The sequence below is a fragment of the Poeciliopsis prolifica genome, unplaced genomic scaffold (genome assembly GCF_027474105.1).
Source record: "Poeciliopsis prolifica strain line A6 unplaced genomic scaffold, Auburn_PproV2 SCAFFOLD023, whole genome shotgun sequence".
In the NCBI taxonomy this organism is placed as follows: Eukaryota; Metazoa; Chordata; class Actinopteri; order Cyprinodontiformes; family Poeciliidae; genus Poeciliopsis; species Poeciliopsis prolifica.
The window spans coordinates 1,048,062-1,109,009 of record NW_026562398.1 but is presented as its reverse complement, the minus strand read 5'-3'; the positions used below and the strand labels follow the sequence as shown (position 1 = coordinate 1,109,009).

The 60,948-nt window shown below is 38.9% G+C and overlaps 2 protein-coding genes across 5 annotated transcripts; one reads left to right on the top strand and one right to left on the bottom strand.

Moving 5' to 3' along the window:
- Nucleotides 1-326: 326 nt before the first annotated feature.
- Nucleotides 327-11,491, bottom strand: spata2 (spermatogenesis associated 2). Of its 4 annotated transcripts, none has more exons than XM_055046240.1 (4): nucleotides 11,335-11,491; nucleotides 8,202-8,323; nucleotides 6,434-7,236; nucleotides 327-5,852 (listed from the first exon to the last, which is right to left on the bottom strand). In XM_055046240.1, the coding sequence occupies exons 3-4, from the start codon at nucleotides 6,776-6,778 to the stop codon at nucleotides 4,503-4,505; spliced, it is 1,695 nt and encodes a 564-aa protein (XP_054902215.1). In that variant the 5' UTR covers nucleotides 6,779-7,236; nucleotides 8,202-8,323; nucleotides 11,335-11,491; the 3' UTR covers nucleotides 327-4,502. The 4 variants fall into 4 exon arrangements, with proteins under 4 accessions (XP_054902215.1, XP_054902214.1, XP_054902217.1 ...); XM_055046239.1 differs by having other exon boundaries at nucleotides 8,202-8,306; XM_055046242.1 differs by having other exon boundaries at nucleotides 6,434-7,231; nucleotides 8,202-8,306.
- rnf114 (ring finger protein 114) lies at nucleotides 9,902-17,404 on the top strand. The gene is made up of 6 exons (XM_055046244.1): nucleotides 9,902-10,061; nucleotides 10,610-10,760; nucleotides 10,942-11,048; nucleotides 14,621-14,735; nucleotides 14,850-14,957; nucleotides 15,045-17,404. Exons 1-6 carry the CDS (start codon nucleotides 9,928-9,930, stop codon nucleotides 15,108-15,110), a joined length of 681 nt encoding a protein of 226 aa, XP_054902219.1. The 5' UTR covers nucleotides 9,902-9,927; the 3' UTR covers nucleotides 15,111-17,404.
- The last annotated feature ends 43,544 nt before the right edge of the window (nucleotides 17,405-60,948 follow it).

The window sequence follows — 60,948 nt, the reverse complement described above, 5'->3', positions numbered from 1 at the left end:
ATTCATCATTTGTGAAGACTACCACTTTCTGTTTCTAACCAATTTTCTTTTGGTAAGGAGGCAAGAAGCCTGAATAAAGCAAAAAAGGATTTTACTCTTGTCAAATAAGGGTGAACACTAAGTAAATACATGTCTTCATTTGAGTTTTTTCTTTTAAATCCCTCATCTACTTTGTGATGCACTTGCTCAGGTCTGATAAATGTACATCAACACATGGGTTCTTGAAAAATCCTTGTGGTACAGACCTCAGAAGGGAATCCATATCCACATGAAGATGAATGACAGACACCAAAATGCAAATAAAGGTCTTCTTCAAAGCAATAAACTTGTGTTTTTAGAATTTTATTCTTCAAATTATTTAGTAAAATCTCATTTACATTTCTTTTTCCATATATATATATGTATATATTTATATATAATATTCACCAATTAACAGTTTTGGCTATTTTCCCTTTCTACCCCATTTATGCCCACACACTGATCCTAAGTCAAATACCCCTTCACATGCACATTGTGCGATGATCCTTAGTGCCAAGGTAGGTGGGTGGGTGTTTGGGTCTGGACAGAGCATGCCAGGAGAAAGGCTACAGAAACAGGGGATGGGAATGAGGCAGCCTAACTACAACACCTGTATGAAAACCTGTAAGATAACCACACAAAAGGTAAAGGGAGTATCTTCTTCCACAATGTCTTAAGTAATAATGGTGCAAGTCAGACCAATCATGTTAAAGAGATTGATGTATAACATCATAATTTCTTCCCAGAAATCAGTAATTCGTGTTGATAAATGTAAACTCCGCAAAGTCAGTTTTTCAAACTTCTGAAATAGAGCAAACTAATCTAAAGGCAGCCCTCAAGACTGTTTAGCCCTTTGTAGTGACCAACACAAATCAGTCTACTGTTTACAGTCAGAGCCACATCAAATGGAGTGAAAGTGGCCATCAATGTTGATTTTCTTCACAGGCTTCTTAAAAAGCCCACAATCTACAGACAAAACGCAACTTTAGCAAAAAGATAAAAAGTAAAAATCACAGGTTTATATGTTACATTAGCTTCACATCCAGACAAGCCATACAATGTGTTTGTTTCCACTCCAGCGAGAGTTGTTCTTCATTTGGCAAAACGATCACTCTTGACACATGGCTCAATACTTCTGAAAGTCCTCGGTGATGCTGGTTATGAATTGCAAACAGAGCTATTGAAACACAATTACACTGAAACATTTAAAAAGGCTTGACTGGATGGAAAAAAAAATTGCACATCTCCCCAAAGGTCACAAGACTTCTTGATACACTAGTTTAGATAACGTTGACATCTCATAAAGAGCCTTCCATCTACATCAAACATCCCTTTTGATCCGTTTTAATATGTTTAAGACAACACCTGACTTTAGCTTTTAAGGAAAGGAACAAAAAGGTTCAAATTAGACATTGCTTCTTGACAAGGTCATTACAACACATGTACAGGTGTACAATATTCTGCTTTAAAAAAAAAAAAATCATCAAGATGCACTTTAAAAAATATCTATAACCTTCTGTACTTGTAATCTATTTTTTCTGAAATCCAAAAATGAATTTTACATTTGGAGACTGGAGATTAAATAGCAATGCTGAAATAACAGATTGATAAAACATAGTATCTGACATTAAAAAATAAATCAAAATATTCTATGATAAGAGAGCTATACAGTCTTAAGGCATTCAGAGGTTAATCCTGACAGCACATGAAGGCTCGAGCAGCCCAAGCAGTCTGTCAAAAATGAATCAGACTAACACTTATTTTTTATGAGAAGTGAATGAAAATTAGCCCTTGGTAACTATAGACTTTTTACATGGAGAACGAGAGTAAACACCACACGGACCCATTCAAGCATGGGCTAGTATTTAAACCGAAGCAGCATATCTCCAAAGCCCAGCTATGAAACAGATATAGGAGAGTGGCTCTAAGTGTTTTACAGCAAGCTTAAAGACTTCAACGAGTCAAATCAATGTGAACTTGCAATGAATATGCTCAAACGTTAAATTTCAGTTAAAGATGCACCAATAAGGTTTTTCCAGGCCAATTCTGTGTTTCCGTCTTGACATTTTACCCATAAATTCTGACAGCTTCCAATTTTTTGGAAGCTGTCAGAAACCAAAATGTCAGGAACCAAAATGTGCAACAGATTTTTTGACAGCAGCTGCAGCTTTGAAAATAATGGAAATAAAACATTAACCCTCGATCTTCAATTTTTATTGAGTGGATCAAGCTACATGCTCATTGTTGATGCATTTCTACACTGAATTAACCAACCGATCCTCCTTCACAGCACATTGAGGGAAAAATATCTAGATCTAAACTCTGACCTTGTTGATTGGTGTATTCCCAAAAAGTAGTGTAGTAAAAGTCTGCTTTGCAAAACTAACATTATATACTTCTATAACAGAAAGCAATAAGGTCTAAATAAATTTTGAGACTCTGAGCTGGTGTCAGTGCTTAGCCGGACTGCAACATAAGCGGTTTCTGTCTTTTGCCAATCCAACCAAGAGAAAAACAGAAATGTAACTCAGTTAAGTAAGGAAAAGTAGAAATTTCAAATTAAAGTTGGTTTTGTTACTTATTAAATGAAGTCAAGTATTTGTTACAAGAATATTCTACACAATTCCTCCTTCACTAAATAAACATCTAAACCTGATTCCATTTATAATACATTTAGATGGTTTTCTGAGGTTACCACGCTACTTTTTAAACATAGACAACTTGTTAATTAAATGCTTTGTTCTGTTTATTTTTTCCTCTGAATATTGAGGCTAGTTTTAATCCATAATGTCAAACTGGGTGTAAGCTGATGTGAATTGAGGTAGACAGAAACCATTGAGGAGCACAAATCTTCATACTGCCGAAAACCAACCAACAGTTTAGACATTTGTTAGTCACTAGACTTGTTTACAAGCAGTCGGTTTCCTGTGACCCCACTTGAAGCAGAACGAGAATCACTAATTTGTGGAAGAGGCATCATGAATCATGTGGGGTTTGTGGGAAGTAATGAGAGGGACGAGGCCTGAATCCAACACCAACAGTCTGACGGAAATCATCTTCAACATCTTGAGTTCACAGTAGCGTTTGAAACTGACCCAAAGAAAGAAAATTACAAATATTTCAGGGTAATTTTACAAGGCATAATATTTTAAATAGAACATGTGTCTCTTCAGGATATCTTCTACCCCATAATCAACATATGTAAGATGTCAGACCTCATGCCCATTTAACAGTCTCACATTGTCCTAGAGAGCAGAGCGTTACTGACTTCCAGTGTGTTTACTTTTTTTTTTCCAACATTTTTCAAGTTTTCTAAAACATTACCTTTAAATATTAGGCAAGCTCAGGTCTTTTCTACACATACACACACACACACACACACACACACTCATACATAAATATATACTGTATCTACTTATGTATATTTATATATTAATATATTAGAAGAATTTTTAGCTGAGAAGTTAGGCAAAGTGTATAATGTTCATCAGGGCAGATTTGATTAAAATGAGATGAAGTTTAATTTGTCCAGTTTTCCCCATGTGGAGAGTAAAAAACTAAGAACAGTGGGAAGCGCAACGTCAACACAGGATGACTGAAAAGCAAGTCATCTGGTAAAACCAATAGAGAAAAGGCTTACAGCTTTACAAGGCAGAGAGTAGGCATGGGCCAGTTATAGGTACTGAGGTATAAGACGGTGTTACAAAATGGACATTTTAAATCCAAGGAGGAAAAAAAAAACATTTCCCTCATTCTGTTCCTTCATATTAAATTCAAATTTCTGTTCAAAATACTTTATTAATCCCAATGGTAAATTTAAAGTTGCATTTTATAATGAACTTCCTATAATGAGATGCCACAGAACATAGGGTAGTGCACTCCTTTCATTTTCACTGTGTGGTAGAGCCATTTTAACTGTGACATTCCCATTAAGCAGCTGGCCCCACGTACAGATAGCCTGACTTATTTTGCTACTCTAAAGAGCAGAACTGTATAAATATTGTATTCTGCAGTCAACACTGAAAAACTACTCAAAAATTTATCAGGTGTAAAAATAAATGTGAAGATACATCTATAATGATCAATGTCTCATTATTTTAGCCACACTGGGAAGAACTAAAGCTTGTTTTTAATTGATTATGTCACGTTTAACATTTTATTGTTTTCATTTTCTGAGTGTGCTCTATCATGGTGTGTGCATACTATGACAGAGCTGTTTTTTTACCCAAGATCATCATCTCCGTGAGAATCTCACACCGCCCCATGCCTAGCTAGCGGAGAGCTGGGTTAATGACATGGCTTTGTGGTATGTGCATTCCATGGCTCTACTGTCAGCAAGTGAGAATGTACAAGTTGGAGAAGAAACCACCAGATAAAATCAGAAACCAGAAAATGAACTATGTAAGCCAAGCTGAAAGCAATAGTGCAAAACTACATTAAATGCTAAGGGATTGTACTGAAGGGGATTATTCTGCCTGCCTGCTTCATCGATACACTAAGTGTGATATGGTGCCAGATTTAAAGTTGAGCTGATGGTTGGGCACAAAGTTGTGCTGAGGATTCTTTCGTGTGCACACATCTTTTGCATACAAGCCCATGCAAGAGTCACACGACACCTTAGAGCAATTTACACAGGTGTGTGAAGCGCCTGGCTTGTTGCAAAACCCGCATCGTGACCCCCCAATACTTATGCGCTCCGTGCTCCCTGCCTTTGGTGTTGTCATAGCAACTGACTTGCTTGGAAATAGTTTGGTGGGCATGAGGGGTTTTTCCAACATCTGGGGGTGAGGATGAGAATGAGAATGGGTCAGAGTTAGAGGGTGTGGATGGAGATGGGGGTGAGACTGGGTGTTAGAGTAGACAGATAGCTTTTCCTTCACAGGAATGTATCCATCAAGGGGGCGTGGGGATTTCGAGTGGTAGTCCTGGAGGCCACAACAGGGGGACGGATCTATATCGTGGCAGGCCGAGCAAAGAATCATGTCACACCTTTGACAGGATGCCGTTGTGGAGCATCCCAGTCCACAACCTTGACACTTCACACTCCCATGAGCTTTGAGAAGCCAGCTATCTCTGGCATCACGCGGCTCTCTGGATGGCGGTCGAGACGGAGTTTGCCTTCCTCCCGTTCCAACACCACCTCTCTCTGTGTACAAGTCAATGTCATCTAAGGAGGACATATGGTAGGACGTGTAGGGGTCAACTGGAGGAGACGACTGCATGGGAAAAAAGTCTGCAACAGGGCTGTAGGAAGGTGGAGCCGCGATAGAGAAAAACGATGCAGAGGTGTTGGGCCTGATGATCTCATCCTTCATGTCTTCCTCTGTGTCTACAAACAGAGGCTCCTTCCTTAGACTCAGAGATGCCTTCAGGATAGGCTTGTTGACAGCTGGGTGCCAGTGACCTGCCCCATCTGTAACATCCACAGACTTGGACGGTCGGCTTCCTCGTCTCAGGTGGTGGGCATGAGGCCTTTCTATATCCAACGGTCGAACAGACAACCGAGCAATGTCTGCCCCGAGGCTGTCTCGTCTGCGCAGTGCCTCAGCGCAACCAGCTGCATCATCTCTACAACCCCGTCGGAGCTCCAGAGCTTCCAGCTCCGAGGCAGAACCGCGGGCGAGAGCCACCACCTCCCCTAGAAGACGACACTCTGCCTGGGCCAGGAACAGTTCAAAGGCTAGCTGGCGGAGATGACTGCTGTCCCCTGGGTGGTCCAACAAACGAAACTGCGAATCATGGTCACAGGTATATCCAATGGTACGCATTAGCATTCGGAGTTCAGCATCAGAAATGGCAGACTGCAGGTGGTACACATAAGGGCCTGTGAAGGTCTAAAAGAGAGAGACATCTAAAAATCAGCATGACTGCAGCTCAATCTAAAGATCCATAAATCAATACCACTTAAGCACATTTTTAGATATAATTTGTAATAAGAAAAGTATTTAACTGCAATACATGACCTAAATTTGCATTGTGAGATGTAAACAAACATACAAAGACAGAAAGAACTTCAAACTATTTTCTAATTCCAGGTTCTTAGAGTGAAGCTTCTGGATACAGTTTAGCAGTCCTTAAAAGCTCAAGTATTCAAATAAAAAGCTAATTATTCAGACTTTTAGATTCACCATCTCAGGAATATCTGCAATAACTAAAATAACAAGAATTTATGTTACACTCAATGCATTTAGATGATCAGAAATTGCCATAAAAAGTTATGAGAAAAAATAAAACAAAACTCTGAAACATGAAACCGTTTTGGGCTGAAACTTTGAGGTAAGACTCTACCAAAGGTGTAACCCGATGAATGTCTGGTATTTATTAATAAGTAGCTCACACAAGTATTATTCCAATACTAAGTCTTATTATGACACCTGGGATATATAATAAATCTATGACAATAAATTACCCTCACCTTTATACATCGAAACTCTTTCTTCCAAGGGAAGAGCAGGAGGTTAGTGCAGATGGTTTCCAGAGTGTGAAAGGCCCTCTCCAGACTCTTAAGGTTGCCTCCTCTCTGGCATCGGAGCGAGTTCTCCACCATCTCATAGAAACGGACCATGCGAAATCGCTGTCCAGGATCTGGCTGATAGGCTCCGAGCAGAGCCGTCGCTGTGGAGAGTAGTGCCTCGCTGTCCTTGTGTCTGCTTTTGTCTCCCTCCAACGTACTTCCAGTTCCCATATATCCCCCCTCCGGACGCCTTTCCAGTGCCGTCACATATCTCCGGAACAGGTCCTCTCTCAACTTGGCATCCATTATTTTCAACAGACAATCATTCAGATACCAGAGAGACCCTCAACTCTTCAGGCACGCCTTGATTGGGGATGCCACATTCAAGCACCATTTTAGGTGAGCATAATTTACCGTGCACATTGGCACACACTAACTTCCAATATTCTGGAGAGAGAAGAGCAAATAGACTCAATAGCCCATTCTCTAACCACAAAAAACTGTGTTTTGGTAGCTTTCAGTTGATAGAGGAAGGCAGCAGCCTGTATGGTTGTCTTTGTCTGGGCATCTCTTCTTAATCTCAAAGAATAACTTGTTTCAAGACAAATAGGTCTGTGTCACACAGATAGCAGGGAGGAGATTTGCTCTCTGGTAGTTCAAAGTTGGATTTATGGAGTCCCTTTGCTTCAGTATTTGTAGAGTTTGAGGTCACTCATTTGAACAAGTCATTCTTAACTGAACGTTTCTTCTCAGCAATTTCTAAACTGGGAGAAAAAAAAACAGGAATGACAATTACAAAAAAGGTAGTTTTATCACACATATCAAAATAAGAAAAAACATGCTAAATATAACTAAACGGGGTACGATTTAAAATCTTTTCAAAGAGAAGACAAAAAAAGTCTCTCTTGTATTCTCTTGTATGGAACATAAGTAAGGCAGAACAGATCTGTGGCAGTATCAGTGCTTTGAGTGGGATGTTGAAGATGCACTGAGTTGGTTCCTGAATGTTGGTTAAAACACCAACACAGCTAGACTGATTCAATTCCCGTCATGTTTGTAATAGCTACACATTTTTGGATAGCTCAAGTACAGATAGCACATTTAAAGGTAGAGAGTAACACACTTATCTGTTTAAATTTGTGCAAGTGAAAATGTGGGCTATGGCAAAGAGCAGCTCCCTTTGTAAAGCTATTCATTTACAACCCCCAAAGTTATTCGTGAAGGGATTCTAATGTGTAGTTTATCTTTTTGCGATAGTGCGACTGTTACCTACAAGGAAGCACGTACTTGTCGTTCTTTCGCAAGCTGGCTATTCCAGTTTCGTTACAGATACAGTGAGCATCATGTAGCCAGCTAGCACGCAGTGTTAACATCCCTTTTCACTGCGTATATCAACTGCGACAGCATCAGTGGCCGTATACGAAGACCAAGAGAAAACACCACAACAGCTTTTTCGCGGATTTTCAATCTCAACCCCGAAAACAACAACCGAGAAAGACCTCAAACTAAACGAAGCAGTGAACGCCCATTTCATCACAGCAGCCTAGCTAACATTTGCTTCTAGCTAGCAGGGCGTTCCATTGTAACCAGGATGTCTTTATCGGGTATAGAGTCATTTATCAATGCAGGACGATTATAAAACAAAACCTACGTGATTTATAGTAAATATGTCTCTCTCAGGGAAACCCGCCGCCTTTTGAACAGAAACCTCGCCACCCTTGTATCTTACCTTAAGAAAATGTTAGCCTGGCTAGTTACGCCTCCTCAGCTGTTGAAAATTCCCTTCATCGCAATACGCATGCGCTCAGAGCGTCAGCATCGCGTCACCCACGTGCTGAGGAAGAGAGGGCACTGTGAGACACAAAGATAAAACCAGTTTCTGACAAACTATTTTGTTGATGTTTTTTGCTTGTTCAGAGCAAAACCGGCATTAAGAGATCTAGAAAAGTTCTATTTTGTTTTTATTTCAGACTTTTTATTTTCCCTTTTAAAATTTGAATGACTATTTGTATACAGTACTTCAGATTTTTTCAACAAAAATAATTAAACAGCTTTAACAAAAAATGTATACATAAAAACAATATACAGTGTTCTTTATTTAGTTTTTTATCTAAAGCTTGACAATAATAGCAGCAAGACAGTCTAGACGAATGTTATGTGAAATGGGAAAAGGCAGATTTTCTGACTGACTCAGATCAAAACAATATATATGGAGAGAAGATCTGCACTGGTTGCCATCAGGGGATCATTTGTGTTGCCCCAGAATATATATAATCTTCCCAGTAGTGCTAAATTATTTCTTCAAGATAAATTATTGAATTTCTGGAATTTGCAAAGGGTTTATAGCTACAACAAATTAGTGCATTTCATAAACAGCCCTGACAGTCACAGGCTTAAACCAATGTTAAAAAAGACTTACCAAATACAAATAAGAATTTTTTTTATGTGTGTGTACGCCCCTGTACATCTTTTGGATATATTTCTTTTGCTGAGACTCATGTTGACAAACTGTAAGGGCAAATTTATAGCATAAGAAAATCCCTTGCAGTTATTAAAACTGCATACGCCGATTGAAAGAAATGTACAACTTAGTAGGATGATTTCAAAATGTACAAAATATGTACGTGCAATTCATGAAAAAAGCAATGTGAATGGCATTCATGTTGCTGTGCAAACAATTGTGTGCAAAATACTAGGAGCAGTGATGGCTGTTATGTTAACAGCTGAAGGAGTTACAAAAACACTCTTTAGGTCACCTACGCAGAAGCTCAGAGCTCAAGAGTGTAATGCATGAGCTAGGTAACACTTTTAATTCTATATCATTTAATTCTGTAATTAAATTATAAAATTGAATTATTAATTCTATAATTTGGATTACTTTTCTTTTATATATATATATATATATATATATTATATATATATATATATATATATATATATAATATAGATATATATATATATATATATATCAGTCCAGAAATGTGCAGTCCTTGGCACAGCCAAGATACTGCGCAGAACCCTCAAGCTCCCAGGCCTCTGGTAGAGGACCCGAGCTCAGAGGATAAGAACCACCCGCGGTGGGTGAGAAGGGAATTTTTTTTTTTTTATATATATATATATATATATATATATATATATATATATTATATATATATATATATATATATATTATATATATATATATATATATATATATATCAATGTTTATCAAGACTCATTTTATCTCACCCTCAGATGAGTGAGATGAGGGTTACCTGCTTAATTAATTAATAAACTGGCATCTTAAACTGTATTGCTGTCAGTTGTGATATGTTTACAGGAATACAATATCTGCTGTAATGTTTTCGTGATTGTAATTCCTGAAGCTCCGCCCCTCGCGCTTTAAAAAGAACCCGAACCCAGTGACGTTTTGTTACAGTTAGTGTTGCTGGGGACTTACACAGTGAAGAAAAGAAATGGCGATGCTCGGCGGTTTCAGCTCAGCACAGCCCAAGAGTGTCCCTGACGGGAGCAGTGACATGTCGGATTTCGTTTGTCCAGTTTGCCTTGAAATTTTCGACTCTCCTCTAACAACACAATGCGGTCATACGTGAGTATTTCGTGCTAATTTTCCATCTCCCTCCCCCTATCCCACGTCTGCTACCACCAACGAGGCAATGGTAGCAGTTAAAAACAATGAGAGAGTAGCGACGGCGTTAAAGACATTGTTGGATAAAGTCTCAAAACGTGAAGCGTTCCTTCGTCTGCTTTTTGTCGAGACTATGCTGTTCTACTTTGCTTTAAAATTATGTGGAAAACCCCATTAAAACCTGCTAAATCAGTTTCAGTTTTGTTTACATCAAGGAGGCCTCAGTCGGGAAATGTAGTCTTATTTTCCTTTACAATGACTGGAGGAAGTGCCCTAAAAGACTACAACTCCCTGTGCTTTCTTGAGCTTGGTACTTTCCTTCGGTTTTACGGGAAGCTCATGTCAGTAGCATAAAAAAGAAATTACTCCGCTAACAAAGTGTGTGAATTCTTAATAAAATAATAAATAAAGGCTAGATTTGAATTAAAAAAAAAACTAAAACATATAATAATCAGTTTCTTTCCTTTTGATCACACCATTATCGCATTCTTTCTTCTGTTACCTGGCAGGTTCTGCCAGAGCTGTTTGCAAGAATGTTTGCGTCCACAGAAGCCTGTGTGTGCTGTATGTAGGACAGCTCTGACCCACTGGACTAAAGCTGCTGATTTAGAGGCCCTCATCCACTCGTCTGTGGCAGCTTGCAAGGGATGTGGAGTTCAGGTAAGTTTAATTAAAACTCTAGTAAGCCAAGACTATCGCCAGCTTCATGTGAAATGTATTTGAGAACACATAGTGACTACAGTTTCTGTTCAGTTTGAAATAGTAATAATTGTGCCAACTACCACAAAGACTGACTTTTTATAAACATAACAAAGTGCTATGCTATTTGTTTCCTTTTAAGATTGGCCTTTCTCAGATGAGGAGCCACACAGTTGCCTGTTCAAAATACCAGGAGTACATTGAGGAGGGCGTGAGGAGCACTGCCCAAAGTCAGCCTGCCATTATCAGGTGAGGGAAATTATGCACAATCACAGAGGAAAAATCAGCCTGCTTCACACTAAATGGAAGAAGAAGAAAATGTTTTGCATCTAATAATAGCCTTTTGTTTGGTTGAATAAATCTAGGATTGCACTGATATACACTGTGGGCATGGTCTTGTTGTAACCCACTTCAACATTACCTGCTGAAACTCTATTGATTAGAATAGAATAGAATAGATTAGAATGCCAGAGAAAGTTGCACATAACCATAGCACTGAGAAGATTGTGAAGTGGGGGGGAGTAAATTCACAAACCTTGGACCGTGGCTGGAGTCACCACCCACATGCATCTGGGACATGGGGTAGTGCTTAACCGGAAACAAGGTCACAAGTGTCCTGTTCTTGGATGAAAGTAAATTTAGCATTTCATTCGGTCCTGGCATCTGGGGAATTGGTAGAAAGACACAGATTCCAAATTAGTAGAGATCCAGTGTGAAGTTCCCACTGTGAATAATAAGTTGGGTTGCTGTGTCATCTGTGGGTGTTAGTCCAAAGCCACTGCAGATGTCTACAGTGGAAATTTTAGAGCACTTAAATCATCCTTCTTCTTATCAATACCAATACGTGTTGTGTTGATCACAATATCACTGAGGTGAGTTGATGAGTTGATTCTACTGAAACAAACTATATTGAGAATTTATTGACAAAGATTAGAGACAGCAGGCCCAACAATGCAGACTAGCTGAAGGCAGCTATTAGAGCAACCAGGGCTTCCTGAACATCTCAACACAGCCACAGGCTGATTACCTTCATGCAACACTGCACTGAGACATTAATTCATCCAAAAGGAGCCCCTCACTGCATAATCTTGTGTTATGAGATATTCTAATGTTCTGAGAAACTGAATTTTATGTCTTATTAGCTGCAAACCATAATCAACATTAAAAAAAGTAAACACTTGAAATGTATCACTATACTGTATGTAAAGAATTTATCAGTTTGTTTTTTTAGCTGAATAACTGTTCAATGATATTCTAATTCAATAAGATATCCTTTCAGACATTTACTGTCTCCTTACCCTGCGTGTTAAGGACAGTCAGCAGGAGGAGTTATAACTGCTTCATTGTTCTTTCACACAGTTGTGATATGGCTCAAACATACTCAACTGCACTAAAGATTATGCAATAAGACTTCTCTGATTCCAGTAAGCTGTCAAGTTATGAGGGTGTATAAAAAAAATTTTTTAAAAAAAACTTGAATTACATTTTGTTTTTAATCCTAGAAGAGCCATTGACACAGGTGTCTATAGGATGAATAACGCCAATGGTTAAATTGTTTGCACAAGTGATTCCTTCACTGGTGCTGTTTCAACTTGTAGTGTTGGAGGGGGCAATACTGAATAAGCAAATTCTTTGCTTATTCAGATAGAACAGGGATTATTCAGCTTACTGCTGAATACAGAAAATATTTGCCTATAATTGCAAAATAACTTTTGTTATCTTGGTTGGTCAGGCATCAACATTATTCCAAAGTAGTATTTTGATTCTTTTATTTATTTATATATATATATATATATATATTATATATATATATATATATATATATATATATTATATATATATATAATTTTTTTTTTGCTTGATTTTATGAGCAAGAGTTTGTATTAAATGTTCCAGAAATACCAGTTTGATTGCACTAATTTCAACAGTTTGCAAACTTCAAGAAAACTGATGATAGTTGAGGTTGTTGATCTTCCTTTCCTACAATGCACTGTCATATTTATGGTGTTAATTCATTGACACTATAAATAAAAGCTGCATTTTTGTATTTATTAGAAACATTATTATTATTTTTGTTTTCCCTGCACAGTTGTGCTATTTAATTAATCCATGGAATAACCACATTGAAAGTCTGTATTTAAAGGTCTGAATTGTATTTTATTTTATTTATTTTTCAGGTGTAGACTGCATGCAAAAAGATTTAAAGATAGAGGTAGAAAGTGCTGATACTGGAGAAACCTGTTCCAAAATCAAATTTAAAACCAAGTTCATGACAAACTGGCATTGTTGCTTACAGTTAAATATTTGGGGACTTAAGAAAGCAAGAAGCTTAATGCAAGGAAGTTTCAGAATGCATTTCCAAATAAAAAGTATTTTTGGCATACAATAGGAAAATACACAGCATTAATACATTTACATCCCTTTTTGGTTGAAGATGCAAGTCAGTAAATGCAAAAAGTAAAATGTGCATTATAACAAAAGTGAAAGTAAAGCTGCTTTTTTTTTCTGAGGTTGTATAATAATCTACTGGTGTTGTTAAGTGGCTGTCTTTGAAAGCACAATGGCTCAGGCAAGTTACTCAAGTTGAAAGTTTAAAGAGCACCGGCAATCTTACTGTATCCTGCTTATTTAAAATGCTTCTTTAAATAATCAATTTTTTATGTCAGGATTACTGAGGTATAGAGTTCCTAATGAAGTATTTATTTAGGTAATTTGGTGTCAAAGCAAAAATACTTTAAAACAAATCAGATTCACATCTATAGCACAATTCACAAGTTCACAATTTACCAGGAAAAAATTGAATAGTATATAAAGAAAATGACAAAAGAAATATATTGGAAGTATAATGTACAATTAAATGGGTATAGTGCTTCTTCTCAGTGTGGAAAAGTATGGAATTTGATTTGAAGTATTTTCCAGATCTGGATAAGTGTGGAAAAGAAAATAGTCTAAGAAAAAAAATATTTGTATTTCCAGACATCCCATAGTCTTTGACTTCCTTTTATCACTCCATTTCCTTTTGTCTCCTTCTCTTTCTTCTTGCATGACATTCCCTGTGATTCCTGATTCTTCCCTTCCCTACTTTCCTCTTTTTCATCTATTTTGGCTTTCCTTGCATTTCTTCCTCTTATTTTCCCTATCTCACTTTCTTTGTTGAGTCCTTCCTTCCTTGCTATTGCCCTTCCTTGTTTTCTTCTGTCAGTCAATGTGTTCTTTCACCCTTTTAAAACTGCCCTCTATCATTGTCATTCTTTTCTTGCCTTTATCTTTAGTTCATTAATTGTGCCCATCCTTTCTACCATTCTCTTCCTGTCTTCCTTGTATCCTCCTTGTCTCATTCTGTGTTTTTGTTCCTTCACTTCTATTGCCTCTTTATATTCTTGGTGTCTATCTTTCTATTTCTCCTTTCTGATATCATTCCTTTTATTTGTCTGTCTATACATTTTCCGTTCTTCTTCTTCCCACTCTCCTATTTTTTGTTTCTTTCTCATGTCTATCATTCCTTCCTTTTTATCTGGTCTATGCCTGTGCCATAAATAAGTTTTCTCATGTAGCTAGTGACTGCCATCCCTTCATAGGGAATGTATATATATTTTTGAAAAGAGCTAAATGTTTGGAGAAACTCTGGGAATTTAAGTCAAGAAAACTATGGATTTTTTTTTTTTTTTTAACATAAAAAATTATGCACTAGCTCTTCTGTGTTACTTCATTTGTTTTCTTCCAGAAATTTCTTAGTTTAATTAGCAAACCAAATACAGCCTTACACTTCAGCTTGTTGTAAAAAGACTGATCACAGAATTATTTCTGTTCCCGTCCTTCAGCCAGGTGCCAAACCGCTTCACTTTCTCCTGTCCCTTCTGCAACTGCCCGAACCTGGATCAGGACAGCCTAGTTGAACATTGCACTTCCCAACATGCACGGGATACGCGCCAAGTGGTGAGAAATCCACAGAGTTGTGTGATCCTTTTTGTTTGTTTTTTTTTGTTTGTTTTCTCTTTAGTCTAGACCAATAAATTGTTTATGGTTGCTTTGTTGCTCTCATTTTGTAAGGTGTGTCCTATCTGTGCCTCAATGCCTTGGGGAGACCCCAACTACAGGAGTACTGACTTTTTCCAGCACCTGAAGATCAGACACACTTTCTCCTATGATACTTTTGTTGTGAGTACAACACCATCATTACTAGACCTTGATTTTGAACTAGTCTCTTGTGACTTTTTTTATTTCTTCTTTTGTGGTGTTCTGCAGGATTACGCCACAGATGAGGCCACCATGATTCAGGAGGCTTTACAGCGTTCCCTCATGGACAAGTGAAGTGTGAGGAACACTGTAGCAGCAAGGAAAGGAATCCAGAGAAGAGAGCAGGAGATTGTCTTGGAAAGACAAAAACACACACTGTATCAATTTATCTATCCAGAGGACGGTTGTACTGAATCACTATGGATAATTATTATTTAAAGGGCACATTGGGTTGCATCTTCAAAATCTAAAAGATTTAAAATAAAACAATAAATAATGGTATGTGATTGAAACATATTGTACTGTTTGTTTTAGGGCTGGAGTGTTTGATAATCCTTTATCTTCCCCTCTACTGAGTCTGTGTTCTTTGTAGTTAGTTTTGCATCACTTTAACTAGTTTTCAGTCATTTATTTTGTAATAATCTAGTGTCGTACAACCAAAAGCTTTGAAAGTTGTTGGGTGGTGAGAGGGGAAAAAGAAAAAAGGAAAAAAAAAAAATTAATACTTGATGTTATGAGAGGGTTCGACCACTAGGTGGCTGAATATCGCCAACAAATAAACTTTATGAGGGAATGTTGTCTAGCAACAGTAACAAATGATGTGCTACCCAAGAATGGCTATGCTTATAAAATAACTGCCTCAAGAGAGGGAGACAGGGGGGTACGTTTAAATCTATGCTGTTTCTGGTTGGAGTGTTTTGTTTTTTTTTTCTTCTCCCATTTTATTTTCCAGGATGTGCTGAAACAGATAACTTGTGTAGGGTCAAACTGAAGCAGAGACGGTGGTTTGCTTCATTGTAATGTTCCTCCCTTTGTGTCTTTGTGCCTTGTAGTAAATCTTATTTCTGACTTCCAAAGTTAACAGGGCTAATCTAGATCATCCTGGGGACTATGAGATCCAAGAATTTCAGCATCAATTAGTTGTGTTGGTCACTTTTTTTTTACTCTAATTTTTGTCTTTTTTTTTTTTTTGTCCACCGGGGGGCACTAGAGTTCTACCTTTCCCTGACAGTTCCAGTTGTGACAACACTAGAGCAACCTCGATTTTATTGCTTTTTTCACATGCATTTTCATTTAGAATTTTGGTTTTAAGTGCATTATTTGACGGCGTCACAGATATACAAAAATAGGTTTTAGTGAAATAATTTAGTCCTAGTGGAAATACAATGAATACAACTTTTAAATTACATGGTGAGGTATAACTTTAAATGTAAAGTGCTGTGACGTGTTGCTGGAATAGAAACTTGTAGTAATCCAGAATACATTACTTTTATATCTTAAAAATCTTAGTTCTTATATTGAATGCCACCCAAATATTGCATGCAGGGTTAGAAAATTCCAGCAGTGGTTTGTGTTTTCTGGGGCTGGATAGGGTTATTTTTATTTATTTTATTTTTGTTTTCATTTTGCCTGTATGCTTTTGCATTAATATATATATATATTTTTTTCCCAATAACTTTTGATGTCTCAGATCAATTTTAGACTGTAATACAAATTTTTACATGGAAGCAATGCATTTTTGGTTTACCAATTGATATGTGAATATCCTTGCAAGCAGATTAAGTAGCTCCCATACCAAACCCTTGTTTTTTTTTTTTTGTTTTTGTTTTTTTCTAGTGTTTGGTCCTACTTATAAGGCCTGATGTGAAAGTTTTTGTCCCCCTCTGATGTAGTAATGTTTTTATTTTACTAGGCGTTTCTAATGTGTGATATTTCCACCCCTTTTCTCAATATATCTGTTTTTATCAGCCCTGCTGTCAGGGTGTGCTAAGTCCCAAGAAATTAAAGATCTTTAATTATTTAAGCTTTGGACTCTGATATCAGGTGCTGTAATTTATACCGATATGTATTGAAGGTGTGTTTGTGTGTGTTTCAATCACTGATTACAGTGCGTTGCAAACACATTCATACCAATTCATCTCATTACAGCCACACCCCTCTATGTTGTGTTCTTGTATTTTATGTGATAGACCAGCACAAAGTCATACTTTACATTCAAGTATTGACCCCATGAGTCAGTACTTTGGAGTATGTGTGTACAAGCTCTACACTGTTAGTCTACAGTTTTCTCCATTCTCATTTATAGTCTGGGTCAAGATCATAATCTCTGAGCGTTTTCAGGTCTTGGCATACATTCTTAGATTTATGGTGGGATTTTGACTGGCTTATTCTAACTAGTAGATAAGTTGGGTGTCTGGTGTGTTCCTTGATTTTCATAATGCCCTAACATCGGTATATTTTTCTCTTATTAACTCATAGGCAGGTTCATTGGAAGGGCACCAGACTAAAAGATGCTGAATACAGATGCATGTCATACTTTTCAGGATATGTTTTTTTTGTTTGCTATTAAAGCCATGTGTCAATCGGAAGTCATGCCTGTGTGCTTTGTGTTGCTTGGTTTGGTTTTAAATGTGCAATATAGGGAAGTTGAAGTGACGCAAACACTTCACAGTACATATTTAAAGGAAATCAATGCAAGAAAGAATAGTCATGGTTAGCTTTCTCTGGTGGAATTAAGACAAAAATTGCTTCACAGGGAAGAAACTATGGAAATAAGAGCTTTCTATCAACCTTTGTTTTATTTTTAAGAAATGAGGACATCATACTAACAATGTTCTTGCAATGTAACAACTTGCTGATGAAACTGACTCTTTGGTGTACACTGTCTACGGGAAGGGAAAATTCCCACATCTCTTTCCTTTAGAGCCTTTTGTAGCTCTAATCACTGCAGCTTAATAATACTACAGCTTTATAGCTCTACAAAGAACCTTATAAACCTTATGTTTTCTTACCCCCCTCCAGTCAGGTTTTTGCTCCTGGCAGATACAGGAGTGATGTTAGCTGTGAGAGAACTAACGAGACACTCGAGTGCTTCTGGGCAGGAAGGAAGTCGCATGGAAAAACATGGCAGAAAGAAATATTTCTTGTCTGTTTGGTGGTGCCGCCTAAGAGGTAGAAGGGAGCCAAAGGTGGCGAGAGAGAAAAGGAAGAAAGCACAGGGGGGGAAAAGGAAGAGAAGGGACAACATTAAATAAAAATTTCATAACGTTCTTTGTGTTGCTTCTTTGATGAGAGCATTAGATGGTGGAGTCTGCAGGCTCTATTGAGGCAGCAATTAATGCAACATATGCCCAAAGGGATGACGCTGGATTGTTTTGGATTAAGAGTACAATGCCACTATTAATCAAGACATTTCTCCACAGTGCTTGTTTTCACTCAGTGTATTATTTTTGTCTCGCTCTCCTTTGATGGTTTAAAAGGCAAAATGATTCAATCTGCAGATTTAGATCCCTGGCAGAATAGGTACAAGGGGCTCGCAAAAGTACATTTTGGATAATGCACAAAGAATGTTTTCTTTCTAATTCAGACTGTTTTGGAAACATCATAATAAACCGGTGTTATATGGAGGTGGAGGTGCTGTGCAAAGTATTCACCTCCTTGGATGTTTATCTATATTATTGCTCTTACAAATCAAACACGATTAAACAAAAACATCCAAAAACACTCTTTACTGTCAGAGTAAAACCAGATTTCTCCAAAATAAAGACAAATAGAAATATTTCATGTAAAAAAGCACTTAAATATTCACTCCCTTCAAGTCAGTATTTAGGAGATGCACCTTTGGCTGCAATCACATCATGATGTGGAACATGGACAGATCTTAATCAGGATTGCATATCTAGACACTGAAGCCTACCTGCATTCTTGCACACTAAACTGTTCAGACTTTGTCAGGGTGCGCGGAGAACAGCTGCCACATATCAAGTCCTGCCACAAATTCTCTATCAGATTAAAGTCTGGGCTTTGACTGGTCCACTCCTGAAAGTTTACCTTGTTGTCTTCAAAGCATGTCTCTGTAGCTTTAGCTGGATGCTTTGTGTTGTCCTGCTGGAAAATAAATATTATCTTCCAGTTGGAAACAAAATCACGTTGAGGATTTTCCTATATTTTTGCTGCATTCATGCACCGTAGTCCTTCTATTATTTGATGACATATTTAACTGAAGTTCAGGAGATGTTCAGTGCCTAAGAGATTTTTTTTATATCCATTCCTTGACCTATACTTGCCAAGCTTTCCTTTCATTTACTTGAATTGTTCTTTTGTCTTCGTGCTGCCGTAGTATCCAGGATTACTGATGAAAGGACTTCCAGATACAGGTGTCTTTATACTGCAATCACTCACTGCACTCAGTTGATCTGCATTCTACTCATTGTGAGACACTAATTGCCTGAAACTTTGTTGAATTAGGTCAGTCAATTTAAAGGAGATGAATATTTATAAATATTTATTTTAGCTTGCATAGTATTATTCAATTTTCATTATTTTTGTAGAAATCAGTTTTCACTTCAAGTTACTGTCAAAGTGGTCACTTATGGTTTTTGGAAATATATCACATTATAGTTTTAGTCAGAAGTTTCACACTTATTAACTGAAGAATTTGATGTTATGCTTTCAACAACTTTTCTTTTCTGAGTTTGAGCAACAGCTCAAATGACTTTAAAATACATTACAATTCGAACAAGTTTGAATGTAGCTGTACATTTGCCCCACTCTATCTATGACCCCAATATTAAGGGCTAATTCAGTTTATTTATTTAGGGCTAATTCACAAGTGTTATTTCAAGGCACTTTACAAGACAGACGGATCCAATTTCCATCCACAAATATAAAGTCAAATCAATACAATCATATAGAGTCAGATTGAATTATATTACATTCAGACTGCATCCTAATTATAACAGTCCAATCAAGATCATTTTATTCTGTCAATTGGTAAAAGGTTTTCCCTTCCAAGGAAGCACAGTCATCTGAATTGAGTTTTTGATTTTCCCATTCACCCTCTAATATTTGGATAAACATCTCTGCACAAGTTGCAGGAAACCCACAAATTCTTTGTAGCCACAAACTTGGTGCTGGTATAATTTTGGCTGTGTAATTTAAATCCTTCTTTTCAGAGCTAATTTAAGGCACTGGTTTGCCTTGTATGTTCAGTATACATATTTTTAACATCAGGGTCGAAAATAATTGTATGACAGAGGAGCAATGGTCAAAATATTGAAGCAATACTACCCCAATAAACTTATACACATCACAATTTGTTTTGTTAATTGAGGTAAACATATTAGCTGTTCAGCAATGACCTGGACCTCAAGTGTGAAATAAAATTTACACTTGAGGCATATGAATCAAAGTCTGGTATATGCCAAGAAAAAAAAAAATCTGTTGGAACTAGTTCCAACATTTTAGGTAAGAGGAATGACCAGAGTCATGTCAGAATTTGGTCATTGGACAGACAAGGTGCTTCTCTCTCTTGTCTCGAGCAAGAGAGAGAAGCCCTGGAAAGTTCAACCTGTTAGACCGTTTTTCAAGTTTTGCTGAGGCAGATTTCTGGGATGAGATGCGCGGAGTGTAAGAGGAGAGCACTGGGAGTTTGTTCACCGAAAAATTCCTCAAAGTCAGGAGAAACGGGATCCTGATCCAGGCTGGTACTGCTCAGCAGGTCTGTCCTTTCAAATGTTTGAACAGAAAATGCCAGTGGGCTTCCCCAACATCAATGCGAGTTCTACACCAACTCATCTTCCGCTTTTAAACTCTTAACAAGCGCACCTCCCTCCCCCCGACACTAGTCACGCACGCATACTCCTTGCATTGCTTGCCTGAGAGCATCGACTCTTAACTTTGATTTAGTATCGCCTGCAACAAGCCTGGCTCTGTATCAGCTGAACTGAATCTTGTACATCTTGTGTGAGTGTGCAGAAGTTTGTTAGCTTTAAAATCCCTCTAAAATCTCCAATATTATTACTTTGAGAACTATAATAATCAGAAAATTTGTCAGCTTACTTATCTGACAGTTCTAATTGTTCCTAAGAGAACAAGAATTGTTGATGAATCGTTTTATTTTAAGTCATTGGGGAGCTGTTGCAAAATTCCAAAACTCACTGTAAAACTGAATATGAATTGACAGAACTATCAGGAGAATTGCTCATTATTTATTTATTTTAAATCCTTACAGCCCCTGTGCTAATATTTAAAAGTTCAACCCTTTGGGGTGAAACAGTGGGTGGGGTTCGGATGGTCTCAGGCACATTTATGCATTTGTGTGAGAAGGTGTCACAGAAGAATCGCAGACCAAGTGAGGCGATTCCATCTTAATTTTATTCCCCCGTTCTCCACGCCCCTGTGGACCCACAGAGATGTGCATGGAGGAAAGCGACGCCTAGGGCTATTATTTTCCCATTAATTTTTCCATTTGAAATCAAACCTCAGTGGGCATGCATGAGGGGATAAAAGGAGGGGCAGAGAACTGGCGAGGGGATAACCTCATCCGGAAGGTGGGGATGTGTGTTTGTTGTAGCTGCAGTAATGTCCAATAGGGGAGGCAATTTGACTTTCACAAGAGTGCTTGTTTACTAGACAAAACTTTTTCATAGCTTCCTCTTCTTGCATGCAAAAAAAGGACAACCATTATCTAGTGAGAGGAAGAAGATATATGGTTTCCAAAATGTATTTATTTTTATTTATAAATCTTTCTTTATAAAAGCTGTAAATGTGTGTTGTATTATTCATTACCTTTATGTGAATGACAGATTCTCTGTTGTCTCTCCCAACTTGTTTATATGTATGTGTGCAATCAGCAGATTCTTGGCCTGATGTAAAGCCTTGGTTTTCTTCTCCGCTCCAGAGATGAACATCTTTGCATTTTATTCCCACTGCCCCTCATTCTACCATTCTCCTAATTTTTGACATTCCTTCTCAAAACCTTGTAATCTTTTATTTACACTGATCTCTGTCAACAAAATTTTGTGTGACTATTTGCCTGCAATGGTCACAAAGTTCCTAGGCAAAGTGAACATAGGTGGACAAACAGCATCAATAAAACCAAAACAGGGACACAGAGGGTGACACGTTTAAATCAGGTGTGCACCGATTGCTGGTTTCTGATCAATCGGAAGATACCGATCCCAATTTTGGCCGATATCAGTTTTTTTCATTTGAAGTGTCACAAAACATAGAAAAAAATTTGTTGAGTTTGCAACAGTGGCGTGACTATTGTTAACAGCAAACGTGCAGGCAGAGCCTGGTGGGCCGGTCCATCACTCAAACCTCTTTTACAGTAGAGCAGAAGAGGATAGTGACTGATTCTTTTACCTTTTCTGAGGTAGAAAAGATTGATGGATAACATCGGTGTCACATGTAAGTATCGACCAATCGCTGTTGTCCTGAAATGAAGCAAGTCGTCACTGATAAATCGGTGCACCCCTAGTTTAAAGCAGTTTGAGAATGTAAAAACTGTTCATGCATTGAATTAAATATATTAATCCTTTTTGTTTCATTATTTCAGTATTTTGTGTTGTTGTATCACATGAAGTCCACGCAAAAAATTATGGACATCTTTAAGTTCATACCACAACTTCCTCTTAGCACATGTTCAAGGAAATTTATGTGTCTCAAATTCCTCCAAACTACCTACACACACAAACACACACCTCCTCAACCTCCCACTTCCTTTGCGAGGGTCCCCTTCAACTCCAGTCCCTCATCTCCACCCAGTTTTCCTCCATGTTTCTTTGAAAAAGCGCCAGTGCTTGCTTATCTGTCAATCAGATGTTGTCCTGTTGTGGCAGTGACGGAGGCGTTGAGGTTGGGGGTGGAGGGTGGCTGCGGTGGTGTCGGCGTGATGGTGGGCATACATCTCCTGCAGCTTGCGGGCTGGATTTGTTCGATGATTAACCAGGCAGGTAGTGAGTGAAACTGCTGACAGCAGAAATACACTGACAGCTGATTTGAAAGACAATGGTGGCGCTCCCTCTACTTAACTTGTCACAGCAGTCAAAGCACCTTCTCAATTAACTTGTGACGTATCTGGAAAGATGGCGGGAAATATTGTCTAGATCAACACAAATCCAGAAATGTTTATTTTTGTAGGTTTGCACAAAAATGTTATCAACAGGTGAAGTGAATCAAGCAGATTTCTCTTATTAAGACTGATCGAAACATGCGGCTGAGATATACATATATATTATGTTTTGACCACAGTGGTTCTTTTGTCAATTAGAAAATCAGAGTCACAGCAACACATGAAACAAAGCAAAGCATCGTCTGTCTCATAGATTGATAGTCCAAAACTTCCCAATTATTAACCGCCCCTGTAGTGTAACAGTTGTTCTCAGAGCTATTTACCTCCCTCCACTTCCTGTGCTTTGTATCTTGTGTCTTTATAGAAGGGAATGGATGATCCAGGCAGATCTGTCAGTCAAACCACACCCCCGCCCCCGTTAAGCGGTGTCTGCAGTTCATACACCTCCACCGGCTCTGGTTCCTCTTTAGCTCAATGAGTAACTAAGCTGCAGGTACTGAATCAAAGTGCTGACAAGCACGTGAAGGAGAAGGGGGCCGGCGGGGTGTAGGTGGATGGATGGAAAAATAGAAACTGAGGGGAGGACAGAGATGACAATAGCATCATTTTACATAAGACGGGGCCTTCTTCTGATCACCCCCACTGCACTCTGCCGTATCATTTCTCCTTCTTACTCCCTAAGTGGCATCCTTTGATGGGCTGTCCCCATCTCTCATCTTGTCCTTTTAGACAGATGGGGTCTGTCACTGCTGTCATCACTGCCCAGCTAAACATTAATGACTTACTCGCCTGTCAAGTGTTAGGAGGGCGGAGGAGAGGTGAAAGGGGGACACCTCTGGACAAAACCAGAGATGAAAAGGAGAAGTGATGGCCTTATGTGAATGACAGATTCTCTGTTGTCTCTCCCAACTTGCTTATATATATGTGTGCAATCAGCAGATTCTTGGCCTGATGTGAAGCCTTGGTTTTCTTCTCCGCTCCTGACATGAAAATCTTTGCATTGTATTCCCACTGCCCCTCATTCTACCATACTTCTCATTTTTGACATTCCTTCTCCAAACCTTCTGATCTTTTCTATGCAGAACTTTCCGTAATTATTGGCACCATCACTAAACAAACAGCAATATAAACAAAAGAAAATACGAAGTTAGACGTAGGCAGATAACAAAGGACAAGATCATTATTTAACAGCAGAATACGAGTCTAAGCAACATTGAAAACAATGTTTTGTTTTCAAAAACACAACTTATCTGTCTTCTTACTCAATTTTATGTTGATTAGGTCAAGAGGATCTTTAACTTTTGGATTCAGTGGTGTGAATGGGTACAGCTGAGTAGACACTGATCAGACCAAGCTTCTTATTTTAGAAATGGGATTTTTGAATCTGTGTAGTCATGAATTGATGACTATTACCCTGAAGGAAACAGAACTTATTTATTGCCCTACGTTTTAGAATCTTTGTTGTTGTTGTTGAAATTTTGCCACGCTCTTTGCTGAATTTCAAAAATTTATGCTATTAAGAATGGTGAGCATGAATGCTACCATCTAGCATTCATGCATAGAAGATATGGTAGCATAGCAGACTTTAACTAGTCCACTCCAAAACAAACCTTCTTATAGTTTTGTTTTTTGAGCAGTCCAGAGATGAACTTATGATTGTGTTTCAGATGTTTCTCTTAGTTGACCAAAGAGTGCATGAGAGAAAGGCCTCAAAAATCATAGCTGAGCATTTTCTTACAGGTTCCATCAGACAGGGTAAGACATTCAGGTCCTCAATAAAACTTTTCCACAGCCAGATACACAGAAAACTGCATGAAAGGTAGAATCTGTTCAGGGTTCCGTGCAACAATAAGATGCACAGAAAATCTCTCCATTTCCTCGCAGCCTCCCGTGGAGACGCCGCCCGCTAGCTCTGCTTACCTCTCCCCAGGCAGCCTCTGTCTCTTCTGGGTTCCCGGAGCAATGATTAACCCCGGTTCTGATCAATGCTTCTGCTGACTCTTGATACATCACTGGTGCCTTTCAGCTGCCATGTAAAGGAAGCGTCAGGTCTGTGCATCTCTTGACAGAGTCATTCCACTCCATCACCTCCTTCAGGGTATATACACATTAGCTGAGAAACATACAAAAATCCTTGAATGTTCATACAGTATTGTGGAGTGGGCATACTTTTACGTATTGTATTATATGATATGTTAATGTGCAAAGTTTTTTATTAAACATTTTTTTCTATATATTTTTGCTAAACTTCTTCAAACAGAAAATGGGTATGAATGCTATGACAGATAAGTTACAAGCGTAGAAATTAGGGATCAAAATAAATAGCAGAATGCAAAGAGGGACTGTCAGTCATCAGCCGGTAGTCCTTTACCTCGACAGCAAAGGAAAACCCCGATTTCCTGAAGATGACAGGAGGCACAATAGCAGAATGTTCTGTCAGCAGATCCTACTCACAGCGCAGGTTAATGATTCAGTGGCCACAGCTGAGCTGCAGAGAAGGATGAGCAGAATGAAAAAACAGAGGAGGGCTGTCATTACAGCAGCGTTAGAAATAATGGTGGGTTTTTTGTCATTTTAATTACCTTTAATCTGATCTCATACTTCAGCCATTACATGTCAAACATGCTTACCATGGGTCCATGTGATCAGTCACTCAGTTAGCATGACAAAGTGTTCACTGGCATCATGTGTTCTCAGTGGAAATGCAAAAGAACAAGCTAAAGAACAGCCACGACTGTGAGACAGATATTCATATGTTTGTTTAAACATTGAAGCTAGAAACAATTTCTCCATTGCATAAATTTTGTCACTATGAAACTTTCTCTTTAACGTGTTCGAAATTAAAACTGAATGTTTTCATTTTTAATCAATATTAAAAGTAAAAAAAAACATTTACAACGCACCTACAAAATAAAAATGTATGAATCTATTGTCATTCATTATTTGAATTACAACACCCTCCTCATTCATTTGATCCACTGATAAAGAAATGTATAAAACTTTAAAAATAAATATTCAATCATTGCAGTAGAAATAATATCACCATATATATTGTTTTAAATCCACAGTATGAATTATATGGATGAAGTGAAAAAATACCCCCACATTCCTAATAAATAAATAACTGAAGCATTTTCAAACTCATGCTTTACTTTTCAAATTTGATCAACACATCTTGTTGTCGTCATTAAAATGTCAGACAAGGTTCTTCCTTTAACTCATTTATTTAAATGCTTCCGCTACTTACAAATGTTTCTGTCATATGTTTGCTCTTGTCTTCCTCCACTTACAGGTTTCAAAATAAACTAAGGTTGAAGTTCTTTCTTGTTGATGGATTGAGTTTAATTTAATCTACTTGTAATTAAAGGAACATTTATTTTTTTATATAATTTTTTTATAAAAAACAAAAAAAACTTAACTTCAGTGCATTGTTAACATTCTTAGCTACAACAATAAATAAACATCACAGACAACAGCATTATTTCAGAGGCAGCAACGTAATAATTGCTGGGGTTTTTTTGTTTTAAAATCAATTAGTTCATGTTAAATGTTTGGGTTACTGGGATTGTCATGATTTATATGATTTGATTTGTAGTATCATGCAAGCAGCAGTTTGTTAAAGAAAATGCAGAACAACATACTGAGAGCCAGGTAAAAGACGGAGACCGGGTGGCATTAGGCAATGGAAGGAAAAAGCATGAGTTAGCAGGAGAGTCAGTTAAATACTGGGAGCTTGATTGCTAAACAATGTACTAGTGCCAATTAGAAACAGGATGTAGCTGTGAGGACAGAGTAGAAGGAAGGCTGAAGGAGAGAAAAGAGAGAGAAATGGCATAGAGAAGCAAGGAAGAGTTGATAAACAGGGAAACAGACAGAACGTGAATAATGTATAACTATGCAAGGAGTAAACAACAAACATGAGTTAGCCTAAACAATAAACAACAAAAAAAGAGAAATTAAAAGTGAAGACACAAACTAATGAATAAAAAGAATAAATAAAATACAAGCACTGATAAGTTTTCCTTTTTCACAAGGTTATCATACCATGAAAGACAGAGAACAGAAAATACCTAATGTCCCTCTTCCAGCCAGTAAAGAATGGGAGGCTACTTCCAACCTTCCTCTGCTCATAAGGACCAAGTTAAAGTATTAACCCACTGCTGTTTAACAGTATTGCTGACTGGTACGTGGAAACAGGAGGGATCAAAGTTATCATGTAGAAGAGAAAATCCCTTTTCCCTGGGCCCTTACAGCCTGTCCACTCCATCTTACCAGCCCATTCATAGCAGCTACCCAGAGCAGCACTCGAGACACTCCCATCTTCCCCACTACTCAACTCCTTCATTCTACCCTCATTTTTCTTTTACCCGTTTTTTTTTTTCCCCTAACACTTCCTCCTCTGGCTTTTTCACACTCATCATTCCTTGATGAACATTATATTAAATAATTCTTTGATTCCACCAGGAAAGCATCCTTTGGTCTCCATCCCCTCCATCAGCCACTGTCCATCCGTCTCTCCATCTGTCACCTGGCAGAGTAATCACATCCACAATTGATAAGGCTGGTTAGGTGGGTCATAAAAAGTTTATGCTTGTGATGCTGGAGTCTCATTTATTATCCCTGCTAATGTAGCAGCTGGAATTGACGTGAGGAAGGGGAGAAGTAGGGGGTGGGGATGGAGAGAGTGCGAGTGGTTGAGGGAGCCACCACATTAAGGGATCATTACTGCTCTTACTATAGGCTCTGTCCCTACCTTTCAAAACTTGAAACATCTCCCTTACGCTTTATGGCTTTGGTGAAGCTTTCTGTATGTAAGTGTCTCCTGGCCACTAAGAGTTCAAGATGCTTCTGGTACAGGAGGTATTTACCATTCTGTAACCACAAAACTATTGGCTTGAGTCCTGAAGCCTCTCTCTCTCATTTGTTTTTTATACAATTACAGTAAAGTTGAATAATCTTTCAACTTTACTGTAAGTTAAAATCGACAGTCTAAATGGATTGTTTGGACATTGTGAGGACATTGTTTAGTGCTGTTTACTCACAATTAAAAAAAAATTAAGCCCAGTATGTACATGCTTTAATTGTAAAAATCTGATTTGGGGGTTGACGAGGTGCCGATCTTCAGGGGTCATTGGGCGAGAGGTGGGGTACATTCTGGACAGGTTTCCAGTCCATCACAGGGCAACACAGAGACAAACAGTCAGGCATACACAAACTCATACAAAGGGCATATTTGGTTCCATATTTAATGGACTTCCTCACATCAGCTTGTACAAAACTTACTGTCTGCATATGTACAGCATAATAGTTAAGTAAAAGTAGGCTATTCATAACATTTTTCACATTTCATCAAATTATAACCACAAACCTCAATTTTATGTGACAGAGAAATTCAAAGTGGACTATAATAATGAAGCAGAATAAAATGAGAGAGAGTTTTCATGTGAACTACAAATAAAAGTAAAAAATGTGGTGTGGATCTGTATTTACAGAGTGGAAGCAGGATGATACCCCTAAATAAAATTCAGTGCAAAAAAACAGCATAATCAGGAAGGTCAAAGGTACATTTGTGAAAAATTTAAATCAGGGTTAAGTTACAAAACAAATTGGAACCAAAATGACCACAAGAGTTTCATGGTTACTGGAGGAACTGTAGAAATCCACAGCTCAGGTGTGAACAACTCTTAACAATTATTAATTTAGACAATCTGTCCTCTCTGAAATTGTGGATAGAATACAGACACTAAATAATATTTAACACTGTGAAACACGGTGATGACAACAGCATGCTGTTGGGATGGTTTTCTTAAGATGCGATGGGAAAGCCGGTAAGAGTGGAAGCAGGAAGATGAAAATTTATATAGAGCAATCCATGAAGCACAGCTATTAAATCTTACAAACGTATGAGACTGACAATAGAAACACACAATGAGATCTACAGTAAAATAATCTGACTTAAGGATTTTAATCTGCCAGATTGGTCAAGTCAAAGCACAAACCGAAAACTACGACTGACAATCTGTGGCCAGACTTGAAAATTTATGATTTCAAATATTGTCCATCCAACTTGACAGCGGCTGCAACACCACAGTTTTCGCATTCATATTTGAAATAAAATTGACAACCCTGTATCATTTTCCTTCCATTTCACAATCACATGCTACATCATGTGTTTGTATGTTGCCTACATCACAAAAAAGGAGTAAAATATGTGATTGTGAGGAGATAAAAAGTTAAAAAGCACAATGCGCTGGTTCACTCATCGACTCAACAGGTCGCAGAGATAAGAGGTTGTGATGCAAAACCTATGAAAAACATTTATGAAAATTTATTCAGAATCTGCAGTGTTCACAAATGTATTGAGTTGGATTACATGCTGTGGTTTACAATTTTTTTTGTTTATTAAATTAAATATTGTGGATTGCCAAACAAAGGATTCAGAAATGCATAGTTGTATTTCAGTTAAGACGTCCAAGTAACATGGTTACGCATGAGAGCGACAGAGTTTTTTGGGTGGATGAGGTGGTGGTGGGGGTTGGGGGGTTCTACCCAGAGGCATAGATAGTGATAGATTAGCCTGGGAGCGCTGTGATGCAGATCCACTCATCAAGATTGATGTTCTGCCATTCTGCTTTAAGTGCAATTAAATTGGCCCCTGTGTTAAAAAGCCCGGCCGATAACGTGGCTGAGGCTGAGATTACGCTACATTTCCCCTGCGCTTTCCATCCACCTGCATTCCTGCCACAGCCACTCAGAGATTTACTTTACATCCCCAGCCTGGGATGGACAAAGACCAAGCTGTTCATCAGCTGCTGATTTACAACTTTATTTGCTGCTTGTGTTACTTTTTTTTTCTCCGCAAAGTAGTTTTTAAATCAATGCTCCCTAAAAGTTTTTAATCACTTTCTGGTTCTCATCTTGCCACAGAATTGATCACTTGTACATTAGTGCATGTTTAATGTGTAATAATGCATAATGATTACTGAAAGAAAGGAAGCTTAATGTCTGCATGAACAAGTCCAACATAACTCATCTCTGGCTGCTGGGTTGACAAGCTTGTCTTTTTAGTGCAAAAGCAATACTCTGAACTAAGGACAAGGTCATGGACAGATACATCACTGCTTGTTTTTCTGTGTGCAGCTCCAAACAGTTACCGCGAACGGATGCAATCACACTCACTTCAAGGGGTATGGACACTTGATCATGTTCTTATTTTTCTGCTAAATGAAAATATTTATAACAATTCAAATTGAATGTCGATCACAATCCAATCCATCTCTCTTTCTGTCTCGGTTTCCATTCTGCCACGGGCCTCGCCCACCTTCGTCAGTGTCAAGTTGTTAACCTCATGTCAACTGTGGCGCAGGGCGTATTTGGACCCGGGTGATGGATGGGTCTTGGTGGACTTGTCCCACGCAAACATATTCTCAGAGTCAGCTGAGAGAGGTGGAGCGTATGCTTGCATGCATGTGCGTGTGTGTGTGTGTGTGTGTGTGTGTGTGTGTGTCACCTTCTGTCAGCCCACACATGCATGCCAATCCACGATTATGTCCACGGACTAAGGCAGTGTCCTCTCCATCACCTGCTTGACACCCACCATCTCCCATTTAGACCTAGATAAGTGGAATATTGACCCCACTGTCTCAAACAAGTGCGAAGATTTTACTTGTATTTTTCTAAATTTGGTCAACTTGACCAAAGTAGTTTGCATCGATCTGTTTTTCTGTGAGGACTTCAAATCCTGTCATTGCAACTAACCGGCAAAATTAACTCTTCCAGCTCACCCTGAGGGAGATATGGACTAATGGAAGGGAGGACCATTACAAATTAGCATGACCAGTAATTGCCATGAGCAGTATTAATATCGCTTGTAATTTATTACAACCACTGCCCACTGTTACATATTTCTTCAGCAAAAAATTCAGAAGAGTTCTAAAAGATGCTTTGAAATTTAAAGAATGTGTTTCATCAGAACAAGTGACATTCTATAACAATGAAACAAATGTGAATTAGTTAACCTATTTTTTAGAATACCAGGTTTGCATTACTAAGTTAAACTATATATACTATATTATAGTTAAACTATAACTATAAGTTGTTCATTTATGGAAGAAAAGATGCATCTTCTTTTGACTTACAATATTTTGTGCTGTTGAACATGGTTTGGGGCAGATTCAACCTTTAACTTAACAGTTTGAAGTGATTTTTTTAGGTTTGTTTGTGACATTTTATTGGATTAATAATAGGTCTTTGAGTTTACTCTTACTAAAGATTATTGATGTTCTCGTTAGTCTGCATTTAAGCCAAAATTCTTCACTCATCTGGCAAATTTAGATCTAAATTAATTTTTTTTAATTGAGCCAAGCACTTTGTTTGTTTTTGATATTAAAATGAGGCAAGAATTCATCAAAGATAAAAAATAAAACAATTTAAAATGAGTGTCAATTTTGAAAAAAAAAATTATTCATAATAAAATTGTGAAAAATATGTGCTTGTATTCAACCACTAATTTCCCCAAATAAAATGAAATGAAAACTACTGCCAAAATTAGATGAAGTTATGTGTTTAATGTTGTGTGAGATTAACTATGTTTAATGAGAAGTAGCGAGATATACATAATTTAAGATATTTCTGTGCTGTTGATAAATAATATCATCTTTATCCATAACAAATTTTTTTAGAATGTATTAAAAAAAATGTCAGGCTGCTTTGAACCTTAAAGACAGCTGCAACTCTACAATACTCTGTGCTACCGAACACATGGTTTGGGCAGAGATGGCATGGTGTACATGACTGATCACTCATCAATATCCAGAGTTCACCCAGTGCCATTTATCATCCCCACGACGTCCTGTCACTCCTCACAGCTGCTTCTCGTCCCTCTCCTGCACCTCTCATTTTTCTATTTCTTCCCAAATTTCTCTGTCCTTCTTACACCCCTTGCCAGCTCCTGATGCTTTCTGGACACAGACTGTGGGAGAAAATAATTACACAGATAAAGAAAGGGAGAACTGTGAATCATGTGGGCAGATGAGTTAACCAACATACCATTTTTTTCTGCCTTTCTGAATAGTCGGTTGTCATAATGTGTTACGCTGTCCGCTCTGGCTCAGAAGGTCAGAGAAACTATGAGTTTCTGATTGCAGCGGCTCTCTCACAAAACACAATGGGAGGGGCGATCCATCACTTCTGTCCCTAACAGAGTGAGGGTCAGGGAGGGTGGAGGGAGGCCACGGGGCTGGTCCTCACTCCGGCAGCCTGACAGAGGGTTATGAGGAACAGGATGGGGCTGGTTAAAGTTTAACCAGCTATCTTCCTACACACTGAACACATCATTCTCTGCTGTGGGAGATCTAAATGTTTCGTCAGCCCAGGATCCATGACCCGACGCCCACTGGGAACCCTCTCGCCCACTCACCAGCCCTCACCCAGCTGCGTCAATACGGATCACTAGAACAAGGCGACAAAGTTTTGCCAACAGCGTGGGAAGAAAAGTGACTCTGAGGTCCCTTCTCCATCTGTACATGGAGCAAATGGCTATATTAACCCAGCCCTCTGCACGCGCCATACAGCGCTCTTTGACTTCATAAACCTAAAGGCCTTACTTCTTCGATGGCACAATTGCATCCACTGCTGACACATTTTCGCAGTGGATCAATAGCAGAGGTTAGTTCTGGGGACACTGTGATTATGCCATGAAAAATGATGGACCTTCTTTTGATAGTCATTTAATACACAGTTGCTTCTTTTGATAGAATTTGGCAAAAGCCGCCCCCCGGTGAGTTAACAATGAGTGCTGGAGATCGTATTTCCTTGTTGACACGTTCAATCTTGTCCCCCCCACCCATTTTTTGAAAGACCTGCTGTGACAAATAGGATGTGAACAGACTTTGGGTGTCTGAGGGTCACATCAGGTGCAGTGCAGGTTGGAAGTGTTATAACCCAATGTGTTCCTGTTCACTGGTCCAATCATCTTCATTGATTGAGGCAATGATGGAGAGGGTCCCACCTTTTTTATGGAGCAACAGAAGGAGCTGGGGGTTGAAGCAAATAACCCTTGAAGGAAAATGGAAAAATACTAGACAAAGATTAGAAATAACTTAATCTGGTGTGTTTTTATAAATGCTACAAAACAAATAAACAGATTTAAGTTATTTGTTCATGAAAAGAAAAATTAAATGTGATCCAATATTAGACAATGAATGCCAAATCCTTGTCATTCTTTACTTTTGTATGTGATTTTTGTTCATCACTAAAAAAGGATTGGCTTGCATTTAGCAGGGTGTTGTTAGACAGAGTAGTTCAATTAAGCTGTTGAAAAAAAAATAAATCTAGACAAGCCACACTCCACAGATAAACAATTTAAAGCAACTGAAAATGAAAATGTTTGTATCACTGGGATTCAACTGCGATGTCAGCAGATATCAAGAGTCTACAGTCTCAGAATAAATGGTTAAATCTGGTGATTTTTTTTGATCACCTGAAACCATCTTTGCTTCTTTGAGGAATTAACATCTTCTAAGCATCAACTGCCAGCTCTGCTGCAGTTCATCAGTCCACTCCACCTCTGCCAAGAATGGGATAAAGATTTGGATTTTGCACCAAACTGTAAGTTGTGCCATAACATTGCATGGTGTTTTCTCCAGCTCTAGTAATTTTTGGAAAATAATCCCAATGGACAATCAACTGATTATTTTTTTGTCGAACTCTCACAATGAATTTTTTCTCTTGGCATTTTTAACTCATATCCATCATTAGCATGAAAAGACTTTGTGCTTAAAATTGATAACTAGTGTCTGGGGCCTATGTCCATTTTAGAAGGAACGTCCTCAGTTTGCAGATCATCTGCATGAAAGAGAGGAATTCAAGTGACAGTTTGATTTAATAAGATCTGATGAGGTGACTTGGCCACACACTTGCTTATTAATGCAGTAATTTCTGCCCATTTTGGCCGGTGAAAATGAAAAATTTACATCCCTCGGGGCAGAAGGAGAGGACAAGATGTTCAGAAAGAGGTTTAGAGAGAGGGAGATATTTGGAAATTAAAGAAAACGTGTCAGGGTCGAGAACGGATGAGAGAAGAGGTGAGAGGAGCAGTGGAGCTGTCCATTTGTACAAACCGAAGAATCTGTCATGTGTCGGTTTGTGTTTTCTTTGCCGCTGCGTTGAGGTGGTTCTGACAGCCAGGACTTTCTCTCCTTCATCCATGCCGCAAATGACATTATCAAAATTGTGTTTGTTGCGTTGCCTTGGTTGGGGACTCCTGGGAAACAGGCTGGGTCAGGCAGGCCAGATAGAAAGAGAAAAGGGGTAAGAGAAGAAAAAAGGAAAGAAAGAAAGTGAGGGAAAGAAATAAAACCCAAACTGACAAAATACAAATATGTCTAAAATGATGACAAAGGTATTAGATTCCAACAAGATGCACATGTACAATAATGCAGAGCATGTTTCTTTTCCAGCGTTAACACACATCACCTCATCTGGATTGGGATACGTAGGGATTACTTCCTCCAGCATAAATACCAAAGTCTGTCAAGGACTTCTACTTCCTGTCTCTTAGGGCATGCTCAGGCTCCTAAATATTTCAGCAACAAAAATGAACTCCTCTCTCAGGGGGGCAATCCTCTGCCTGATTGCACGGACCCAGCTTTAATAGCTTGGGTCCGGCCCAGGTCAGCCTGGGTTGGACATGTATCTCCACCTTCCAGACCTGCACATCCCTAACATTCACTAACAAGGAACAGGGGAGCAGCAGGACAAAGTATCCTCCATAAAGCATAATTACACATTGACGGCAAAGATTTTGTGCCATTATACATGTGTGATTTTTTCTCTCTCTCCCCACTTTACAGCTCACAATCAATCTTTAATGACCCACTGAATATTAACTGGATTTGTACGAGCCGAGTGTCAACTCCCATGAGCATGAGCTGGAGGCCCAAGGTGGGAGCAAAAATGAAAGCGCTTGCATGGTGGGTGTCCAGTGAATTACATATGTCTTATGTGCAAACGGAAGATTTAGTCAATTACAATTACAATCATTCACTATGGGAAGGACAGCCAGGGTAATTGTAGTCTTAGTACCACCCTTGAAGCTGCACCACTTACCAAATTACAATAGAAGATACAGTGCTGCAAGACTGATGAAGACAAATGTGATGTGAATATACATATTGGAGATTCAAAGATTTCATTCTCTCTTTTTTTTGTTTCAAAATTGGTGCTCATTCATAACAGATACTGATTAATACCACTGACTACAGCAGTGTCTCTTGTGCAAGCCTGGAGCTCAGGCTGAGCTCCTCAGCGGCAGCAGAGTAGCCCCCGGACGGTAACCCCTGCCAGGCGGGCTCTTTGTCACCATACTGCCTGCTACTGATTAATGGATGTTGGTTGTGATCAGAAGAGTGAGACACGGCTGAGGTCCTGATCTTGCTGTGTCTCAGGGCTACAGATGGTCCTGAGATGGATCAGGCCATGATGCTCACCCTTTCAGAGGAACCTCTTGGGTGGAGGAGCATGCCAGGGGGCCTGGGGATAATGGGACCCCTTCCTCACCTTTTAAAAGAGAACATGTTTATGGCTACTTAGAGGAAATTGATTTGATTGTGCCAGGAACGCATGTGTGAACACAACTGGCACTTTTATAGGCTATTTGTCTTTTAGGTCACAGCTGGAGAAATTTATGCCCAGGTTGGGGGGTCAGGAGAGTAGGTGCTGGGCTGTGGGCTTGCATGTTTAAGGCAGTAAATATTAATATGTGTGTGCACATACAAGCGCGTGTGCATTTCCAAACTGTACATGAGAGCAGGTCATGATGAGAGAAGCACCAGAGGTGCACTTTAACAGGGTGTCCATCATTAAGTATCAGCCCTAATGACTGGAAGCTCATAACTGAGGCGCTGCCAGAAAATAAAACATCGAGATTTGTTAGGACACATTAATCCTCTGAATTGATGTCAATAGGCAACTGCTTTCACCTGCTCATGTTTTTTACAGTCATGCATCTCGACTCCACTAATTGAGAAATGTTTACACATGAATTTCAGTTCATGATGTCAGTGGACCAAAGAAAGGAAAAAAGAACATTGTTCTTTTAGGTTTTAAGGGAACTTCTTGATTTTGTGTCTCTAATGCGCGATTATACACAAAATGCTGGTGTGTCGCAACAGTCACATTACAGAAGTTGCAATGTAAATTTCTTCACCCATGAAAATACATGTTCTTCTTCATGTGCCAATGTGTTTCAAAGGTAGTGAAAATATATAAATTGATCTTGTTAGCAATAGAGCCTACCACATTTACTGGCACCTCTAAAAAGATCTGTAAAAATTCCTCTTCTGTCTTCATTGAACCATCCAATTATCACATTAAAACTATGCATGTATTTGGTGAGGTGATAAGTCTACATCAAAAAATAACTGAATGACTGAAAGAACAATCAATGGTATCATGGCATTAACTGGTTCTGTACTGGGTGTCCTCATGTTTATATCCATAGAAAGGGATTTTTGGCTTTACTCCTTTTACTCTCTTTATCAATCATCAAGAGTGCTGTAACTTTTCCTATGAGCTCTTCTTCTTTTCATTGCATATTTAGGATTTGGGTCTGAGGAATGTCAACACCATGGAAGAATGTTGATTTTATGGATGGTGAACTGGAGTCTATAGCAGTCAACAGGTGAGATGAGGGATAAGTCCTGGACAGGCTGTCAATTCATCACAGCTCAACATGGATTCAAAGAGAAGAACAGAGAGTACCAATAATTTCATTGGGTGAATATGCACTATCCATGTACAAAGAAGCAACCGTTACAACACGAAGCCCTGGTAAAGTCCCACAGATGTTTACCTATCTAGACATTTTAAATACCTCTTGATACCATGCTCTCTAACAGTGTTTCCAGGGCCTTTGAGAGGAAAACGAGTCTGTAGCATCACAGAAATACCACAGAACACTGGAAATGAGACATTTTACCACATATTTTTCACAGTGAGCTAACCTGTGTTTGTTGCTAAAAAGTTTATTGTTGGTCCTGTTTGACCATAAGAAGCATTTCTATTTAATGTCCCAAGAGAAGTTAGCAAGCACAAAATGTTAATATTTTTCATAAACACTGCCAACAACTGGATGGCATGTCTAAGGCATTAAATGGTTGTGATGTAGAGTTAATAATCCAGGTGGATGAAATGCATATGAACTTAGTTAAAAGGTCCTTGTCTTTTAACGACATTATATTACCCTAAAAATATAGGCAACACAGTCTAATCTTTACTAATTGAAATATATATTTATATATTAATTTTCCTGAATTATTAACCAATTGTCTACTGCAGCTGAAGACATGATTGATTGGTGTGAGGTTGCTCCACGTTGACTGCATCAAGACAAATCTAATTCCTCTGTCCATCTTTTCTCTTTCTGCTGCAATCCATCAGCCTCATTTCATCACTGCTGACAACAGTGTGCATGCTTTTATGGCTGCAAGTTTGAATGCAGTCGTGGAGTTATTCTGTGCAATTTCCTAACGCTTTGGCTATTACTGAAGTAGATAGAAGCAGAAACTGAAATATTTAGGTTTTTATTGTACTATGATATCTTTGATCTGTTTAGTCTCTGTTTATTTTCTTGAAATATTGATTCTGTTATGTAGCTAGTAAAGGAGGTGGAAGCTCATGTTCATTTTAATGATGTAGTGTGTTTGGAGGAACACCTACCTTCTGAGGTTTAAATCGGATTAAGCCATAGAGTGTATGTTAATGTTTGTGTGCGACTTATCTGGCCGTCCCCAGGGGGGACAGGCCTCCTGCTCCTCTCTTTAGGTAATGGAAGCAATGTGTCCATAATCCCAGTGAATGACTAATAAAAGAGAGTAGCGCCTTGGGCCTGTTCCCTCAGCAATATTATGGCTGGGTATTAAACTGAGTGCCTGTGTAATACTGTCAAGTCACTGTTTTCTCAAACATCTCTCACACAATTCATTTATTCCTTCTGCTCCTGCACATCTCTGTATTTGCAAGTGAAAGCTGAGGTGTTTTTTTTTTTTTTTTATGAGCTCAGATTGTTCTCATCTGAGTGAAAGCTGTTTATAAATCCTCGGACGCGTGAATCATCAGATCGCAAGGAATTGTATTCATGGACACCCGGGGCACTCATGAATGCTGCTTTAATGGAAACCAAACGCTACTTGAATACTAATAAGCCATGACACGCTAACCCACAGCCCTCCACCCGATACCCCTCTGCTCTCTTTAAACGCTCTTTAATGGCAATGTTAGTGTTATACAAGACGCTCATTAGACACTTTAATTGGTTTGGTTGGTGTTGACAGCGGCGTTGATTGGCCAGGCCAGACTACGTAGTCTGCATCGTGGTTTGTGGGGGTCAGTGATCGGGCGCTGCTGGTGACTAATGTGGTCATAGTGGACCCTGCATCTGTGATGAGGAACTTATTGGCGCGGTGGTGGGCCGGGAATGTCCCTGTGGCCGTATGAGGTCATTATGTTTTGGTCCGAATATTCTAACTAAAATTCAAGGAGTGCGTTCTTGTGTACACTAATTAGAGACCATCTGAATTTTTCACATTATCAACCTCCTGGCTTGTATTGATTACTTCAGCTTTATGGGCATGATGTCACTTGGATCTGTTGTCATGGTGGAAGGGGAGCAGTGCTGCTAATTTCCAACATCAGTCAAATATGTTTTCTCTTGCTGCTTACAGAGCAAAATAAGCTGGAGTAGTAACACGTAGCACACAAAATCTTGCAAATGTATTCAGAAACATTGAACTTTTACAACTTGCCATATTACAGACACAAACTTATCGTGTCTGTTTTTTTTAAATTATTATTATTTTCTCTCTTTTTTGGCAGGGTGGGGAAATTTTGAATGATAAATAACTGTTGACTGGAAACTAACATACAGACGTTACTTCGAGAAAGCTACTAGAAGTCCTGCTGTTAGTGTGCCGCAAGCCGTGAAGGACACACAGGAAAGGTTCTCTCATCACGCGAAGTAAAACTATTTTCTTTGGTCATACATGGAAAAAGCTATGAGTGACAAGAACTAATAATAAGAGACAGTCCGTACCATGACACACAGCAGTGGCAGCATCATGATGTTGGGATGTTTTCATCAGCAGGGCCGGGGAAGCACATAAGAATTGATTTTTAGATGGATGGCGATATATAAACTACATCTGATGTCTGGAGGAACTTGCTATTACTGTTACAGGCTGTGAAAGATTTAAGACTGCGTTAGAAGCTCACCTTTCTATGGAACAACAACCTTTAGCGCACACTTCAACATACAAAGGACTGATGTATCTGGGAAAAAAATCAACTCCATTCCTCTGGGGCCAGAGTCTCAAATATTTTAGATATGTCCTTGCTAAGTGTGTCAGACATAACGCTCAAATTACAATCTGTGGCAAGATTTGAACACTGAATTTGTTCTGATTCATAGAAACTTGCCATCCTATTTGAATCAATTGGGAATATTTTGCAAATAAGAGGAGCAAAAACTGTAAGAAGTAACATTAATAAAATTAAAAAAAAAACAACTACATAATGACAGTAATTAAGTTGTAAACCACTGTTTTATTTGACTGATGTAAAGCAAATTTCATTAGCACATTCATAACATAATAACTGAACCATGGATCATCTTCGCCCTTGTTGTACAGCCATAATTTATTATTTACAGAGCAAATTACGTCACAATAATATTTACATTACTAAAGAATCAAAGGTAGTAAAAAATGCTTCCACATACAAATCAAACAAATAACATTCAAGTGACTTTAAAAATAGAATCAGGAATTCAAGACTGTTGACAAAGTTCATATTTTAAAAGAAGCTGGATTTGTTTTTTTTTTTCAGCAAGACTAGGAGCTCAACCAACATTTAGGGTTGGGCAGTCAAAAAGCCAATGTTTCTGGCTTTGTTAGGGAAAAAACGAGATGTCTGATTGGGAATGGGTCTGTAGAAATAACCTATCAAATTTTTATTTTCTTCTTTTGTACCAGGCTGTGATGTTTTTTATATCTATATGAAGTTTTTACTCTGGGGTGTTTTGAGCAATGACTTGGCAACAGGAGCAGCTACATGTGGTCATTTGGATAAATGTCTTATAAATTGGCTTAATGATTTCACACCAGAGGTTGTGCAAAAGTGCAGGTTTTCGTCACATCAAATTTGGGCTCACTTTTGTAGAAGGACGGAAATCATGAACTGAATGTACTTCTTAAATGACTGCATGGTTCTTTCTTCTCATTTTCCACAAATATTTAATTGGAAAACACTTTTAAAGTGAAAACATGTATATATTTGTTTTCTAACCTGAGCTATTCTAATTTTCCAAGAATGTTTCTTCCTATTATGCATCCAAAGAAACGCGCACATGTTTAAGATGATGAATAAGTCATGAAAGACAAGCAGTGCAAAAATAGACACATGCATACACCAGTTTTTAGTGACTACACAAGTGTGAGAGGAGGGGAGGTGAAGGCCCACTCAAGCTGATTATACCGCCATCGACAGGGACCCAGAAAAACAGGCACTCACTTTCCTCTTGATTGAATTAAACACCTTTTATGGGACAAATCGATGAGACAGAGATGATGAGGGGTGTGCTGCTGGTGTGGGTAAAGAGGAGCGGGGGAGTCTAGTGTTATGATATGTGGAGGTGCAATCTGTCTGTACTTACTCTCCCTCATGCCGAGTCACACACATGCATGCTCAGATGGTGCTTTGAGCAGACAGGTGAGAGGTCTGATGCCATGTTGTAATTCAGGCAAATCAATGCTTTTAAAGCATTTAGCAATGCTTGGTGATGAAGTACAGGCAGAACGGGCCTGCCAAGCACTATACGTTCCAGACCCAAATCAATCATAATAACAGGCTGAGACAGTGCAGTGAATGGAAAGAATCAAAATGGGACTTCACTCATTCACATTTTTTATGGTTTGATCAAAAAGGAATAGTAAAATGAGAACTGCATATTAAGCAACACTGAGAACCAATAGTGCCTGCAGCACGCCCTGTTTATACTAAAACCTCTTCACTATCAAAGGCTTTTCTCACACAAGACAGATGCCCATATTAAAATTTATGGTTTAGTGTGGTTTACGTTTGAGCCAGAAAATTTTGCATTTCTTTGAAACTAACATTCAAAGTGTTCTTGCTAAAGTGTTAGTGCAGTCTTGGCATGTGGCAAGTAAAGAGGCAAGCATCCTTTGCTAAAAATGAAAAGCAATCAGAACATGAATTATGTTGTTCCTTGTAAAATTATTGCACTTGAACTTTTAAGCATTTTGTCATGTTTCAGCCAAAGTTTAATGATGGACCAATAAAAAAGTAGTCCATAATTCTGAAGTGGAAGGAAGCTGATGCACGTTTTCAACTTTAAAAATTCAAGTCTGTGAAGTGCAGGGTCATTTTTATTTCTCTCCCCCATTCGGAATGAAATGAGAATACAGCTATGCAGTTAGGTACAAGTCCCCCAGTTACGTTCTGTCAGAGGAGACAGTTGGCGTGGAAGTGTGGGAAGTAAAGGGTGTAGGAAGCTCCGGGGTGGATTGACAAGGATGGCTCTGGATTTGCTCGGCTGGTTGTTCCACAATCGTAGAACAACACATGGAAATTGTCTGTGTTGTGTTGAGCAGGCATAGGCACTGCTTGCTTATCAATGTTCTATCTTGGGAAATATTTGCAGCTTTGAAAGACTGGATGAATTGTGTCAGGACAAGTTCTGGAGTTTGACTGGACCATTGTAAGAAATGAAAATGCTTTGATTTAACCTTCCCGCTGCAGCTCTGGCAGCATGATTTGGTCTTTTGGAATGTGAACCGCCAGCATTATTCTTTAGTTCTTTGCTGTCTTTTACGATGAAGAAAAGTATTCCTTAAGGAGGATGCTGTCACTGTCAGTGTTCACAGTGAGGATTGCCTTTTACTCTAACAACATTCATAAGGAAATGAACAATTGAATTTAACTCATCAAAGCAACTTTTATAGGGCATTTAAAGGCAGGCTTTTTATATTGAGTTCTTCTACTTTTTTCCACATACTTTTTGGCACTTACCTATTCTTTAAATAATTTTGACAGAATCATGGATGGTTTTGGGAGATGTGAATGATATTCCATGAAAAATAAAATAACGCATAAAGCATACATTTTAGAAAACTTCAGTTTCCATAAACTCAGTACAAAAGTAAACTGCTTCTGCTATTCTAAAACTGTATGCTGTGCTCTTTTCGCATGGGAGCCAGCAGAACATTCAACTCACTTAAGCGCATGAACATGAGACACCTAACCTAACCTAACCACTAGACAATAAAGGGAATGAAGAAATAAAAGGTTCGATTCATCAAAATCACGAAAGTCTCTAACACCCAGTAAATTAAACAATATTTCATAATCACTCTGACAATGAGACAAGAGACAGCAATTTGGGGCTGAGAGCTCCTTTTCAGCAGGGAAGCACACACAGCCACAGACACACCAGTACACACACATAGTCACACACTTGCACATAATTATCAGAGCGGACATGCTCCGGAGGCCCAAAACACTCCCTGAGTACCTGCCCAATCAAGTGTCCAACAACAGACACCCACCCAGCCTTCATTTATCTTGTCGGTGAGTGTTCATATGTGTGTGTATCAAGCTAATTACCACCATGAACCATCCCACACAGAGACCTAACCCAGACTTTGTGGCGCTGTCCAGGGACAGGGGAGGTGGGTAATTAGCTTTCCATTATTGCAACACATACACACTCACTGAACGGCAAAGCAGTAGGAGGGTTGGGAAATCGGGCTGCAGGACTTATTTTGGGTCTGAGGACACTGTAGGAGGTCAGAGTTAAAGACATGTAAATCAATAAACAGCTGAGCCAATGCTGGGACTGACATGGTATGATGAGAAATGTTCTTTATTCCTTCAACCGAACTGATATTGGCACTTTTATTCGAGGTGTGTAAATAAACTGACCACTCTTAATTGTCTGATGGTTCTCCTTTTTTATCAATGTCAGGGTTTTGTTAAACAGTTGACGTCAGTGCTTTCCAAGAAAGAACAACTTGAAAAACCATTGACAGATGAATTCAGAAAGCAAATACCGTAGAATGACCTAAAAACAGACCAAAGCAGGAAGACGCCACACTGGATGAAACTTGAACTGTTTCAAATCAAAAGCCACTGTAAAGAGGTTTTCAAGAGAAATTTCCAAGACTTAACAGGTGTAGCTGTACTATTTCAAAGCAGTGTGACATTCTAAAGCTCTTCGGAACAATTGTAAACAATGACAAAATTATGTTATCAGATAGAGAACTGTAACTTTAAAAGCTTGCCCAGTCCAGACATAATGAAGGATTGGATGAGTTTTTAATGTCTTTGGAAAAAAAGATAAGATTTAGCTCGACAACTGTGCTCACTTGCTTCTCAAGCAAAAAATGACTGTCAACAGAGCTCCTATGTTTCTTACTTTAAGTTAAGACTAAAAGTCAAGGAGGCCAATGGTATCAATCATTTCATCCTATGGGGAGTGTTGCTTCCAAATGCACATTATTTCAATCTTGTTTTCATAAAAGTGCAAACCAATCTTTCACATTTTGTTAAACAATTAGGCATTTCATTGCCAAAGAAAAAGTTGGTCTTTGTGAATGTCAATCCAGAAGGCAGTGTATTTCAGAAGAACAGAATAGATTGAAAATGGACACAACAAGCAGAATAATTGAGAATTTATGAATAAAGAAACTAGCTTAAGGACAGATATATTTTAAATGGTAATTAGAACCTGTTCAACTTTGACAACAGAATGTTGTCAGTGGCTGCACTAACTTAAAAATTGTGGCTGGACTTAAACCCAGATGAGGACTGCGATCAAACATAATGATTACTTAAAAGGTGTGGAGTCGTCTTTTATTTATTTTTTTCCAAATTTTGGACATCAAAAATTTATAGACCAATAATTAGACAAAATCTTTTTTTTCATTTACATTTGTCGCAATGTCCAACAACTGTGCACAAGACACATCATTTAATGAAATGAATGTTGCTCTTTTTTAATTAATCCTCAAATATCTGACAAGACAAGGTTACCAAGCTTAAAGAGGAACCCAAATGAATACTGAAAAAAAAAAATTATGAGCCAAATTAGCAGTGGTGTACTCAATAATTGTCTGCTTGTCACATGCTATTAGTTTTGAATTGGTTGCTGCAATAATTGTGTTTATACTAAAATTGTGGTAATTGTGTCCAATTACATGGTTACTGTTTATCTGCCTGAAAGGAGAGTACATAGAGTAGGACATGCAGAATGAGACATTACTCATCCACGACAGTCGACAACTCAAGAGCAATTTTGTTGCTATCCAAGAAATACCCACTTTGCCAACATTGAAGCCACAGTGGAGCTTTGTTGGGTGTGCACGTGGGTTTAAAGTGTTTTAAAGCAGCTTATAATTTCAAGCTGCCCCCCAAAAAGTTCTCTAACACATCGTCGGTCCAGCTGTTGTCTGGGGGTGTATAATTGTGTCAAAATCCTCTACTCTGATCCAAATGTGCCCCCCTAAAGCAGTTAGAGACCTCCCCCCACATGGTCCTGGGCATCATCATTTTCCAGCAACCATCCATCTTCGGACTGCGATTAATTCCGTTCATTTCCAAGCGCAGGCCATAAATCCTGGCACACTTAATTAATTTCGAGGCCAATGTGGGGCTCCCGTAAAGCGGGGATTGTTCTCGCAAAAGCCCATATTAATTATGCTATTTTACAGCCATCTCATTGAAGGCTGTGTTTCATCTTTCATAATTACATTTTCAACAACAACAGGCGCAACAAAAGGAGCGTAATTATACATTTGGCGGTACACTCTCTTGTAATAAGTCAATGTTAGCATCTTGCTCACACTCTGTGGCGCTAAGGTGTTGAGGCACAGAGCAGAGTTGCAGGATCTGCAGGATTGGAGAGAGCCTCTGCTTTTTTTTTTTATCATTGTTAACTGAGTTTGAGTGAGGGAGTGGGGGGCAATATGATGCAGAACATATTGAAAGCATGCTGGTACGAATTGTCCTGATGAAGTTACAAGAGATTATTGTCGCATTGAGGAGCAGATGATCATTACTCTTATGTTGGAGTTTGCAGAGTCTCTTGTCAGCTGCTTCGCTGATGTTCTCGTGTCAGAGTGGGCCTGTCTCTGTTTACGGATCATAGAGAGGCAACAGTCTTCTGCTGGCTTTCGGCTACCACCGCCCTACTGTTGCACTCTCCCACTGGCCTGTGCTGAGGTCACCAGGTCATAACGAGTGGTGGGGCTTGTACTAACAGCCGCCTACACACTCTGTCCTCCGTCCAGCTGTCCACCCACACACATTTGGAGTTGAGCAGTAATAATATTCTCAAACACATATGTTCACCACGAGAGCTGCCATAAGCATACTTTGATGCATGGGCTGTCGTGGCCGTGGCTGGTTGGTGGTGAGGTTGTTCAGTCGGGATGATGCTGTGTCAACTTTGACTCTTGATTGTTAGCAGCTCTGCTGATATAATTAATGGGCTGACTCTTTTTTTAGGACGAAGCTAAAGCTGGTTTGGTCACATGAAAAGTAACGTCCGCTATCAACATTTCTAAAGAAGTTCTTTTGCCGAGAAGTTACATGAACGATCGGGGATTCATGAAACACTTTAAGGGTGAAAGGGGATATTAGCACTTTGCGCCCATCTGATGGCTGAATAACTTGAATAACACATTAACAACGATACAATGTCTTATTGTTGAGTTCATGTTTCAATTTAGTCAATAGTTTATAACAAAAAAGCGGTTTTGAACTGAAATTATTGTTGATGTTCTCACTATATGTTTTTGATGAAAATATGATTAATTGAAATTAACTGTGCAATTAACTCCATTAACATTTTTATTGAGACTCGCTACTTTCATACTGTTTTATGAAAATAACTTTGACATCATTATTTTTGTGTTTCTGTTTATGTTTCCATCTTGATGAGTACTCCATGAATGATGAAATATTTCATCTTGTAAAGCAAAAAGCATATATGTTGCATTAAACATGTTCTAAATATCTCTTTAAAAGCGAGAGTAGAGAACACTTGTGATCAAGTAGGAAAGGCACATTATGATTTTGATTAATGTTACAAAGAAAAGTCTAAGCGTGGCAAGTATTTGTGTTTAGCCTTCCTAAGTCTTTAAGGTGTTCTTTAAGAAAAAGAACTCCTTAATGTAGACACATCTGAAAGTCTTTTGGGGTACACATCTACCTTTGCACATCTAAAGAGTACATTGAAAGAAATGTCTGTTCTTCTTGGCAAACTAGCAAGATCCTGGAGTGAATCTTAACAGCACTTTGCAAGCCATCCTAACGATTTTCAAATGGATTTATGTCTGGACTTTGACTGAGCTATTCCAACACAAGAGAATGCTTTGATTTAGCTCCGATTGCCTCCAACAGGTCTTCTTCCAGGATCGGCTTATATATAGTTCCACCCTTTTTCCATCAACTAAGACTTTCTTCTCTGACCCTGCCAAAGAGAAGCAAGTCATAACATCCTCCACCATGTTTCAACATGTGGAGAATATGTTCAGGATTATGTGCAGTATTGATATTTGTCACACGTAGGCCTAAAAATACATTTCTGTCCTATTTTCCACATGTTGGAAAATGAGTGGAAACTGCAAATGGTGCTTTTTTTTAACAATGACTTTCTAAAGAAACTTGTCAATCTTCATTAAAGGCTTCATTTGTGGAGAGATAGACAACTAGTTGTGCTTTGAAAAAGTTTAATCCCTGTTTTAAATGTCTCCACTTTATCGCTGACCTGTCTGGTGTGAATTGGACTGTTTGTTTTCTGAAGTTATTTATTTAACAAACTTCTGAGTCCTTTGCAATTGCATCCGTTAAGTATGGTTTAGATGTAACAAAGCACTAAATACAAGTGCATGGCACAGAATTTGGAAACCATGTGTCCTTTTAATTACACTTCACAATTAAGCACTCTTTTGTATTGGTCTAATAATTAAAAACACTATTGAATTATTATGAAGTTTGTGGTCGCAATGTTACAAGATGCAAGAAAGATTCGTGAGTGAATACTTCATTCTTTCGTACGGTCGTAATTCCTTCTGAGAAGACAAGAATTCACCTTTTATAATGCAGGGATCTTAACCCTGAGAGGTGTATATTACCAGAAAACAATAACCCTGAATTTGTGATTGGGCTGTTGTTGGTAGTAATGGCTGCCCAGATGACCCTAAAGCGCATCTGTGTCACCTCTGATCAGTGGTGTTACAGTCCACTGCCAGATGCTGTAGTCCTTTCACTTCCTATTACGCTCCCAACACTGAGAGTCTGCGCGCCGTGGCAGGGCCATAAGTCCTGTGACAGCGACCTTGAACAAGTGTGTTCATCCATGTGCAACAATTACCAGCATCTTTGGCCGTGTGTGTTTGTCTGCGATATCTCTTCACCACCCCGCCCGTCCCGCGCTCCTTTCCTGTCAAGGCCATTGGTGATCAGTGGAGGTTAAAAGTTACAAATCACCCTTCCTCCCCCCTCCTCTGCCCTCCTGTCCGCCTTCCCCATCCCCTCCCCTCTCAGACTGTCCTCACCCTCACCCAGGCAGTGGCCTCCAGGGGCTCCGGGGTCTCATTCGTATTTGCTCCTGTTGAGGGTCTGCAGGGATCAGAGGCAACAGAGGGCAATTACTCCTCTGCTTTAATTGGCATTATCATTTTAGCAGGTTGACAGAGATGGATCACCAAGCAGGGCCAAGCTCCGGTACTGTGAGCGGAGGAATAGGGTGGAGTAAAGCTTGGGGTGTGGTGGGGGTAGGGGCAGTTTTAGAAGGAAAACGAAGATAAGAAAAAAAACAAGACGGAAAATAAAGAATGAAGACCAAATAATAATTATTTGGTTTTGGTTACATTATGGACGAGTGTAAGTCCATCAGGACTGAATTTGCTAATGATTTTATGCTCAAGTGTGACAGAGGTGGTGGTGGGGGCGGCACGAGGTGGGGTTGTATTAGTGTAACCCTGTATAAATCCTGGCCATGGCCTAACAAGCAGCTCAACAGTGGCTTCATAACTCAGGTCCTGTAAAGCTGTCAGTAGAATTAAGAGGCACCCATTATAAGTGCCCATACAAGTGCCTCATGCAAAATACCAGGGTTCTCCCTGGGGCCGGCAGCAGCGTATAATTTTAGCTGCTTAGTGAATCATCTTCAAAGTTAGACTCAAGCATCATCAGCTCGCTGGCTGCACATAAACTGCACCTCCATCTCCTATGCTATCTTTAAGTCGGTTTAATTTTCTCTATTCTTCCTGTCTTTCAACCCGGAGCAGATAATCCTCTTGAACGTTCAAGGCTGAATTAATCAACATGGAAAAGATGTTCAAAGCTGAAAAGGGTGTTTTAAAAACAGAGTTCTCCAGTCTGAATGTTTTGGGTTTGTTTGTTTTTTTGTTTGTTTTTTTGCATATATGTTAATTTTCTTCAATAAATAACAAAATATAACCATAAACTGTCTAGATGATTAGAGTTGCTAAACTGAGTGGCGAGGGAAACTAACTTGCTTAAATGTCTTTTAGGAAAGGGAATAGCAGAATCTCTTTCCTTCCTTCCCTCAATGTGAAAAATGAAAACTATAAGGGAGACAATAATAAAAATAGCAGTGTGAGTGGACAGGCCAGAGCAGTCCATTACTCACAGCTGCTTTGGACTGCGTAGTAAAAATGTGCTGCACACTGCAAAAGCATGCATCACCACTGGCCTAAAACAAATGGGCTGTCTCCAATGTATTTACCTCCAATTGTTCAAGCTTTTGGTGGGGGAGCCGTGGCCTGTCCAGACAACTCAGGCCTGTCCATCCATGGGACATGGGAGGGAATTATTAGGAACAAGTACTAGATGGAGTGAGATGCTTGACGCTGACACTGAAAGAGGAGTGAGATAAACTAAAGGTGTAGGGGCAGAAGGACAGATATGAATGTGTTGAAATCTAAAAATGTAAAGTTTGAAGCAAAGATGGCAGCAGTAATGGTGCTATCCGAGAGGAAACAAAACATTTTCTTCCACACAAAACCCAGTAACGGGATCTTTTTCTGTAAACTTGAGAGATTGTTGTTGGTGAAAATCCCACAAGAAGTTAAGTTCCTGAGACCACAGACAGGCCATATTTAAAGAAACTTAAATATGACCAATTTATTGTTATAAACTTCAGAAAGTCAACATCAGCATGTCTATATAATAAAAAAATGCACTAAACTGCCAATCTCAATAAGATTGTTGAAGGCTGGGTATAGTTCAATTAATTATTTTTAATTGATAGCATTAATGTAAATCAATAAACCTGGACATATTTGCAAAGAGAAAACTTTGTTGCTGATTCAAGATGTTAAGAGAGAGCTCTTACTGTTGATGTACATAAAACAAATTTCAATGTGTCCCTAAAAGTCCCTACACACCTCCAAAAGCTCACTAGTAAAACATTCTACTCCCAAACCAGGTTTTTGTTTAGTAAAACTATAATGTTCCAAGAGAAAAGTGATTATCTTCTGGATATGTTTGCTTGAAAAACAAGATTATTGACCCGGAAAAACAAGCAGTCCTCCTGTGAGTTATGTTTGGTGGCTGCGCTCCTCTCAGAGGAGCATCACTTTAAATTATTACAGATGCATTTGTTTCTCCCTGATTTTGAAAAGGGAGACCAGGAGAAAAGGGGAGTTTTGTGTATTAACACAACAGAGACAGAAGGAGAGAGGGAGTACAAGTCACATAAACTACACATTCAACTCATCTAACCTCTCATCCTGCAAAAAGGAAGTTAAGAGTGTCTCTGGGATTCCTTGCCTGGAGCTCTGGTAATCATTTAATGTTGCTTGGCTTTTTTTCTTTGGGTACTTATCTTCCTATTCCTGGTCATTTCAGGAATAAACGGCCAATCAGACGCGCAGAGGGTCCCTGCAGAGCTCGGGGCTGGGATGGGAACCAGTTTCATGGTGCAACTTTACAACTCAGTAACTCCCATTTTGTAGTGTGATACAGCTGTGCTTAATGAGAGAGCCCCACTTTTAAACAGCCCTCCTGATGAAGATGCCTCTCCACCTCACTCCTGTTTATCTCCAGCTCGGTCATTAGCTGGGATGGCTTTGCTAATGATGAGTAGTTTACAATATGTTGCTCCTGCATAATCGGCCTCCTGTCATCATCTGGTGACAGAAAGCAACCCACCCGGCTCCAGCTTGTAGCTCTTTTATTCTCTGTTCACGTGAAAGGCAGCAGATTGAGAGAGCATTATTAACAGGGACATGTAGATATACCTTTACAGAAAATGATCCTATTATTTGTTCGTCTAATTAAATGCTGGAAGGCAAAATGATGATCAGTAAGATGCACCTTCACTGTCACCATGACATTACGGAGAAATGAAGAAACCAAACTGGTGTTATTGGTGTTCCAGATTCACACTCGGCTTCTGTACATTCCAGGTGTGAGGATCCGGCATCCTTCAAAAATATTTCTAGACCTTGAATTTCTTGTTTATGCTTTTTGTGTCATGTTGCTGCCACGTTTTATGTATCAGCACAAAGTTGTGCAAAACTGTGAATTAAAACTGAACGACTCATAGTTTATCAAATATACAACAAAAAGTAAAAATCTGTGAAAAATGGCCTCCATTTAAAACTAAATATTCATGTTTTAGTTTTTAATTAACTAAAAAATGAATATATTTGCAGTCTTTTTAGGATCATTGCTCTGTTTCAGCTATATTCATCATCTTGTCAAACATGATCAGCTTCCATTGCAATGCTGAAGGAAAGCGTCCTTGTAGCACGCCACTCCTGTTTTCCATTTGTAACTTTATTAAAGACTTGTCTGCTGTGTGACTTTCCCTTCAATATGCTGTTGCTCATTAACATTCTCTTATGAATATCTATGAACTGTATAAAACAGGGTTGAAATATTTAAAGCCCATTTTTTCTGTCACTGATAATGACCTCAAGATGAGTAAATCAAATACGAAGGCAAGGGTGAGAGGCATCTAACACTGCCACTTTGATATCACAGAGAAAATAAAGATTAAAATGTCTAGCAGTCCTGTAACTTTTTTATAATGGCAGTCACTGACTGCTTCAAGTTATACTGGTGTGAAATGAAGTAAAGTGGCCAAAACAGATTAAAGGTAATAGAGCTTAAAGGTGTTATGAAAAGGGAATTGGGAAACTGGGAGGTGGAGATGGTAGAAATGTCTGAGGGGGGAAAAAAAGAGAGAGATGGTTATTTAATTTATATGAGAAGTGGGAGAGAGTGGCAGTGATACATGGGTTTGTTAGTCAATTGATAAAGGAGAGGAAATTTATAAAAAACATTCATCACCGAGAGATATGGCCACCATACATCACCTATTTGCAAACAACATGGGCTAATATTTATTCCTGGGAAGGACAGAATGACCCTCTGTCTCTCTCTTTCTAACACACACAAAAAACACACACAAATCATCTCACCATAACGTAATTAAGCCAAGAGAATAGAGCCTAATTGGAAAAATAAAACTAAATTCCTTACCCAAAGAACAACAAAGAACACATGTTAGTCCAATGTTGCAAAAAATGACTCCCTTTGTGCTTCTGCTGTACAGCTTTTCTCTCTCTAAACACAGAAGCATACTTTCCTATACACAATTTGTTAGAGCTGCAGCAGTGGCAGTAATATGGTGTCTGGCAGAGGAGGCCCAGATAAACAAAGCGAAGATGAATCTGGTGGCGCTGGGTGGATAGTTGAATGTATTCATCGTGGCCTATATGTCTAGAATAGAGTGTTTGTGTATATGCATCATGCATATAATCTAAAATGAGCACGCCCTTATATTAAACACCCCATGTGTAATATATTGGACACTGAATACTTCTGAGACATTGCTGCAGGTGGAATCTTTCATCTTCCCATCTGCTGTTGTGTGAGGAAGACTTTTAAATTGTCAAGCAGAAATTTAGTTATTGAATCCTGTCTGATTGATCATTAGTTAAAACACCCAATAAACTCCTGGTTTTCATCACCACCTCTTCAAATCCTTCCTTAAGCCAAGAAGCCCAGAACAGATGCAGGTAGAGAGCAAAAGTTCATGTTTCATTCATAAAAAAGTGCATCAACAAACAAACAAATGTGTAAATGAACATGGCTGCTGTGGTGATTGGTGTTGGTTGTGTGTGCGTGTGTGTTACTGTGTGTGCGTGTACACTGGGGATGTATTGGGGCCGTCTTTGTTGCGACTCATAGCCCAGATGGATGACTTGTACAGGGGAGTGTATTTATTTTGTGGCGAGGCGACATCGGGAGATTTGTTATTCCCCGGCGTTGCCGAGTTTTTCACATTGCTCCACATCCCTGGGACCATATTTCATCCCCACACCCCCAGTCCCCAAACAGATTTATTTACAGGCTCTCTTCCTGTTCATATAAACCCCCTTCCAGCTCAGGCATACATATCGCTATGCACTCACACACACACACACACATGCACACACACTGTACTCTCATGCGCATAAACAGACATGCTCAAGCACTAGGAAACCACCAGCACACCCCATGTGATATCAAATATATAAACACGCACAAAACATATGACCAACTGAACATGCATTTATTTTTAACTCCATGCTGAACTACTCTCATTTTTTTGTGCTTTGAACAAGGCTGCTCAACAATTTTATGTTTAACTAGCCCATTTAACTTTACAGTCCAGTCTTGATGGGGCTACAATCGCTCTTCCTTATACTAAAGGCAACACACAATAGGAAACAGGCTATAGGGAAACAGTTTGTCCTATCTAATTTTTGAATATATATCAAGTTATATGTGCAACAGTCAAAAGTCATTTGGCTGATATTGCCTTTGATAAATACACCTGCCTGCATGTGTTGTTCACTCTGAGGTCTAAAAATAATGCTCAGATTGCCTACCATTTTTTTTTTTTGTTAGGGTTCTAGTGTAGGAAGATACACTGCATACACTCACTAGACAGGCAAAAGGTTGATCCACCTTTTGCCTTTAAAACTGTCTTAGATCTTCATGGCATTTATTTGTTTTCTCTGAGATTATGGTTCATATTGACATGAACGCATCATACAGTTTCTGTACAATTTCTCATTCCACATCCATGACATGAATCTTGCCATTCCACATCCATATGGTGCTCCGGTGAGAGCTGGTGCCTGTGAAGACCACTGTGCAGTGAACTCATTGTTGTGCTCAGGTAATTAGCAAGAGATTATTCAGGCTCCCTGAAATGCTGCTTTATCTCATTGAATGAAACCTTCAGAACTTATTGACGGTTCCATCCAAATAGATATGGACAGCAAAAATAATTATGGTAGGTAGGCAGTGATATTTCAATAATGCTCAGTTGGTACTAAGAGGCCCATCTATGTTTCTGTGTTTCTGAATGCTTGGTTTTAACTTCATAAATTCAAGTCTTCACCATACAGATGCCTTAGTCTTGCTACAGCCACGTGGGTTGGTAAGACTTTCATTCTCATTGGGGTGACTTCAGGATCAGTTTTATTTTCATACTTTTTATCATTGGTGAGTAACGCTATCCGCATATTGGTATAATTGTCCATCCATCTGTCCATCCACTGACATGTCTACCCATCTTAACCGGCAGTCACTCAACCACAGCCTACTCAAGCAGTAAGACAAAACCGAGTTCATAAAGTAGACAGTGATAATCCAAATGTAGAGACAAAACTGAGAAAGCTCTACAAAATACATGCACGTTTTTGAGGATGCATTCGCGTCTTAATTCAATTCAGCTCACTTCCATCAAATTCAGTTCAGTCTGTCATTTAAATTCAGTATAATAGAACTTGGTACAGTCCATTGAACTGAATTAATATCAATTCAATATTCAGTTCAATTAATATCAATGTCTGTCAGTATAGTTAAGTTGTTAGTGTAGTTAGAGTTAGCCAATTCACAAAAGATGTCATCTTAAAACACTTAATATAAAGAGATCTAAACCAAATCCAAATATACGTGATCTTGTTGGGTCCAAATTTGAAATAATTTCTACGTTAGTCATGCCAATACAATCTGGCCCGTCTTTGGTCCGACAGTTCATTTTTCAGCAACAAGGCTAAGATCTCAAAGGAGTGTCAGAGTCTCAGAGTCTAGACTTAAATATGATTAAACTTCTTTTGAGAGATGTGAACTTGGCTATACAGACATTTCATTGATGCATTAAAATATATCCACAGGTGTGAACTCAAATGAACTCAAATGTTGTGAATTAACATAATACAAGCTTACAAAGCTATGCCATTGTTAAATGGGCTTTTCCAAAAATGTTGTCACTTGACTTCAGAAAGATTGAATGGTTTCTTTCTCAATTTTTTTTCCAAGTAAAATATGTATTTCCCATATCTATCCCTACAAATCAACCCAAATGCTCACGATCTTAATAAAGAGTGGAAGATGCAGTAAAATCCCAGGTACGATGCTAAAAAAATAAATAACTAAGGAAACATGCATGGGAGGCGTGTGCTTGTCTGCACAGGAAGGTGGAGGATGTGTTAGGGGTTTCATGGCCCTGAATCTCTCCCTATCTGTGTGAGTAATGATCCAGACTGCCAGTGTGGTGGTGTTGTCCCATCTATAACCATTTACACAGAGCCGCACATACAAACAAACACACACACGCAGAACATTAATCAGGCAGGAAACAGGGCAGGTGGATGGACACAGTGGCTGGCAGGGTTCATCCATCCAGTGTTAAAACAGACATGCTGCAAACACACTGGGAGTGTGACGTAGCTTCACTGATGCTAACGTGGACGAAAACATAGATTTTATTTTTATTTTTTTGTTGAAACTTTGTTGTAGTACAAAGACAAAATGTGGAAAAGTTCCAGGGGTGTAAATACTTTATGATAGCACTGTATGCTTCGTTACGGCCAATGGGATAAGACTCCTGACTGACGCCTCTGTGTAAACAGCCTACTCTCAATATTAGAAGGTTGACAGAAAGTTAAAAAATAATCTAAACCTGATTCAATTTGCAATAGGAGGATTTATTTCATAAACATAAAAGACTGTTTTGAAATTAATTTTACAATCAGTAATTAAAGAAAAGTAGTCTGGAGAAAAAGATGCATTTCTTCTTGGCCATACTTCAAGTCTTAAGAGTTCAAAAATACTTTCATTTTTCAATCCTTTGTACTTGTTTTCATAACATAAAAATTCTTCACATTAGAGAAAGTACAACTGACCACACAATAAAGTAGTTCATAATAATATTCCATCATTCACATTTATTAAAACCATAGATTTTGTTTTTTTATGTCTATGCCCACTTAGAGTCCTCCAGTACAAACAAGAAAACTAATTACAGCAAACACAATTTTAAACCTTTACAGGATTTTATCACAATCTGAAACATCTCTTGAAGAGAAACTGTTAAGATCTACTGTGCAGAAACAGAACACATCAACTGTAATGTTCTGATAAAACACGCATCAGTCTGGGAATCTGTTTGTGCAAACAGTTGAGCCAGTAAATAAAACTACCATTACATTACGTGATGGAAGTAAATGTGCGCCGCTCATAAATAGTGCTTGTCCTGTGGGTTTAAAGTAGGTTGGGGTGTGGTCCAGTGGTCAGGGAAATGGCCAGATGACCTGAACTCTGCTGAGTCATGTCCCAGGTGAGGGATAGAGCTGCTTCCACTGAGCTCCGGGATGTGCACTTAACCTGCAGTAATTACTGGAAACTACACTGAGAACATGGCAACATGGAAGTTGTGGAAGTGGCTCTAGAATTTCAAATTACTCCGAGCCTCTTGAGGGACAGTGCAAGGAAACCAGCCAGTGCAGTAATGTGGACTGTTGATTTAGTTCCTAAAAGTCCTCTTGATTTATGAGACAGGAGTTCACTTTTTAACAATCGACCAAAAGGGGAAATTATTCAAAAATAAAGGGCAACTGGGTGATAAAATGAGACAAATTAGTAGAAAATCCCATCTGTATCAATAGTGAAATGACAATTAAAAAAGGCCATTCAACATTGGCAGGAAACATAACGGGAGGGGAAGGAATAGGAACTTGGGGAGCAGGGGAGAACAGAAGAAACAACAGGTTGAAGCAAAAAGAAGAGAAGAAGTGAAGAAAGAGGAAAGATAGCAAAGGAAAAAGAGACAGAGAGAAGGACCCTGTGAATGAAATCCAAATGGTTGCTAAAAATCATTAATCTTGTGGGGATCTGTGTCAGCGAACAGCGGCGACACAAAGAGCTCTCGGAGCAGCAAGGAGAGCAGCTCAGTGACCCGAACCCAATTGGCTGAGAAAGGCCCACCAGGCTTTAATAGACTTTTGCTGATCCGACACTTGTTTGCTGGGAGTCACAATGAGGCGATTGCAGGGGCTGACAGAGGCCTGCAGGCCTGGGGGCTCCCCTCCTGGCCCATGATAAATGACCCGGGGTGGGCAGGGCCAGGGCCAGGACCAGAGGAGAAGGGTGAGGGAGACGAGAGGCGAGGAGGTCATCAAGAAAGGAGAGTGAACGCAGAAAGAAAGATAGAAAAACATGAAGAGGAAAGAGAAAAGTTAGAACATTGTTTGTGAATGTATTGACATAATAAACTGAGCCTGTAAAACTGGCGTAATGTGTCACATGCATTTTGTACAGTTTAGATCTTACTATCTAAATTAGTAAGCTCAGTAAGAAAACAGCTAACACTTAAAGAAAGTTAACAAAACTATAACAAACAATTAAAATCTACTTGTATAACAAAATGACTTCAATTCTCACTAAATTTTAAGATTATTTTACTCTAATTATTTAGTTTAATCACCCAGAATAATGAGGCAGGTTGTATTCATTGGCTCAAACTCTGAGGACAGCAAGCAGTATTTTACTCTTACAAAATGTTGCTTGTGGTGAACCTTAAATGGTTCACCGCCACTCCTTAATGGGAGGATTAAGGAGTTCACAACAGCAGCATGATAACATGCATTTAAAATTTCTCAATTCAGAATCTTAGTTCTTGAAGTCAAATATCGAATCAAGCACAAGAAGGATATGTTTCTACAGGCGCAATCATTAGAGCACATGTAGTTTTCTGAATGATTTTTTTTTTCAGAAAATAATCTGGGTTTTCTTCCATGTATTAGAGACAAAAATAGAATTGGTTGCTGATTAATGCATGAATGGTCTATTCCATAAAGATAGTATGTTATTTGCATACCAGCACAGCTAATGATTTTGACCTTCATACAAAAACTCTGCTCTTACATCCATACCCACTTTAGCTGGCCAGCTGGAGGTTATGTTTCAGCCAAAATGAGCCATTGATTTATTTACTCCCTCTGATTAATAATAAAAACAGCTCCAATAATATGTTTTGTCTGCATTTTGTCTCACACCAAGCTTGTTGTATATTTTCCAAGATCTGCAGGGCTTCTTGTATATTTTTTTAAGCCTTCCATAACCTTTTCTACACATACCAACCAGTTTGGATTCCAAATTAAGAAACTTCTGAACATCCATAACTCCAGTGCCGATGAGTAACTCGTGCCGCTGGGCCATCCTAAAAACAACCACTTGGTTGGTAGCTGGGTTTGTTTTTTAAAAAATGTCATGAACGTGGATTTGAAATTTCTAACTAAACTAACCTTGTTCCCAAAAGAAAGGTGAACAACAGCATGTGTTTCCAAAATTAAGGCATCTTTTTCAATCGTGAATCTACTTGCTTTTATTGCCCATCACTTTGCCTCTGTTGCACAGAAATGTCTCCACCGTGGGACAGTAATGGCTATTTCTGTTCTATTTTATTTTAAAAACATGTATTATACCCTTATATTATCCGTTACCCTCTTCAATAAAAGCTATCTTAAAACCCAGAGTTATACCACCTAAACATGGCTTTTGGGAGACCGGTAGCGTTTTGGAAACGTGGGTTGCTCATGCAGAAGCTGTAGTTCCTGCTATAGATTTTGCATAAGCAGCCCTATTCCTGCATTCACAGCAGACAGTGAGAACAAAGTAATTTCAGTCATAAACATTAATGTGTCGCATGCTTGACAGCAAAGACATATCTTCAGATATTGGACAGAGCCATTTGAAGCCTATTAAATCTCTCTCTTTACTTTTAGCTTAATAACATCCAGGTGCTGTATGGGCTCTGCTGCGGGTGACGCATGTTTTCCAGAATATTCATTGAACCCTCTTTAATGTAACCCAGAGATATGGCCTGACAGATTCATGCACAGAAAATGTCCACAAATGGTGACAGGTCACGGAGATTTTGGGGTAGAATGTGGAAGAGTTGTTTCTGTTTCCTTCGCGGAAACATGAAAGTGTGAGTAAAAATTGATTCTAATTACGTTTTCAGTACATCATAAGTTTCTTTTGAGTTCCAGAAGCCAATCCTTGGCTTAGAGAAACACAGATATAAATTGTGGTTATGACCGAGAATATGGCCTTTAATTATGTTATGCCTGCACTCTGATATTTGGTTCTTGTGGTGTTGCCTACATTTTGTGGCCACACTGTGTCAGTTCATAATAAAACCTAATATCATGCACAAGCCTGAGCAAAGAGCCAGCTGGAAGGGAGCCAAACTATCATACAAAGCATTGCAATTTACATTAATGAAATGACCACAGCAAAAGGCAGATTTATTGTCCTTTTTCTTCTGGGATTAAGCCAGTACAGTGCCCACTGACATTTATTTGTTGTTATATTTACTACATGTCAATCAGGGACATCTAATCTAAGAAAAGGGCCTACAATTATGCCCTGGCCTTCCAATCAACTTTATATATTCCTTGTGTCTGTTTGCCATTTCAGGACTAAAATAAAAATAATAAAAAATTAAAAATAAATAAAAACATCCTGTTCAGAGGTTGGAACTGAATCCCTGCATGTCACTGAATAAGACCCAAATCTAACTTTGCGCATTAAGTGGAAGCGCCACAAGAGGCGCCCTGTCACCAGAAAAGAAACCCACTTTTTTCCTTGCCAACACATGCAATTACTTTTTTTTTTTTTTTTTTTTTTTACAGAATGGATGGTAAGAGTGGGACTAGCCCCACCTATGCAAAGAAGTCCCAGAATCAATCAGAGGCCGGTGCTTATGAAAAGGTGAGTATTAAAAAAAAAAGTTAAATGTTCACAGTGTTAAATTGATGCTCTTTAAAAGGAACAAACAAAATATACATAAATGTGCAATGTATCTCAGTTTTATCACCACTTTTTCTTTCAGTTATCCATGATGAGGTTGTTAAACCTTCAACAATCTCTGCACGTTTAAGCACACAGCACGTCTTAATAATATATGTTTCAAAGAGACAATCGTTTAGTGCGGAGTCTATTTAAGTAACTCGGTTTGTAAATCGAGAAAGCAGCTTACTGATGCGTACTCGTGCATATTTTGTTTTCAAGAGAGAAAAAACAAATAGGGTTCATCACGACCTGTTTGCAAATAATAATTATCATTGAATTATTCCTGATTCTGCTGCGATTCTCTTGGATCACGGAACTGGGATAGGCTACAGTACACATGTTTAGGAGTAACTGGAAAGTTATTCGCTATAAATAATTAATGAGCAGAAACTAATGCGGGGGAAACTTATTTATTTACAATAAACCAAAACGCAGCCTACAAACTAAAAGCTCAAAGTTGCAGCAGTGTCACTTGATTTCTAACTTTTCCCAGCTTAAACATACACACCCCCACACGCACACACACACACACACACACACACACACACACACACACACACACACACACACACACACACACACACACACACACACACACACACATTGCTGAAAGTAGTCGCTGCGCTTTTGGAAGAGCGCTTCTGCTCTGCGCATCTCTCCACTCCCTCCTGCGTCAAAGCGCATCAAAGCGGCACAACGAGGCTGCATCACCATTCCTCACCCTCCCTTCTCACGGGCCTCTCGGAGGCTACCATCCACTACCGTTTTGTTCTGTAACATTTCCAGGAACCTTCGGGGTGGAACAGTTAAGGTCGATTATTACTCCGAAACTGCCAAAAGCCATAAACAGAAAGGGGAAAAAAAATCCATCTCAGTCTGGCCCCCAAAAATAATTCCTTTGTTAAGTTTGTCCTTCAGCAAAGTTTGAGTTCAGATCCATGGCATGCGGGTGCGCAGGTTTGAATTAGTCCTTAAACGGAATTTAAAAATAAAAAACAAATCCTCGCATATGAAGGACGAACGTCGCCGTCCTGTATTCGACCGGTTCAGACGGACAGGACTGCGGGCCTCCTGCGTGACTCCAGCGGGGCCCGTTGCAGGTGTGAGACGTGTGAGCAGTGGGGAGCTGCCTCTCCAGCCTCCGTGCGTCAACTGTTAAATGTAACATTTCAAAGGTTGATTTTATTTCTGTTATTCATTCCTAAAATCCGTAGGATGGGACTCTCATTAGGGGCCGAATAAGCAAGCATCAACACTTTTTTTCGCTGTCCATAAGCACACGGATCACTTAATAGATCATTAACCACCGATATGCTGCTGACATAGACGCTTTTTTTTTTTTTTTTACATCTCGTCTCTCCATTACAGCTTGTGATTACCGGGGAGGGGCGGGTGGAGAGAGAGAGAGCCGCCGGCAGGCCTGCCTGGGTCTATTAGACGGCGGACTCGGGTTATATGAGAGAGCATTATGACCTAATGGGGCTGCCGCCGGGTCGGCCTCGCAGGGAGAAGGCGGCAAAACTCGCTGCGCTCTGGGCGCTTCTCAGGTTGGTGCTGCAAGCTGGGGAAGCTCGCCTGCAGATGGAGGGAGATTTTAGGAGGTTTTTTAATACTGCGAAGAAAAAAAAAAGGAAGGAAGAGACAAAAATGCGCAGTTGAGCTTGACGATGATGACATGGATAGTCTGTTAGTGAAACATTGTACGAAGTGACTGTCACAAATGATCAGAGGCCAAAAGTATGGCTGAGAATGGATGGAAATAACTCCCAACAGCTAAAAATAATGGCGGTTGTGAAGTTAATTATTAGT

Excerpts from the sequence above, each read along its gene's own strand:
- rnf114 (XM_055046244.1), top strand. The coding sequence starts at position 9,928 with ATGGCGATGCTCGGCGGTTTCAGCTCAGCACAGCCCAAGAGTGTCCCT. Across the intron at positions 10,062-10,609 it reads ACAACACAATGCGGTCATAC|GTTCTGCCAGAGCTGTTTGC; the intron begins GTGAGTATTTCG and ends GTTACCTGGCAG. Across the intron at positions 10,761-10,941 it reads GCAAGGGATGTGGAGTTCAG|ATTGGCCTTTCTCAGATGAG; the intron begins GTAAGTTTAATT and ends TTTCCTTTTAAG.
- spata2 (XM_055046240.1), bottom strand. The coding sequence starts at position 6,778 with ATGGATGCCAAGTTGAGAGAGGACCTGTTCCGGAGATATGTGACGGCA. Across the intron at positions 5,853-6,433 it reads AAGAGTTTCGATGTATAAAG|ACCTTCACAGGCCCTTATGT; the intron begins GTGAGGGTAATT and ends TCTCTCTTTTAG.